General features: G+C 42.5%; 2 protein-coding genes across 3 annotated transcripts; both read right to left on the bottom strand.

The window, feature by feature from the left end:
• Positions 1–2,696: 2,696 nt before the first annotated feature.
• Positions 2,697–8,597, bottom strand: AMER2 (APC membrane recruitment protein 2). 2 transcript variants are annotated; one of them, XM_068143788.1, is made up of 2 exons: positions 7,554–8,452; positions 2,697–7,379 (listed from the first exon to the last, which is right to left on the bottom strand). In XM_068143788.1, exons 1-2 carry the CDS (start codon positions 8,368–8,370, stop codon positions 6,502–6,504), a joined length of 1,695 nt encoding a protein of 564 aa, XP_067999889.1. In that variant the 5' UTR covers positions 8,371–8,452; the 3' UTR covers positions 2,697–6,501. The 2 variants fall into 2 exon arrangements, with proteins under 2 accessions (XP_067999889.1, XP_067999897.1); XM_068143796.1 differs by having other exon boundaries at positions 2,697–8,597.
• A 33,379-nt stretch (positions 8,598–41,976) lies between these two features.
• Positions 41,977–71,684, bottom strand: MTMR6 (myotubularin related protein 6). Its single transcript, XM_068143774.1, has 14 exons — positions 71,591–71,684; positions 66,996–67,112; positions 65,248–65,410; positions 64,105–64,262; positions 63,233–63,361; positions 62,039–62,173; positions 60,612–60,744; positions 55,668–55,777; positions 54,081–54,206; positions 52,538–52,587; positions 51,572–51,772; positions 49,834–49,968; positions 49,629–49,755; positions 41,977–47,706 (listed from the first exon to the last, which is right to left on the bottom strand). The coding sequence occupies exons 1-14, from the start codon at positions 71,612–71,614 to the stop codon at positions 47,446–47,448; spliced, it is 1,869 nt and encodes a 622-aa protein (XP_067999875.1). The 5' UTR covers positions 71,615–71,684; the 3' UTR covers positions 41,977–47,445.
• Positions 71,685–72,089: the final 405 nt, after the last annotated feature.

The following is a 72,089-nucleotide window of genomic DNA, read 5'->3' as shown; positions in this document are numbered from 1 at the left end:
AGATCTCACCATTCAGTCCCTACATGTCAATCTCCCTAAAAACAGGTTTCTCAACATGGCTGTGTGATAATTAAAGAGAGGCATCATTAGTTACCATATCAAAAAACAAGAACAATGACATAATAAGCAGGGGGTTTAGTGCTCTGGGAAGGATCTGGTCCTGGTTTTGCCATCACAAGTTAAATTAAGGAAGGCAGTGATTGTGTTAGCTCTAATTTAAACATGCTGAGCACCAGAGTTATGGCAGGACTGGCTGCTTCTCAAGATGGAAAAAACAATGGGAAGACATGTTTTGCATTCAGATTGGTAAACCACAGGGATATTTAAAGAACACTGCACATCCACCTGAATCGTGTTCATCTTTAAAAAACAAAAGGAAGACTAATTTAAGAAACACTTCCTATTTCCATAAGATTAAGAGATTAAAGACCTTCACCAGTTCATACTGGTCAGTGGAGCCTTGCCACAGCACAACTGGCCCTTGGAAAGAGATTATTGTATTGGTAAATGCCAATTTTCCAACTTTGTGGCCATAGCTAAACCTATTGGAGAGCACTGCTTGGATGTGATGTTAACATAGGTAAAGTCATCTTCTTTCAGTCATTGCTACTAGAAACCTTTCAGCCTAGGAATTTAAACTCCTCACCCTTTTAAGCACATAACCTTTTCCTCCCTCCACTACAACTTTGGTTTTATTTATTTAAATATGCACAGAAGGGGAAACCAAAAGTCGTTCTTATCAAAGATAAAGAAAATCTGGGCACAGTCTCCATAACAGCTTCTGGGCTTTCCTACAAGAGTGACATGCTTCCCTGATAGATTTGCAGAACTGTTTACGACAGGAAAGTGGAGGGATATATTCCCCTCTGTGGAAAATATCATTCATCCTCGCCCACATGTATGAGATCACACAGCAGAGATCTCTATTTTAAATATCTTTGTCACTTGTTCTGAAGGTGAATTAATTTTTTTCAAGACCAAGAAGCAGGAGCAAAGACCTTGTGAAGAACACACTGGCAGCAGATCCTCTCTTCTAGTGCTGCGGAAAGCTAGATCAAAAATCGCAGTTTCCCAAGCGGCTGTGGTATGGCTGAGAGGGAATGAGAGACATAGGGGGGGAAAAAAAGGGGGTCTCAGGCCACTGTTTCAGATGGAGAAGCCCTCTAAGGCAAAAAAGGCTTTAACAAACTGCTTTTGCAGGAATAAAGACCCCCAAGACATGGCTTGAGTTGCTATAGCTCATGTTCCTTTATATATAATAAGCTCTTTCATTTTTCTCTACACAAAATGAACCTAGAAAACACCAAACCAGTGTTGGCCATTCCTAGTCAAGGTGCTCACAAGACAGACGAGATGTAAGCTAAGGATGAGCTAAACAATTCCTGCGAGTCAAATTAAAAACAAACTGTAGCCTGAACACAAATGACAAAACAGATTCAGATACCTCCTGCTCACAGTAAACAGCACATGGACTCATGACAAGGGAATCCCATCACCCCATGGAAGGGAGGGATGTTCAGTGGGAACCGGTTCCAGGCCACTGGAGACAACAGTGTATTCTCAGCATTGAATCTCATCAGTTGTTGCGCAATCCTGCTTGGACACGTGGGGTTATATCATCTTAATGAAAACATAAGCAAAGGAAAAGGAAAAAAATAGAAAAGCCAAATAACAAAAAAAAACCCCAAACATGCAGAAGCTGTCATGTGTAAACTCTGCCAAGACTCATTTCTGCAGCATCTTTGTCCGTGTCAATTTGTTTTTACAAGACAGAGGCCTCAGCCTCTCATATCAATAGCTACAAAAATACATTTTCAGGCCACCTTGCTTAGAGACCCTCATTGTGGCTGTTAGGTAACAATCCGCAATGTAAGTGGCTATTGTTACTGTGAACTGTCTCTTTTATACTATTATCTTGCTGAAAAGCCTTTTCTGAAAGTAGTCCATTAGAACAGGGGGAAAACCAACCTCTGAGCATGGCCAAGTAGCAGAATCAATGGCTCCCTTTGATCTGCAAGCTCAGTCAGTACTACAAATTTAAGAAACGACAAGATTTTGCTTTGCTGAGCAAAGCCTGCTCATTTGGCTCATCTGCACTTACAGCCTCCTACTGAAAATGGCATCTGTATCAGACTTTGGTGCAATATTCACTTAGCTTGGATAAATAATTTAGCAAGATTCATTAAAAAATAATCAGTGAATTAGTTTTTGTAGTGTGCATCTATGCATGTAATTTTTATAATTCAGTCCTCCACTACCCTGAATGAGGGTGAGGATATTCACAGTGGATGAAGAAAATGCTGGTGACTGATGGAGTAAGACTGAACATAGACTTCTCTCATTCTAGTCATGGAATTTCTTCTGAAATCTACCACATTGTGTTTGAGTCCTAGTACTGGCAAGAGCAAAATGCATACACAGTGCAGTGAAAGTAAGACCCTTTATGTCTGTGGCAGGCCACATATACAGCACAGGAAACTTAACTCCTATCATGACAAAAGAAGTCCACAAAAACATCATTTCATGCTACTGAGAGGAAATCTTTTGTGCTGATATACAAGACTGGAATGTACACTACTGAAATCACCGTAGATAGCTATAAAACACTATGCAATACATAGAAATACCCTAAGAACATACAAAATTTACCAGTAGTGACCTGAAAGTGCAAAGAGTACATATAACTAAACGCCAAGTCCTGACCTATAAAATCTTTTATGAATGGCATACAAGCTGATAATTACAAAGCATCATTCAGACCACAAAATTAACCAATAGAACAAAGGGGGGTGGGGGAAGTATTCTTTAAGAAAATCAAAACAACAACAGCATTGGGAATGTTATCTTTGGGACTCAGAACACCATTTCTACATTGATACCTACCAAAGCCAAGGAAAATATATGCCTGACAGGGTAACACAAGTAAGAATGCAAACCACCACAGAACGCCTCAGGACTGTTACCTCTTTAAGTCTCAGCCTTTAAATCCAGCAAGCCATTAAACATTCTCAGGCATCTCACAGCATTTTACAGGGGTCTTTCAGGAATCAAATACAGATCTAAAGGAAGTCTTTGAACCTCCTTCCAATGATTGTTTTAGGCATTGTGTGGAGTTATACAAATATATTTCTATGAAAATTGACAACCCTAGTAAATATTAATTTTTTTTCTATTACCTTTCCAAATAAAAAACATAGATGGCTTGAAGACAAAACTGAGTTTTATAAATACAAAGTTAATTTGAGCATTAAATTGTGTTTTTGCTCTCATACAACCATTACCCTGAATCAACGTCAGTATGTTGCAACGATTCAAAATACTGACACCTTACTACAAGCTACTTTCCCATTTTTCCTTCTAAGCATATGATTGTCCTTAAAATATGTACATAGCAGGCAGCCAAACGAACCACCAAGTGATTTGCAAGATGTACTTACACTGGGTATGTGACAGAAAGCTTGAGCGAGCGACTGGCCTCAGCAGTCAGTGTGGCCACCCTCCCACCCTGCACTCGGCTGCCAGCCCAGGGCTCCCTGCTTGGCTTTACACCGCACCAGGGGGTTAGCACCAGGGACAAGCCACCCACCAACAGGCAGAGGACTCAGAAAAAACAGGGCAGAAAACAAAGGAGAGAGAAAAATGAAGGGAAGCCAAAGCATTTTAATGATGATTTGTGTTAGTCATTACGTGAGAGGGAGCTAGTCTAGTGTCACTCTACTGGTTTCTCAATACAGACATGCCACAATGCAAACAAAATGCATATGATAAGTAATTTGCAACATACAAGTCCTGTAGAGATGGTAGCTGATTTCTTCTAGCAGTTTTAAAGATGTACCACTCCTACTCCTCCTCTGCGCTTTCAGCTTTCATGGTACTGCCCCAAGCTCACCACATCCTCCCTTCCCTCTCAACTTCCAGTACCTTACAGAATCTCTCTGCACAATTTGGCCTTACAACAAAATGGGGAATAATGATTTTTCTGAAGAGCTGTCATGCAAGGAAAGATGTGTCCCTTAGAGTGAAACAAAAACAAAAGAACAGAAAAATGAATGTAAGGTTTAGGGCTGAGGACCAGGGTAATTTCCATGTTGTGTACATTCATCCTTTTGAGGGTATTTCAGCTTTAACTTCTAAAATGCACAAGCAGAGTCAGGCCAAATGCAAATCCCTTTCTCAGGCAAAGGAAATCACTGCCGGCATGTTTGGAGACAGATCTAGAGCACATCCCCTCAGGCTGTGCGTGGGAGCGTGGGCGCAGGGCAGCGTTCACATGAGTGTGAGTGTGCACGGGTGCGTGCCTGCGCTCAGGCTCGCCTGCCCCGGGAGGAGGTGTGCTCTGACTACACATGCATATGTACAACACATCTGTGTGAGTAGGCATGTAGAAAACCACACACATACACATTGGAAAGAACACGTATAAAATAATGTTTGAAGTCTATTAAGGTTCTTACTCAAACCATGAAAACAGGGGCTGATCAGGAAAACTAACACTTTCTCCCTGTTCACTGGGGTGCTGCAGCTGGGTGTTAAATCCTACAGTCATTTCAGAACTAGATGCCAATTTTACCCTTGTGACTACAAGGTCATTTCCCCAGTGAACCACACATATACATATATACAATTCTGATTACAGTACTTCCTGGCTTTTTTCTGGTTTACCTATAACCTTAATATCCTTCAAATGTATATTCTCTATATTTCTTTTTATTTTACTTCTTTCAGTTTAAGAGACAATAAAACCAACTGCTATGTAAGATCAGACCCATTAGCTTCCATGATGTGAATTTAGGATTCTCTGCATAATATAGACATGTATATTTTTAAAAGGTATATTATTATTATTATTATCTTTTTTAGATACACTGGAGCATATATTTCATACTAACTGTGGTCTGGTGATTAAATTTTTGTATCAAAATATTTTGTAAATACATAACATTTACCTTTAGACTTCAGCCATTTGGGGAGCTTTTTCAGTGTACCACAAAAATATGTCCTCAGGCACATTAAAACCCTATTAAATTTCTCTGAAATGTTGTCAATGCCCATATACAGTAGCCACTACTCAAAAAGGTCCTGGCCATTAAAACATTTCTTTTAAGATCCAAGCTTATTAGACCATTTTATGCACCCCTAGCTTACCATATTTCTTTTTTTTTTCTCTCTTAAATTAGATTCTGACGTTATCAAGAATGAAAATAAAGAGCAACAAGAACCCAAACTTTCTTTAAATAGTCAAAAAACTAATTTTTTATATATTTTAAAAAATAATAATTAAAAAACAGGTTTCTTTCCTGGGTTCCTTCTCTGTTAAGGTTTAAGCCCAGAGCGACTTTGTCTAAACCCCTGAAAATAGAGGTTTGCAGCGGCAGTGCTGTCAGAGCCTCAGCTCTGACTCATGGAATGTGCCACTGGAATGAAATCAGCACTTCAGACTTAACTTTTCTGGGGATGTGTGAGCCCATACAAAATGGAGTTTGGCTCTAATTTAAGGTATTTACACAAAGTTCTGGCATTTTTTAGAGCTGTAAAATTATCTACCTATAAAAACTAACTCTGGCTTAAACTCTAGATCATACAGAGGGGGGATTTTTTAGTATTACTTTTTTTACTTTTTTTTCTATAAAAAAATCTGACATGGGGTAAATTTGCTAAAATATGTATATATTTACACAGGGTGACCCAGTTGCTGTATAAATGTGAACAGTGTGTGTGTATATATATTGGCATTTAGTAAAGTGTTTCCCTGAACCTGATTGTATGTATTATTGGACACGTATCGACGTAAACATCTGAACCTACGTCAGGTGTGTCTGTTACCCATTTACATTAGACCAGAACAGAACCAACTTGACAGACAGACAGACAAAAATATATTTTCCTGTTAGACAAGTCCACCTAACTCCTTAGTTAGCTCCTGCATGGAAGTCAATCAAGTCCGCTGCTGAGCAGTGGTCTCGTTCCCACAGCAGGTAAAATACCTGTTAGGTTGGTTGGTTTTTGCTTGGCATTTTTTCCGTCACCTTGCAGAGCAAACATAATTTTTGGAGCCAGGCACCCAGCCTCCACTCCTCCCTCAGAAACAATGAGAAGTGTATTGGAGAACCTCTTGTGTTGTTTCTTTTGTAACTCTGTTCCCTTGAAGAACTCATGGCACTGCTTTGCATGAGGAAAGATGCTCATTAAGGTTCGTAATCCAAGTCCTGCTTCCAAAAAGGCATGTAAAAATGAACCTCCCCAGTGTTTAGTGCTGCAGAAAAAAGATACAAATGTAAAAAAACCAAAAAGTGCTTGAAAAGAAGTCGACTTTTTATATTCAGCAATCCAGTCTAGTAAGAAGTGATTCAGAAGTGCAGGCCCATGGAGTACAGTGTAGTAAGCCAAAATTTGAGGTGCCTTTCTTCAGGTGATGCAAAACTAATGCATTATCTGTGGTCTTCTATGCAAACTTTCACACACTGACCTCACTGTCCATATTTGCCTTCACCTCTTATTCAGCTACTTTTTGGCACTGTCCTGGTGTGTGGTAGTTTTGACTGTTGTCCCTGCTAAGCCCCTGTTACTGACCCGGCGTACCAGTACTTTGGAGACTGGGATTTTTGTTCTGTGCATCTCACTTTTGGCCAGGTGATGGTGTGCAACGTGATGGCTGTAACTTGCATCTGCTCCGTGGCTGGCAGGATGTGACGAAAGGTGTTTAATGCTGATAGGTATTTTGGAGTCCTTCACTGTGCTTGAGGGTGTTTTCAGTGAGCATGTGGTTGTTACTGGAGACACAGGCTTGGGTCGTGGCACACAGGTGACCACTTCGTCCGTAGGCCCTGCTGGTGGGTTCTCATCTGGCTCAGCATAGAGGTCATAGAGAGCATCCCCACTGTAGCTGTCCCTGGGAAGGGTCTCCTTCTGGATGCTTGTGGAACCATCTTCTTCAGGACCAGGGGTGGTTGAATCCCAGTAGCCCTCATCACTGTTTGGCACACCTTCAGGCTGCTCCTTCTCCCTACCCTTCTGCTCCTCTTTGTGGTTGAGGTGAATAGGGATCTGGTGGAGGCCACCACGTTTCACCACCACCCTGTTCTGGGCACCCTCAGTACCTCGCTTCTCTTTCAACCCCTCAGGTCTCTTTGACCCTTCTCCACTTCCTCCTCCTTCTGTCTGGGTCTCCTCTGTCTGTGACAGCATATCCCAGAACTCCTGCAGGTATGTGTCATCCACCTGGTCCGGACTGGCCATCTCCTCCCCTCCTCCCTGGTAGGCCACCATGGTGGGGCGCTTCTTGGATGCACCCAGCTTGCTGGCCCCGGGGATGCTCTTCTCGCAGCTGCCACTCCCGCCGCCCACATCCTCCTCATGGTCCGCAATAATATCTCCGCAGCCTGTAAGAGAGTCAAAGCTTTTCAGTGAAGTCACGTCAGCAAACATCAAACAAATACGATCAATCGATTGCTCTGAGGGTGGATCAACAGAGGAAGGGTCAGGGGCGGCTGCCGTCTCTTGACCGCTATCACAGTGAGGTTCAACAGGGGGGATAGTCGTTATTGGAATGTCACCTGTTATGGCCGCATCCTTCGCAGTCCCAACCTCTCCGGCGCCCTGGTCCGGTGGCTCGCTGCGGAGCTCCTCGGGTCGACTTCCAACCGCGGCAAGGTCCTCCCCGGGAGGGGGGCTGCCGTTCTGCGCCTCCCCACCTCCCGCTTCAGGCTCCTGGGCCGAGGCGTGCACCTCGCTGCTGCGCTTCTCCCGCGGTGGCTCCAGCCCGACGTCGGCTGCGCTGCTCGGCGCTTCAGACAAAGGCTTCGGCGTCTCCTCCTTGATGCACTCCAGGCTGGCAGTCAGAGACCCTGGCATAATCAGGCCGGACGGGATCTCCGATGTTTCCCCCCTCTCCTCCTTGCCGTTTTTGTCTTTCTTATGCCATCTCATGCTGCTGAAAATCCCTTTCAGCCCCTTCTTTTGTCTACCGCCAGCCCGCTGATCCGCGCTCTCCGCCCTGCCGTTCTCCGGCCTGCCGTTCTTCCTCAGCAAGGAGAAGAAGCTGTGCGACTTGGCCACCGAGCTGCCGGCGGAGACGCCGAGGCTGCCGGCGGGCCGGCCCTGCGCCTCCTTGCTCTGCGGGTCGCTGCCGGCCGGTTCCTCCTTCTTGCTGCTCTCCAGCACGGCGTCGGCCAAGCCGTCGTGTGTCCGACTCCGCACCATCCCCGTTTTGCTGGCGCCCTTCCCCTCCCCGCCTTTGCTCCTCACCCCGAAGATGCTCGGCATGGTGCCCCCGGATTTCCTCCTCTTGAACAGTTTGAAGGCGGTTTTGTTAATCCTCCCCGACGGCTGCTCGGCGGCCGGAGGCTCGGCACAGTCGCAGTGCGAGTCCATCTCTGCCGCTGCCGCCGCCGCGGCCTCTCCTCCTCCGCCGCCCCGGTGCCCGGTGCGATCCCTCACTGACAGCCCCGCCGCCGCCGCCGCCGCCCGCCCGTCTCCATGGCAACCCGGAGGGGAGATAAGCCGCTTTTCCTCCGCCGTGGGCCTGCGCCAGACCGCCGTCGCCCACTCTGAATCAACCTGAGCCGCCGCAGCTCCGCCGGCAGCGCCCCTGCCTCCACCCCTCCCCAAAAGGGCTTACATAACTTAACCCCTCTCCTCCCGCGGCCGGCCGCGCTGCCGCCGCACGGCGCCGGGGAGGTACGCGCCACGGGGGGCGACGGCCACGCCGCCTGCCCCTTGCGGGGAGGGGCGAAGAGCCAGTCCGCGCACCCTGCGCGGCCGCGGTCCGCCTCCGAACCGCGTCGCTGCCTCACGCCGCCTCTTCTTCCCCCTCTCACGCGAAGCCAGGCGCTCGGGTGCTCTGAGAGGTTGTTGCGGTCCCGCACACGGGCATCCGCGCAGGCAGAGCTGAGCTTTTGTTTACGGGAGCGCTTTGCGTCTCTTCGGTGTCCTCCCGGCGCAGTCACACCGCGCTTGGTGTGAGCACAGGCACGGAGGTGGCGTGACTCAAACCACGCGATGTGAAATGCAGAAAAGCATCATCAGCTCCGACAGGAAGCGGCGGGTGGTGCGGGAGCACAGGCTGCAGGTGACAATGCACCACCCGGCAGGGTCAGGAGAGTGAGATCATGGGATACCCATTCCGAACCTGGCAGGTACCTACCACCAGGGTCAGAAGCAAAGAATGCCAACTTCACCCTCTCCCTTGTCTCTCCTTCCTCCACCTCAACAGGAGACTTGTCTCCATGTCTCTCTTTCTCTCCAGTGCCCAAGGCCACATATCCCCATTGCCCATGACCAGAGGGGAGCAGTGGCACAAGCTGGGGCCCAGCCCAGCCCTTGCTTTGCTCACTTCCACTGCCATGGAGAGAACAGAAGGCCTCACAGAAGCCCTTTCCCAGCCCCCTCCCCCCCCCCCCCCCCCCCCCCCCCATCAACTGCACTGTCATGTTACCCAAATCACACCCACGGTGCACTGCCGCCAGGGACAATAGCCAGCAGCACAGACGGTTGCAGATCTATCCTAGGTGTAGAATAGCATAGCATACCATGGCATAGGATAGGATAGGATAGGATAGGATAGGATAGGATAGGATAGGATAGGATAGGATAGGATAGGATAGGATAGGATAGGATAGGATAGAATGTCCAAACCTCTTCTACTACAACTTTGAACTATGCCCACTGCATCCCAGAAAGGAGAGCACCTCCCCTCTTCAGGAATCTGTGGAGAGCAATAAGGATACCACTCAGCCTCCATATCTCCAAATGAGACAGACCTGGCCAAATTAACCTGCCCTGAGCTAGAGACTCACTAAACAACATCTCCACCTTGGCTTTTTCTTGAGGCTGAATTATTTTTGCTTGGGGGCTGCAGAGCAGACCTGCTTTCAATCAGAGCTGTGCTAAATTCATATGCCATGGAAGCCAAACTCTGCTATACAGCATTAGTCTGGGCTCCTCAAAACATAAACACTTGTCTGGGTTTTAGCTCTAAATGCAAGTGAGAACCACTAAAGAGAAGTTGTATGTGGGCCTTTTGGCTTGAGGCTAGGTTCTGCTTCCTTTGAAGTCAGTAAAACATTTTGCCATTGACTTTACTGGCTGGAAGAATTAGTTGGGGGGGTGGGGGGTGTAGCATCATCAGACATTCATTGCACTCTCCCATGAGAGCAGGTTGAATTATCTGTTGTGAATAATTTATCCAGTGAATTTAGTCCTTTCTCTGTTCATGTCTAAAATGTGCCATTTGCATTTAGAATTACAAGTGTTCAATAAGAGCACATCATTCAATTTGCAGATCTCTCTTGCCTTCTGCAAGAGACAGAGGAAAGGACAGACGAGATGTAAGCCAAGATTTTGGCTGGAGAAGGAGTGAGTTATATTTTAGAGAGTTCAGTTCATAAACATGCCCAGCACCCAGAAGCAATGGAGGCAGGAGGTCAGACCAGAACCTTGATCGATAAGCATAAGTTGCTCACCTTGACTGTGCCTCTACAAACTGTGTTGTCATGAGTTCCTCCATCACTTGGTAATATTTCTGCTCTTTAGGCAGATGAGGGAAACTTGATAAAAAAGAGAAAATAGCAAATACTCTTGTGCAAAAGTGATTGCCCATTGGAATGGGCTGCCTGGGAAGGTGGTGGAGTCACCATCATTGGAGGTGTTTAGGAGGAGACTTGATAGAGTGCTTGGTTGCATGGTTTAGTTGATTAGGTGGTGTTGGATGATAGGTTGGATGTGATGATCTTGAAAGTCTCTTCCAACCTGGTCTGGTCTGGTCTGGTCTGGTCTATTCTATTCTATTCTATTCTATTCTAAATACACAGAGCCAGACATCATCTGGAAATTTGAAAGAACAAAACTTAGTCATGTGTTTTGGGAAGAAGTAAGCAAAAGTGCTAATTAAGACTTGGACACATGGCTGAACTTACCAATTTTTTGCACTTTCATACTGGTGCTTTGCTACATTTCATCAGTCCTTTACATTTCACCAATCCTTCTTACAAGTATTGAGTCCAAAGGAAGGAGATACAGAGACACAAAAGGCAGAGAAGAGGTAACTTAATGCTTCACAGCTGTATGGAACAGACAAGTTATTGTGCCCTCTTTTCTTGTGTGTGAGTATGTGCAGCCATGGTGGAAAGGGTGGACTTTCATCTTGTTTGTTTAAGTCAGCTTAAAATCCAAGTGGTAATGAGGGGAAATTACTTGAGGTCAACCTGAAATTACTCTTTTGAATGTGTTTTGACAAGGTGAATTTTTTTCCTACTCATTTGAGTTTCAGTTCTTTCTGCACATTTTAAAAGATGATTTAAACAATGCTAAAGTACCTCTGGAAATGGATGGTTATTCTAAGATGAAATATTAAAGCACTGAATCTTGAAAGTGGCAAATGAAACATTCCACATTTTTATCTTATTTTTTAAATGTTATTATTCTGCTTTAATTGGAAGACACCTATGAATTCCTCATGAATTCATGACACAATTTGGTCAACCTGCCCTTGCAGGGCTCAACAGAAGAAGCTTTAGACAAAATGCTCACCAGCTTCTAAATGAAGAAGAGCAGCACTGAAAGGTGGTTATACACATGCAAAGTACCTCCTACATCTAGGCATGTCTGGACACCTGAGTGCTCTGTGATCAAGGAGACTGGGAGAAAATGTTCTGTGTCGCATCCATTGTGCCCATGTCCTCATGGAACTTCACACAGAGAGCTGAGTGGCTTTCACTTGCCCTTTTGGTTCTCCCCACTTTTGACTGGGATCTCCCCTGGAAGCAAATGGCACAACATCATTTTTTTCAAAACTGTAAAAGGCTCAGCTGTGTGAACTGCCTTCCAAGGTAAGCAAGAGTGCTTGCTGATAAAGGATGGTGAGAAGCTGGATGAAATGGAGCCAGAGACATTTTCTGCCATTTATTCTTGCTTTACTTTCAAGGAAGATCACACAAAGTCTATGTAAGCAGTGTCTTATTTGCTGTTTTACTCAGAGATTTAAAACTCGGTCCACTGAATTGTGGTAGGGATTTCCTTATGGCTTCCCTTCTTCCCTGTAGGTCTGAAATGGAAGTCTGCTTTTGAGTTCTTCTTTATGGTGAGAGTGACAGAGCACTGGAACTGGCTGTGAAGGGACTTTGTGGAGTCTCCTTCTCTGGAGACTTTCTAAGCCCATCTGGATGCATTCCTGTATAGCCTGCCCTAGGTGATCCTGCTTTGACTGCGGGGGTTGGACTCAAGGATCTCTGGAGGTCCCTTCCAACCTGTAACATTCCGTGATTCTGTGACAGTGAGAAGTGTCATAACTATCTTCCTGGCAAGGGGAAAGAAAGACTAACAAAGTGAAAACAAATGAGGAGCTCTAATTTAAAAGCACCAAGAGACTCCACAGTCAGCTGGGAGCTCCTGATGACCTGCAGATAAGGTGCAATTGTGGTGGGATAGCTGTTTCTACTACATCTCCCCTGACCTGGCTTAGCCCAAGGGGCATCTGACATAGTGGAAGGGATCCCATGCCGAGCTGCACAGAACAGCCACACCAGCAGGTTTATTCATGCAATATTGAAAATACAATATTGAAAAGGGCCAGTAGGAGAAATGTTTTCAAGGACAGAGATTTTTGTGTCTTGAGAATGAATACAAATTACAAAACTACTGAGAAAAAGTAATTTTAAAAACATGTACACTTTTAAATAGAAATTAAGGACTTTGAGGTGGGGGCTATTCAGTCTGGAGAAGAGAAGGCTCCAAGGAGACCTTATTGTGGTCTTCCAGTATCTGTATGGGGCCTACAAGAAAGCTGGTGAGGGACTTTTTAGTGTGTCAGGTAATGATAGGACTAGGGGGAATGGAACAAGGATAAAAATGGGTAGATTCAGATTGGATGTTAGGAAGAAGTTCTTCACCATGAAAGTATTGAGACACTGGAACAGGTTACCCAGGGAGGTGGTAGAAGTCCCATCCCTGGAGGTTTTTAAGGCCAGGCTGGATGAGGCTCTGAACAACCTGATCTAGTGTGAGGTGTCCCTGCCCGTGGCACGGGGGTTGGAACTAGATGATCCTTGAGGTCATTTCCAACCCTAACAATTCTATGATTCTTGTTCCCTGGATTTTGGTCTGCCTGTTGAAGGTTACCATCACAGACTGTTGGTCTGGGTCTCTGCCTTGGCTCCACCACTGACTTCTGCTGTGATCCTTAGGAAGCCACTGCTTGGATTCATATCAGCCAAAGGTACCTGCTCCAAAGACCGACAGGTGCCACAGTCCTGTTCCAGCCCTGCTCCCTACAGAGTGCTGTGGCCATGGTGGCACCCCCAGAGCTGGAGCCATTGGGTGAAACAGCAGCAACTATAATGACAAACCATCCAGCAGAGCCTCACCCTGCTTTTCTCCTGTAATTGCACTAGGCACATCCTCTCAGTTCCACCAGAGACTGCAATACATGGCTCAGAATGAAAACTGAATAAAAATCCTAGGATTCACTAAGCATGAGTTAGTGATGTAAGTGACAGCTAGCAAGCCCCTTGTCCTTCATTTTGAGAGAAGCCCCAGAGTTTTTTGGTGTTTTGAGGCTGCCTTATGTGCTGGATGGGAGCACTGAGCACAGGATGAGAGGACAGTGGTATCTGAAAATCTGTGCAGGAATTCATCACTCTGTGCACCATTTCTAAGTACCTTTGGTGAGTCCAGAGAGTCAGGGACAGCCCTCTCAACGTGGGACCCAGGATATGCTCAGTTTTAGATCAGAGTTTACCCATTTTCTGCTGAAGAACTTTTGTTTGTTTTAGCATTCTCTATAACTGTGGTTCTGCTATCACATGTACTGTAGTGTATATATAATTCATGGGCCTTGAAGAAGCAACATCAGTTTAAAACTAATAGGTCTTCCTAATGACAAGCACTGAATCTAAATGGCAGAAAGTGAATCACAAGTATTGCATCTAGACCCCAGCTGTTATGGGAAAAAGTCATCAGGCATTTAAAAAGCCATAGGTAATCACTGTTCCATGGTCTGGAATTAAAGGATTAGTATGGGGAGGCACAGAACAATGACAGGTTCATAGGGAAAACAGGCCCACTCCCTGAAAAGTTACTTCAAACACTGCAGGTTCTTCTTGCACAGTCAAGTAGGCTACTGCACAAATAAACTCTTCAGTGCATTACAGTAGATGGAAGAGATGCTGTTTGCTGGATTACAAAATCAATGGGCTCATTAAGGAAGACGCAGGTAATTGTCGGATCTTTGCTGATGCCTTAAGATCTGCTTAGAGAATCACTAGAAGTATAAAAAGAAAAATAAAAAAGAGAACAGCTAAAACCAGAAAAAGGCAAAATCAGAAAAGAAATGTGGGATTAAAGAATCCCTCTTATGAGGGATTCCATATGAGCCTTCTTGCTGTAACACTTATCAGTCTGTACAGATACAGGGGGAAAGCATCTGGATTTCTGACATTCACCACTTCTTTGCTTTTGCCTCTCAACAGATCCATGTCTTCTAATACTGCATATTTCTTTCTTCCATTTCTAGCTCGTGAAGCAGCAGCTAGGATCTCCTTGGGGCCCTTTTCTTTGTTACTCCTCCATCTGTTTTCCCAGGTCAGACCATTTTCCACATCTTTTTCTGCAAAACAGACGCTCCACAGCTGCAGAGGCATAAAGAGCATAAATGTTCTGTGCAGCATGTCCAGAGCCTGGCTGACCTTCACTCTCGGGCAGCTCAAACATGAACATGTCTCAGGGAAAAGGTTCTTAAAGGAATCTTAAAAACACAGTATATGAAGGAAGGAAAAGCGTGGTAAGTAGAGAATGAGGGATAAAGTTAATTCCCTGCACTCTATCAGATTGTCATCTCCACACAGTCTGCACTCTCACTGGAAACTCCTTGATTAACACATGAAAAACTGTTTCTGGTGTCAGTGCAATGTACGGAGAGCAAAGATCATCATGACTGAGAGATGCACATGTCCCTGCAAAGTGTATCTCCAGTCTCCTAAGACATAACAAACTGTCATTACTTTGGCTTATTGGCTGAAGAGCTGAAATACTGGGAATTGTAGTGAACAGAAGACCACTTTCTCAAAACAGAGAACTGGGCTCTATTTCCAGAAAATTGTGTCTGATCTCACAAACTTAGAAAATTTGGAAGTGCCTGGTGCAGAACTGTGCAGCTCAAGTAATCCAAATGTCCTCTAACTCTCCAAGAAATCACATTAAACAAGAACTGAAGTACAGATTGTTGAACAGGCAAATGCCCTCCTGCAGCATAAATGTGGACTTAAAAAACCAAACAGACCAAACCCAACCAAAACCAAACCCAGAACATAAAACAAACCACTCACTCTTTTCAGGTATATAAACACTGGTCCAGTTCAGCCACAATGGGAGGAAGTCCCATTTCACAAGCCTGGAAGATTGCATATTAGACTAAAGACCTGCTAGTGAGGACTTTTTGAGGAGGAATATTTCATGCTCTCACCAATAATATCCTTGAAGCGAAGCCCAACAACACCTTTGCAAGTGATAAGAATCCTGTAGACACTGTGAGACTTTCTTTTATTCTCGTCAATCCCAGCATCCCTTCTAGGTGCAGTTTTATAGGGGAAAAAAATAAATCAGCAAGAAATAGACGTTCAGGCTGAGTAAATAGGTCATGTGGTTTCTGACATGAAGTAAACCATCTGAGCTGAGAAAGGATGAAGTTATAGGGGTTTGCTCAAGATTTTCCTAGGTTTTATGTTGTTGAAACAACTTATCTGCATAAATGGCTTATGTTTTGCTTTTTTAAAAAGCAAAAGAGGAAAATAACAGTAAGCCTACCAAAATGAAGCAAAACAGGGGTTTGACCCAAAAGAAAATTATTGAATGTTTTCCAGTTCATCCAGCAGACTGAAAACAATCAATTGCCTGCATTCAATCTCTGTGTTATCCAACTGTTCTTCCCAATGCAAAACAAAAGGATTACAGAGAAATAAGGAAGCAAATAAGAAACTGAAAGGGAGGGAAATATTTGTCATTTGTCTTAAAGCTAAATGCAAATTAAAAATGCAGGCAGTGCATGTAGGGCCCCAAGGGACAGATCTACTTCTAATTAATAATATGTTGGTGCCCTAGCCCTCTGCATTAAAAAAGCCCAACCCTCTAGATTAATCCTGCTGTAACATTGTAGCTAGAGCCTCTAAGAATTAACCCAGCCCAATCCCAGATTTACTTGCACTGTAATTACTGGAAATGTGGAGAGTTTATTTTCTTCCATATACTGAACTAAAAAGATAAATGTAAAAAAAAATACAGTCCTCTAAATATGTTGTGGGTAGGGTTTTTTTAATGTGAATATACAGCTATTCATACTCTGCTTTGTGTGTTTGCAGTATCCCACACATAATAATTTGTTATTGATTCATTAATAATTTCCTGACAGTTAGTTATAGATACAGTATTAGTTTGATGTCAGGAGTGCTCTGTCTTACTTCTCCTCTTTCTTCTTGCTTCACTGTGTGTAAAACAACCAGCCCCCAGGCAGAACATCAATTGGAGTTTGGGTGTTAGCACTGCAGTAGCTTGTAGAAGTTTTTGGGCTCAGGTGAAAGGACTCAGAGGCCAAATATGAAAGAAAGACAGAAAAGGAAAGAAAGGAAAGAAAGAAAGGAAGAAAGGAAAGAAAGGAAGAAAGGAAAGGAAGGAAGAAAGGAAAGGAAGGAAGAAAGGAAAGGAAGGAAGGAAAGGAAGGAAGGAAGGAAAGGAAGGAAGGAAGGAAAGGAAGGAAGGAAGGAAAGGAAGGAAGGAAGGAAAGGAAGGAAGGAAGGAAAGGAAGGAAGGAAGGAAAGGAAGGAAGGAAGGAAGGAAAGGAAGGAAGGAAGGAAGGAAGGAAGGAAGGAAGGAAGGAAGGAAGGAAGGAAGGAAGGAAGGAAGGAAGGAAGGAAGGAAGGAAGGAAGGAAGGAAGGAAGGAAGGAAGGAAGGAAGGAAGGAAGGAAGGAAGGAAGAAAAGAAAGAGAAAGAAAGAAAGAAAGAAAGAAAGAAAGAAAGAAAGAAAGAAAGAAAGAAAGAAAGAAAGAAAGAAAGAAAGAAAGAAAGAAAGAAAGAAAGAAAGAAAGAAAGAAAGAAAGAAAGAAAGAAAGAGAAAGAAAGAAGAGAGAGAAAGAGAAAGAAGAAAGAGAAAGAAAAAGTCAGAATGAAAGACAGACAAAAAGGAAAGAAACCTCAGCACATGTGAAACACCGGCTGTGAGGGAATTACTGAAAAGCTTTGGGAGTGAATCTGGGCCTTCAACCATGGTGGGAGAGGAGAGAAATAATTGCAATTTTTATTATGCTAAGTTTCCAAACCAGAATTCACCACTGTACCCTGATATGAGCTGATCTTAAGCATATAGACACCGTACATTTTGGATTTGAAATAGGGTATGTCTCAGCAGTTTCCACATTGGTTGATTAGAGATTGCCATACAAAACTAGGCCACACCTTGCAAACCTGTGGGAACCAGTGGTTTCCATCTGTTTCACACCAAAGGATAGGATTCATCTCCCCATGCTGGGGAGCTGCAGGGTAAACAGCTGCATCCCAACTAGTTAGCTTAAATTCCTTTCTCTAATGTGGCAAAAAGACAGGTACTCTTAGGGTGCAGTTTATTTGACCTATTTTACACGTCAGCTTAAGGGTGGATGAGGCAAATCTTACCCTAAAAGGTCTGAACCCAAATTAAATGTTCAGAAGAAAACATGTAAGCTTGTTCAAATCAGCTCCTCTCAGCAGGTGTGGATTTCAAGTTATTTCCAAACTTTCTCAAAAATATCAGCCAACGTTTTCCAGCTTTCAGTTTTTCCATTCAGGAAAGACATTTTTACACAGAAATAAAGTATTTTCCATCATGTCTAAGGCAAGCATGTGCATCACTCACAGTATCACAGTATCACAGTATAACTAAGGTTGGAAATTACCTCGAGGATCATCGAGTCCAACCCATCAACCCAGACCCCATGACTAGACCGTGGCACCAAGTGCCACGTCTCTATGTGTCGGCACGTGGCAATGCCTATTTCTTGCACCAGGATTGCTATTAAACTGGCCAGGAGTTTGCAGAACTGAGATGCTAGTCGAAGTTACACCATGGGAAAAGCTTGGTGCAGCTTGGATTTTGATTGCATCAATCCCTCAGACCTGTCAGAGTTTCTAAAGAAACCTGACCCCTCGTGTTCTTTCTAAAAATCATGCCCTGATACACATCAGTGAACTCGTTAGTTGGAGGCAATCATAAGGACACTGGTAGCTTGTAGAGAGAAGCACACAATTCGTTTCCCACATGGCACTTCCACTGATCTGTTTTTAATACCGGTCTCTGACACCCTGCTCTGACTGAAGAGCATTGTGTGGTACACGAGATACAAATAACACCGGAGGATTTTTTCCAAAGGGCTATTTTTGACAAGAGCTGTTGCTCTGACAGCAGATCACTCGATCAATTCCAACTGAATGTCAGCTAAAGGACAGCTTTTCAGGTTTCTCTTTTTCCTTCCTTTTTTTTTTTTTTCCCATCACAAAGCAAAACAAAGTAGTGGGTGTGCATTTATGACAGTTTTACTACAATATCTAAAGAGCACTGTTCAGTTTAAGAATATATTAGTAGCAAGGGGAATAATCACTGAGGCTTCCACTCCTGCTCTTTTTCTTGCTCAGACAAAATAGATGTCCAGAGAAGAACCATTTCAAGTGTGTAAGAAATGTATGATTAGGCCCTTTGTGTGGGCTGGGAGAGTACCTGGGATGCAGAGCAACTACCCCCCAGCCCCTTGAGACCTGGAGGGATCCTCTCAATGGTGTTTCCACACACAACAGCTGAATTCAGTATCTACCAAGGACAACTACAAAACTCACACCAAGCTCCACAGTGCTGGATCAGGGCCAGGGGCAAACAAAGTGGAAACCACGATCACAGGTTTGCCTGGTGTCACTGACTGGCTGGGGAAAGCCAGGGTATATCACCCCGCTGTTTCCAGCCAAGTCCAATGAGAAAACCATGTGCTGATCCGAAAGATGTCATGAGTATCAAATGGGATAGATAAGATCATCCAGTCCCTTTCCTGGAGTTTTTCTGTGGAGCTCCACAAAAATAGGCTGACAGGTGGTCACAGAACTTTGCCTGAACTTGTGTATTACCAGGCCAGAAGGAAGCATCCCGTGACTGTGAAATCTGCAGTCTTGGAAGACACAAGCCAGAGAAAATGACCTGATTTTCAAAACTGCATCCCTGTGCCCAGTCTCTCTCTTTACTTGCCCAGTTCATGACAGACATGCACACCACAGAAGTCCCAAAACATTTTACTCAGAAAGGTTTTTCTCCTTTTCACACTCTGCTCTTCCTTAAGTATGCCTAAGAGTTCACTCTCTCAAAACCAACTCTGTATTAGTTTTATGAAGTGCAATTGTATCTGTGAAACAGTAAAGGGGATAAACGGACAGCATCCTTCAGTAACGCTTATCTCAGATCAATTGATAATCCCCTGTCAGGATGATTGCTGTCAAAACCAGGACAAGCAAAGGCATTTTTCATTCTCGCCATTGCAGCTGTTGTCTTTTTCTGTTAGCCCAATTAAGCAAAGCAAAAAGGAGTAGCACCATATCAGAGCCAGTTTGCCTTAGGATATAAATTGTCGACTTGTATTTGTCCATAGCCAACACTGCAAGAATAATAAAGCAATGCCATAAAACTCAACCACTGTGCTGAAAACACAAAGGAACCATTTTTTCCCCTTCCAACTCAACATGGCATCCAGCCATGATGCCCCATGACAGGCGCCAGCCCTCCCTCAGCCCCAGCAGACAGCAGGGCTGTGCACAGCCACCCTGTATCTCCTGCAGCCTGCCCCATGCCCGTGCTGCCAGGGGTTGAGGCTCAGCCTCACTCAGCCTGAGCCCAGCAGAATCAGATTCTTTTCCACCACCACTCCAGAGCCGAGGGGTTTTACTGGGTGCCATCATGAAAGCTGTTTTCCCTGCTTCAACTCTCCTCTACATTTGGCAGGAGAGAATCTTACACCTTTCAGCTTGGAAAGCAGGCAGGGATCAGTAATTTTCTCTGGTGCTGTTAGCCAAAGCCCTCCTGGAAATGAGCTGATTCTATTATTGTGGAAGAGTAGCTGCCTTCTGGCAACGAGTGCCAAAAGAAGTGCATCACCCGTGTGGCTCGTTGTCTACATGGCAGGACACCCTGTTGTGTGCTGGATTGTCACATGTAATCTGTGCAAATGCAGTCATTAGCTCTAGCAGATGTTTTTTATCGTGCTGCTTCAAAACTGAAAAAGCATCAGCAGGGGGTTCTGTTTTCTTACCTAGATTTTGAGGAACAGACTAAATTGCAACTTGTTGCTAATATGAACAGACGCTTACTGGTGCATAAAGCTGTGCACCTACTTCTACTCTACATTAGAACATTCTGGTTACCACTTTTTGTTTTCTTGATATGTTTTTAAACAGAAATCCTCATAATAACATTAGGAGAGTAGGTTTGTGTTTATTGTGCACCTGTGACGCATGGAGACAAACAGATACCTTATCAAGACATCAAAGCAAAGAATCAATGTTGGCAGCAGATTGAAGTTCTTCATTCCTGGGTAGTGTCTCTCATTACAGAATGCCATCTTTGCTCTCCTTAGGCTCATTCATCTCAGTTAGGCACCTATGATACATATCAGGGAAGTGGGCAAGGTAGTTTGGATGCAGACACTTGGTTTGAAGGGGGAGAGGATTTAATGACACAAATGCAGGGCATTTTGTGCATGTTGTCCCATCAACAGACAGGACCCTGTGCAAAGCAAATATAACCTCAGTGTCCTTTCTCTGAGCCATGGTCTGTCCATGTGAGCTCCAGAAGCAAAACAGCCATCTGATTGAGAAAGCTTGCAGTGGGAATTGAGACTGGAGCAGAAACCAAGGCAAAACTAACATCAAAGAGGCAAGAAAGAGGGTAAAGCTGAACTAAGAGGATTTGCTGTGGTCTGTGCCAGTGAGTCTCTGGAGCAGCCATATGGTTGCAGGCAGTGCTGGGTGCCACCAGTCTTTGCTGCCCCTGTGACCATACAGGCAGCTTCTTCTCAGCAGCACAGCAGTGGCCCTGCTGGGGTGGCACCAGGATCCTTGCTTAACTTTCCTACGCTCTGCAGCTGCTCAGCCCGGGCTGCCTCCAGCAAGGTGCAGGGAGAGGGCAGGGAGGGCTTGAAAGCAGTAGACAAGGGAGAAGGAAGCAGCGAGCTTGGGCAGCCCAGCAGAGCTCTGCACGCCATAGCCTTCCCCCATCAGCTCCTGAGCACAAGCCCACCACCTGCAGGTGTAGAAGAGGGCATTAGGCTGCACTGCAGTAATTAAGTGTGGATCCTGCATGTATCTCCTGGATTTTTAAATGTGAACCAGTTTAACTGACTTTTAATTAAAGCTGTTGTGAATCGGCTTAAACCTTCACTTCTTCAGTGCTCTAGGAAGATTTTAACTGCAGAGGCAGGATGCTATCTCATGGAGGCAGGAGGGTTTGAGCTGGTTAATTGTTGGAGGCATGTGAAAACCTAAATATGCTGACCCAAATGCAGCTCTCCTTAAGGGCTCAACTCAGTGTCCTTAGAAATCAGTAAACCAATTGCTCTGGGAATGGAGTTCCACAGAGACTGGAGACAACTGTCTCAAGTGCAAAGTACACTTTCTCTGTTTTCTCCAACAGAAATCAAGAGTTTTGTGTATTCTAAACAAAATCAACCATACCAAAATAATTCATTGCACAAATAAAAGGGAAAGCAGAAAAAAATAATAAATACCATCTCACATCAATTAGCTCCTTTACTGAACAAGTGGAAAGCACTTAGATGGTGATAGCAAAAGCAAAGCAAATAAAACAGATAGAGCAGAACACAGAGCACTAATGCAAATTTGGTGTGACTCCAGCATCCGACTTACCACTTGCACTGCAAATATGGCAAAGCATTTTAAGGCAATGGTGCTTTTCTATTAATCATTTATAGCATTGATAAGGTATCTCTTTTTTTTTTGTACACTGAACATACAGATATTCAATTGTAATAGAGCATTGCAAGCAATTTGCTTTTAGCTGGGGAGAGAGACTTCCAGAGAAGTTTCTCTTAACATCAAAAGCAATAAGCCATTGACACTAAGAAAACATATTAACCTGCTACAGATGAGAGAATGTAGTATCCTCAAGAGGTTTCTGAAAATTTTAAGTATCTTAGCATCAGATGGTAAATTGTTCTCTTGTAATAAGTAGTTTGTGCACAGCTTTTCATGTTTCTTTTTTACTTAGTAGGAATTAAAGAGGACAATAATGACACAAGATACTCTTAAAATGGCAGGAAGTAATAATCAAACACTTCTAACTGCCTTCATTTCACTCTGGTAACATGGTTTTTTTCACTCTCCTTGTTTGAAAGGGAGATTAGAGCACGCCACTAGAAATGTCTCTTCTGTGTGTTTCTCTTTCCTGAGAGTTTCCTGCTATAAGCCACAGCTGGACAATCATACTACTGTGCTAAATTACCTAGGCAGGGCTCTAAAAAGCAGTTATTTTTATACCACATCTGTAACACTAGGATCAATCAAAACCCCAGGGACCTAGTTGTATAAGACAGCACTATCAGTGATACAGAAAGCTGCACTTGCCAGTGATTTACATCAACACATTTTCAAGTGAGAAGTACAGATCTAGACAACGTATAAACCATAACTTGAGTGCCTACATTAGCATTTAAACATCTTAATAAAGAGCTAAAAGGAAAGCACCAAAAATTCAAGTCACAGTACAAAAATATCAGCTGACTTAACTCAGAGCTCAACCAAAGAGCAAACAGGGCAGTGAGGCTATGAATTTTGGTGTGGGGATGCTGAAGGGGGTGGCTAGATACACTGTGGCCAGCCCTGGGTGTATTCAGAACATGGTTCCCAAAATCCTGCTTCCCCGCTGCACCCACTCCTTGTGGCTGGAGACCCCCAAGGAACACCAAACAGATTCCTCTTGCACAAAGTTAGGAAAACATAGTGCTGGATGTGCCATGTGGAGCCAGAAGATTTCCCTTTCCTGTAGGTTTCATGAGGACTTCAGGAGAAGCAACTGCCCCTAATCCCAGCCCCTCATCCCTCTCCAAAGAGAGACAAACATCTCCAGGGAAGAAAAAAGGAGAGCCATGGACAACACAGAGGGAGATAGCAAATTAACCCTTCCTAGTTAGGCATATTGTGACCAGAACTTTATCTCATCATTTCCTCTTGCTGATAAAAGGCAACACCATCAAGAAAGGAATCTGGACTGTGGGAAGTGGCTGAGCTTCACAAGAAGTTCCAGGTAAAACCTCTTCATCTGATTTCTGTTTCTGATCACTTCCTTACCTACAGCCATTTCTCAGCTGTGTCCTTTAAAGATTCCTTGAGGGAAGAATATACCCTGAAAAATTAGGTATCCTTGGTAGTCTTCAAAGGTGGAATGTAACACAGGTGATTTATTCACTTCTTCTGACACATCAGAGACACCATGTTCAACATTACTTTCAAATACAGACACTTCATATTCTTGTCCTCAAAAGCAGCACACATCTTTATTTCCTTGAGGCAGTAAAGTAAAAAGACAAGGGCTTTTGGGGACCACCTCCAGGAGCAGAGGATAAAATGCAGTGCACAAAATGGGCCTTTTACAGAAAAGGAACAAGAGGAAGAGAAAACCAGGAGTAACAAGTGAAGGGCAGGAAAGAACAACTTGGTGTGCAACAGAAGTGTGCACCTGACAAAAGGTGCAGACATGAAAAAGATGGGATGGAAAGCCAAGTGAAAGGCCAAAACAGCCACACTGCAGTGCTGCATCTGGAAGCAGTCTCTCAGTACCTCAAAGGAGGGGGAGGAGGGCCATCTGTAAGCAAGGCCACCAGCTTCTCCAGCACACACAGTAGTGGAAAAGTTATCACCACCATGCCCACAGCGCAAAGGCAGCTACACTGGCCCTCTCTGAAAAGGGCATCAGAAACCCTTAGAAATTAACTAACTAATGTGTAATGCACACACACACATGCATGTCTCTCTTGCTTGAGGATATGATTGATGCAATGGCCATGTGTGCCTGCAGAGTAACTGCAGAACTCAGAGAGTCAAACCAATGTGTCTGAGACAGAACATTTCATTAAAATAAAAATTAAAATACAGAACTGTTAGTTTTTCTAAGTTATAAAGACTTGGAGAGTCAACAAGAAATTCACAAGACCTCGGTGAAAAATAAAACCCCAAACCCAAGATCTGCTAGCTGACAAGAGCAGCCTGGAATTGTTTGTCTCAATTAGTTGAATTTGTGATTTCACTTCCCCATGGCTTTTTTGTTTGTTTGTTTGTGTGTGGATGTGTGTTTTCAAAGTAACTTCCTTAAATCCTCAAATCTTAACAGAACAATTGAATGCCAAGACTCTTAGTTTATACTGTCTTTCTTTCTTTCTGCAGTTTTGTGGGAGAACACAAGCACATCATTTCAGTACTCGGGTTTCTGTTTCTCCAGATATTCAACAGGTTAGTAACAAGGTAAAATAGTGTTTTAATGATAATATAGCCAGGGGAAGATTAGGCTCAAGGTGAGGAGAAAGTTCTTCACATTGAGAGCTGTTAGCTGTTGGAATGGGCTGCCCAGGGAGGTGGTGGAGTCACCATCCCTGGAGGTGTTCATGAGGGGATTGGACGTGGCACTTGGTGCCATGGTTTGGTAGTCATGAAGTCTTGGGTGACAGGTTGGACTTGATGATCTTTGAGGTCTTTTCCAACCTTATTGATTCTATGATTCTATGCTGTGCAAGTAGAAAAATAATCAGTACAAGACATCCTGATACACACAAAACTCACTACAAATGTGGCTGTAGAAAGTCAGTCTTTTTTTTCTTAACTAGAGAAGTTGTAGGTTTTTTGCTGTTATTGCTTTCATCTATGTGAGAGATGTAGGAAGCTGCAGCTGTGCCTTGCTTTCCAAATACAGAAATGTAGTTTATTCCCACACAATTGTAGTATTTCTCTTAGCTGATGTAAGGCTGTGCCCATTTTAACCTTGATTAAGTGTTTAAGTAGGTCTACAATATTCTATAATTAATCTCTTAAACAAGATCTGAAATGGAGATTAGTTCTTGTTAGGATTCTCAGCTTACTTATCTCTTTTTACTATATGTAAAAGTCTATGCATTTGCATTAATCTCAGACACACTGTTAACTCTCTGTGTTGTTGCCCTAGTCCAAATATTCCTTCCAACATTTCCAATATGTAAAAAAAATTTGGAAATCTAAAAAATAAAAAATAAAAGAAGAAAGAAAATAAAAAGCAGCTGACAGCATCCTAGAAAGTTTCTTTCACCAGCAGGGCCCCTGCATGCCCTTCACCCCCACTGAAGCAAAAGAAAACACAGCCTGCATGACCACTCTGCTGCAAATTTTCCCGCTTTCCACCCCAGCTCCCAGCCTGAATGTGCTTTGGTCTGGGCTGCTGCTTTGATGTTGCACCAGGCAGCTTTGAAACAATGACTTGAAGACAGCATTAAAGTCAGCCAAGGGTAAAGCATCAAGCTGCTACTGTGCAATTGTGTGGAGATATGCCACAGCTTTGCAGGGAAGCTGAAGATGGCCACATAAGCCCCCAAATACAAGACCATAGGCTGCTTGGCTGCCTCTCACAAGGAACTCTGTGAAAGCCAGGCAGGAGCAAAGCTCCATCCTCTCATTTTGAACCGTTCGCTACTTTGAGAGCAAAGAGGACGGATACAGCCCTGCCAGGGCTGCCGTCATATGTTGTTTTTGAACAATGGGGGATTGAGATGGGGGGGAAGTTGTTTGTGTGTGTGCATCTGTCAATAAGGGAGCTTAAGTTGGGGATGAGAGGTACTCAGGGAGATTAAGTGTAGCAGATTTATAGGTGAAATCCGGTTAGCGCTGATGCAAAAGGTTGTGGGGGAGATTTTCAAAAGCACGTGTGGGAGGAGACTGCTTGCATACTATTGATTTTCTATTTTGGTGACTTGCTCTCCTCACTCTATGGTATTGTGAAGCACTGGAACTCCTGGAGATAGTGGAAGATGCCCATGAAGCAAGCAGATTGATAAGTCAATGCTAACACTATCATCCACTGAAGAAAGGAGTGGGAGGGAACCATGGGAAAGACACTCTTTTTCCCCCTCTATTGCAAAGTGAATGCAATGCAATGGTCCCTGCTCCCCATACATTTTCCAAACAACCAGTATCTCAGGCAGAAGTCAAAGAGGAGTGGCATAACATACAGCTTCCAGCTTTGGGAGCAGGAGTCATCACTCTATCAGGAAGCACTAACAGAGGGGATTGCAGCCCTTGACTCCACTTTCCCTGTAATTAACTCATCTGCAGGCAATCCCTTCTCTGTTTTGTCCAGACCTGGGTGATAGCACCCAAGCATCATCAGCAGAGATAGGTCTGCAGCAAGTGCCAACATGCATGGAGGGTGGAATGGGGGATGTAAAAGCAGGATTTTGTTTAGCAAAGCATTGAACCAGGGGCACTACAACTCTTTGCTTGCTGTCAGTAAACAACAGCTGCTGGTCCACCACGTGCACTTTGGTGTTTGTTTGTTGTTTTGCTTTGGTTTTTTCTGAGGGCTGAAAAATAAAGTAGGTCACTATTTTATTTACCAGAAGCAGAGATTAAGAATGTTTGGAAAGGGCACAGCATAGCGTAAGCTCCTGGTGAAAACACTGGAAATCCAGCCTGCCTGGGTTTATACATGACATGAATGAGAAACTCAGTTGCTGCCATGAAAAACTGAGGTCATATTTAGATATCACAAGAAGAGATATCAGATGTGCTAGTCATAAAGAAAATGTGAAATAATTAGAAGCTATTAAAGCAAAGCCATAAGGTTTCTGGCTTTTAAGAAGAACAAAATTAGGGAGGAGACAAAACTAAAATAAATAAATAGCAGCCACACAGGCTGAAGAGTGCTCATCAAATCCTTTTTCACTTTCCTTAGGATGTCCAAATTTCTAAAGCACTCCACATCTACAAATTGGAGAAAACCATGGGTAACCAAGAGCATTTCAAATGACTAAACTAATGCAAGGAGCAGCAGGATATCATCCGCTGGACCACAGCTATAAATCCATAGCCATTAGACACAACAAGCATTGTTGCATGCAAGGGGCTCAGGTGTTTTGCCATTAAATCTTCAGATACTGAGATGATAATTGTTCATGCTCCCCCTTCAGGCATGTCCCGTCCAGGCAGAAACAGGGAACATTACATCTAAGATAAGTCCAATTACAAACTATTGGCAAGTTCTAGGAAAATGGGAGAACAATTTTTTGTTCCTATTTTTAATAAGGAGGAAAATAAAAAGACATTTACTGAGGAACTAGAGGAGATTTGATGCACAAATTATACAATGCAACAAGAATTTGTACACAGTTCTTATAAGAATTAATTGTACATTTCATAGTTTCATAGTTTCATAGTTTCATTCAGGGTTGGAAGGGACCACAAGGATCATTTAGTTCCACCCCCCCAGTGCAGGCTGGGTGATGAGTGGATTGACAACAGTCTGGCAGAGAAGGATTTGTGGGTGCTGGTTGATGAGCCACTTGAAATGAGCCAGCAGCATGTGCTGGCATACCAAAGAGCCAACCTCATCCTGGGGATACATAAAAAATGCATGGCCAGCAGGTCAAGCGAGGTGATTCTGCTCCTCTACTCTGATCTTGTGAGACCCCATCTGAAGTACTGTGTCCAGCTCTGGAGCCCCAGCACAAGAAAGACATTGATCTGTTGGAGAGGGTCCAAAAGAGTTACTGTAAGTTCCCATTGTAAATATATCTAACCATACATTGAAACTTCTAATATCTTTGGCAATTTTCATATTAATAAAGGTTATTAGTATTTTGATTAATATGGCCGTATGGTTTATAAATAAATATTATACATCCTTTTTGACACCTGGTTACTAGTTTCTTGAACAATCCTGTAACTTTTAAATAGGATAGAATAGAATAGAAAGAATAGAATAGAATAGAATAGAATAGAATAGAATAGAATAGAATAGAATAGAATAGAATAGAATAGAATAGAATAGAATAGAATAGACCAGGTTGGAAAAGACCTTTGAGATCATCGAGTCCAACCTATCATCCAACACTATCTAATCAACTAAACCATGGCACCAAGCACTCCATCCAGTCTCTTCCTAAACACCTCCAGTGATGGTGACTCCACCACCTCCCCAGGCAGCCCATTCCAATGGCAAATCACTCTTTCTGTGAAGAATTTCTTCCTAACATCCATCGTAAACCTCCCCTGGTGCAGCTTGAGACTGTGTCCTCTTGTTCTGGTACTGGTTACAGGAGACTGGCTCAGCTTCACGGTGTTGATTCTAGACTGCTGGTCCACTCATTGCAAACACTGTTCTGTGCTTAAGGTAAGAGTTAATCACAGAATCATTCAGGTTGGAAAAGACCCTCAGGATCACCAAGTCCAGCCAATAATTCTACTGTACAAGGTTCACCCCTAAACTGTATCTGCAAGCACCACATCTAAATGACCCTAAACACATCCAGGATGCCATTGGCTTTCTCGGCCACCTGGGCACACTGCTTGCTCATATTCAGCTGCTTGTCGATTAGAACCCCCAGGTCCCTTTCTGCCAGACAGCTTTCCAGCCACACTTCCCTAAGCCTGTAGTGTTGCTTGGGATTGTTGTGACCCAAGTGCAGGACCTGGCATTTGGACTTGTTGAAGTTCATCCCATTAATGTTGACTCATTGATCCAATCTATCTAACTCCCTCTGTAGAGCCTCCCTACCTTTGTGCAGATCAGCACTGCAACCTAACTGGTGTCATCTGCAAATTTACTGATGACACACTCTATGTCTTCATCAAGGTCATCAATAAAGATGCTAAACAGAAGTGGTCCCAACAGTGAGCCCCGAGGAACATCACTTGTGACCAGCCGCTAGCTGGATTTAACTCCATCGACCACTACTCTTTGGGCCTCTTTGCCCAGCCAGTACTTTCTCCAGCAGATTGTGAGCTCCTCCATGCCACGAGTTAAGTGGCAGGAGAAGAGAGCTCTGCGTTTACTTATCATTACCAGTACTTGGTAATCCAGATTAGTGTTTTCAACAGCTCCAACAAATCTGGTTGGGAAATTAGAGTAATATTCTGAAAACAGCAGCTTCTCTTCTCAGTGATTTTTTCATTAACTCTTAAGAACTTAAGAACTATTTAGGTCTTGGGTGACAGGTTGGACTTGATGATCTTTGAGGTCTTTTCCAATCTTACATGTTCTATGATTTAATTCTTATTTCTGAGGCGTCTTAGGACTATAGACCTGTAAAGATAGCAATTGTTGGTTTTGTCATGATGATGAAGAACTCCCTAACTACTACTTGCTACACAATGCTCAAGCTTCTTCCAGCAGTGTTTTGTTCATATTTACTTCACCCACACCCAGCTCCATCTTGATCTGCACTTGAGAATATGGTTTCTGTTCATAGCACTTATGGAAACTAGCATACTGGAATACTGAACTGTGTGATATGTAGGCAATATTGTGATCTTTATTACAGAATGGGACCCTTCTGCTGTAGGTACATGCAATTGAATGGGCTCTATTCAGTCTGTTGGATGTTTTTAACCAAGTGGCTGCCTTTCAAACAGGCAGACTGTATGCTGGAATATACTGTGGGAGAATCGGGGTAGTACCATTAGGGGAAAATGTCAAAGCTGCTGCTAGGTCATAGCAGTGTGTTTTAACCATGTGTCACAACAATCACAACATCTGTCAGCTGGGTCCTGTATCCAGCGGCAATAGCTGCTATGTGAAGTGTGTGAGCACATTCATCCACGTGCACCTCTAGTGCCTGGATGCTACTGGATGTAGTAACAGCTCAGAGTTTCATATGTGCATACATAAGTGGGGGGAAAAGCTAATTCTAACTTCAGCTCTTAGTATAGCCTAGTGGTTAGTTAATTTATTTTATTGACTTTGTCCAGGGAGTGATCATTGTTTATAACTACAACCTGCCTAAGTTTTGGCATTACACAGAGTTTGTATGATTAAACTGAGAGAAGAAAATGTGTGAGGATCAGCTGGCTGCTGTGCAGAATGGTTGAAGAGAATGAAGTGGGACATAAAAACTGTATTAAGTAAAAAATGAAGACAAATATGTTGTTCTTGACCTTTATGGTGGCTACACGTGGCTGCAGGGAGGAAGGGCAGATGCTGCAGTAGCTTGAGGGCTTCAGTGCTGACTGACTTAGTTTCAGAATTTGATGCAAGACTGAGTGAGCCTAAAAATGTTGCTGTCTACCTTGTGTCTACTTCCACCTCCTGAAGCTGCCTTGGGTAAAACACTAAAGGTGGCTGCGTTCCTGCACAATTGTGGCATGGCAAAGGACAGGGCTGTTACTGAATATTCACAAGTGTGAATATTGTTCAGAAACATTCCTCAGCTGTGATAGTCGCTGCTCTGGCTGACTCCCTTTATGAAAGCCAAGACTACTGTGGCTTGTGAGAATGCTTTGGTGAGGGAAATGCTCCCAGTGATTGGATCCCTCATTTACTAATCCCACATTAATAGAATAGAATAGAATAGAATAGAATAGAATAGAATAGAATAGAATAGAATAGAATAGAATAGAATAGAATAGAATAGAATAGAATAGAACAGAACAGATCAGGTTGGAAGAGACCTTCAAGATCATCATGTCCAACCTATCATCCAACACCACCTAATCAACTAAACCATGCAACCAAGCACCCTATCAAGTCTCCTCCTGAACACCTCCAATGATGGTGACTCCACCACCTCCCCGGGCAGCCCATTCCAATGGGCAATCACTCTCTCTGTGTAAAACTTCTTCCTAACATCCAGCCTAAACCTCCCCTGGCGCAGCCTGAGACTGTGTCCTCATGTTCTGGTGCTGGCTGCCTGGGAGAAGAGACCAACCTGTGCCTGTCTACAACCTCCCTTCAGGTAGTTGTAGAGAGCAATAAGGTCACCCCTGAGTCTCCTCTTCTCCAGGCTAAGCAACCCCAGCTCCCTCAGCCTCTCCTCATAGGGCTTGTGTTCCAAGCCCCTCACCAATTTTGTTGCCCTTCTCTGGACATGCTCTAGCAAGTCAACATCCTTCCTAAACTGGGGGGCCCAGAACTGGACACAGTACTCGAGGTGTGGCCTAACCAGTGCAGTGTACAGGGGCAGAATGACCTCCCTGTTCCTGCTAGCCATACTATTCCTGATGCAGGCCAGGATACCATTGGCCCTCCTGGCTGCCTGGGCACACTGCAGGCTCATGTTCATGTTTTAGTAAACTTGGTTGTAGTAATACACTGTTGAAAGAAATTTTTGATAAATCAGATGTTTTTCTGATTACTTGCTGCACTCTATATGTGCACTGTCTTTAATGTTTCAGGTTGTCAAGTGATATGCAAGTGACCCATTAGTCAACAATGTTTTCAAGATGTTAGAGAACCATGAGCTTGATTACTTTTTTTTCCTCTTGTATGTGATAAGGACAGCACATGGGCTATTATATAACTTATTTGAATGATTTATAAATGTTCATTGTGAGTGCAGGGAAATTCCAAAGAGACTACTGGCAGCTGTTATGATGCATAGTGAAAAAAAATGATTAGGGGAAGAAAAAGAATGACTGTTTAGAATAGAATAGAATAAACCAGGTTGGAAGAGACCTTCAAGATCATTGTGTCCAACCTTTCATCCAACACCACCCAACCAACTAAACCATGCAACCAAGCACCCTATCAAGTCTCTTCCTGAACACCTCCAGTGATGGTGACTCCACCACCTCTTCAGGCAGCCCATTCCAATGGGCAATCACTCTCTCTGTGTAAAACTTCCTCCTAACCTCCAGCCTAAACCTCCCCTGGCACAGGCATATGTTCAATATATATTTAAGGGGTTTGTGTTGTAAATCTGCTTCACAAGTGATTGAAATTCCAGTGTGAATACAGCTAGACTGATAAGGGGCATAAGCACTCCAAGAGCCTGGTGCTTTATCAAGACAAAGCTCGGTGAATATTCCTTTAGTAGTTCTTTTTAACCATTTATAGTGAGTTGACTTTGTATGGTGAATGCATTTTGGGGCAGGAAGATGCAAAGGGGGCATGGAGTGCAACTGGATGTAACCATCACCATGAATTCTGTGAAATACGGTGGAGAGAAGAGTACTGGCAACAAAGTTGGGGAGAGGTTTGGAACACAAGCCCTATGAGGAGCGGCTGAGGGAGCTGGGGCTGCTTAGCCTGGAGAAGAGGAGACTCAGGGGTGATCTTATTGCTCTCTACAACTACCTTAAGGGAGGTTGTAGACAGATGGAGGTTGGTCACTTCTCCCAAGCAACCAGCAGCAGAACACGAGGACAGTCTCAAGCTGTGCCCAGGGGAGGTTTAGGCTGGATGTTAGGAAGAAGTTCTCCACAGAGAGAGTGATTGCCCATTGGAATGGGCTGCCCAGGGAGGTGGTGGAGTCACCATCATTGGAGGTGTTCAGGAAGAGACTTGATAGGGTGCTTGGTTGCATGGGTTAGTTGTTTAGGTGGGTTGGATTGGTTGATGGGTTGGACACGATGATCTTGAAGGTCTCTTCCAACCTGGTCTGGTCTATTCTATTCTATTCTATTCTATTCTATTCTATTCTATTCTATTCTATTCTATTCTATTCTAACTGTAAACCAAACGAGGCTGATCTACGCTCTAATTTCTTTCTTGCTGGTTATATCCCATAGTGCACAGGTCCATGCACAGTGCCAAAGGACAGCCTGGGAAAAGAGAGAAAATTGGTATCTGGGTATGGCTGATACAAACCAAGAAAAGGAATGAAGAGCTGCTTCCCAAGCAGTGGTCATGTGGAGGGGATTGAATACCAAGAGTGAGTCATGAGGTTGCTAATGTATTTTTACTGTTGCAGGAGAAAGTCTGGCCAGGGGGAGTTCATCAGTGGGGAAAGGATTAGGGTTAGCAGTCAGAACTACTTTAACTTATTGATGTTTGAGGTATTATACTGCATGGAGGAACTGAGCTATTTATATCACCCTATAGCTGAGTTATATATAGCCCTAAAAATTCCAATTCCTGAGTCTCAGTTTTGCTTGTTCTATTTCAAGATGAGAACCCATATGCAAGATTCTGCTTTGCTATCCTAAAATCTTGCCAAACATTTATTTCAACAGCACAATTTGGCAGAGACTGCTCTCTTATCTGCAGATTTGCATCGAGTCCTATATGCTTTATTGTAGTTTGTGCTCTTATTGGTATTCAGTGTCTGGTCATTTCTGCTGTTTTCTTGCTTTTTCTTCTATTACCTGCCTATATTCAGTCAGACTCCAAGGCAGCTGAAGCTGAGAAGAGCTGTTCATATATAGCTGCAGAGGTCAGCCAAGGGACAGTGGTTTACTACTGGGCTGCTTGTCTTGGTAGCAGCTACACAAATCCGCAAGGTAGAAAACTACCATTTGAGATTTCCAGCAACAGTACACTGTGCTTGGTCTGAGCTGGAGAACGCTGCAGTAATTTGGAATCAGGTAATATGACAGGTCTGCAGAACAGCTAATGACATGACCCCATTCTAAAAAGGACCATTAGACAAGTGCTGCAGAGCAGCACTTCTGAGCAGCACTTGAGGATGTGAAGAGTGTGCTGCTCTGTTATTGTGAGACTTAGGGAGAGCTGCTCTAGTTTACTGCAATTAAAAGGCACTCTGAAGTTGGGCTGCTCATGCTCAGCCTATTGCTCTGTAGGCACATTAAGGTAACAGAGAATGGGCGTGCCTTTAGTGTTGGTTAAGCAGGCAGCATGTGTATTGAGGACATGCTCTTTCTCTGGGGAGGGTTTTAGAAATTTAGTCACAGCCTAGAAAAACCTAACACATATCAGGTCTTAATATGTCAAGGGAACTTGGTTTCCTATCGCTATTTGAGCCGTTAACCCAAGCTACAGCCACACCACTGAGTGAGTGAGTCTCTACCAGCTCTAGAGAGACTTTGGGGCTCATTATTAAATCATCAGAGAGGCTGAGAGCCCTGGGACATTTTAGGCTGGAGAAGACTGAGGAGGAATTTAATAAATAAATGTTTATAAATATCTGAGGGCTGGGTGTCAAGAGGGAAGGGACAGGCTCTTCTCAGTTGCACCCTGTAATAGGACAAGGGGTAATGGATGTAAACTACAGCACAGGAGGTGCCATCTCAACATCAGGAGGAGCTTCATCGCTGTGAGGGTCCCAGAGCATTGGGACAGGCTTTCCAGGGAGGTTGTGGAGCCTCATTCTCTGGAGACTTTCAAGACCCATCCTGTGTGACCTGTGCTAGAGTCTATGGTCCTGCTCTGGCAGGGGTTTGGACTCAATCTCCGGCAGTCCCTTCCAACCCCTAACATCCTGTGATGTTCACCATTTCCATAACTTGTTAATTCCAGCTTCTGAGTCAAGGAAAGTCTTCCCTCCTAGCTCTCTGGTAGAGGTTGGAATAAGCTGAGTTTTCCACTTTGGATTAAAAATATTCTGTATTTGTCTCCAAATTACAATACACTCTGTAGGAGGAGATAAAAACACCAACACAACAAACACAATGTTCCTGCATCTGTTGAACAGCTTTTGAATTAAATGTAGCACTTTAAAACTGGCAACACTTTGTGTAAAACATCTTTTTGATTCACACAGTTTTAAGAAACAACAACAGAAAGAGACATCTTCTGGTCTATTTCTGCAAATAAATCTGGGTATATGGGGTATTTTTTGTAATACTTTACAGTGGATTCACACTTCTCTAAAGTCAATCTAATGAACACCTCAACGTTTGCCACTTTGTCAGGAATGGGATGGGGTTTGGCAAGCAAAGGTTGTTTAAAAATGGTCCATTGTCTCGAAGATCTTCCTGCCCAGATGCTTTGCAGAGGCACTGATTTGTCTTGGGTGAAGGAAGTGTTATACTCACAGTCTTTTGCTTTTCCCAATTAACTTTCACATTGTTGTGAGATATTTTTATTAATCTCTATCAAATATCATAATCCATGATAGTGACACACGCTCCACAATGCTTTAGTTGCCTCTTCTGGAGTGTAAGTCTTCAAAGATACTGAAGTTTAGGAGAGGGAGCTGTAAGACTTTGAAACTCTGGTTTATATTAAGCCTTGCTTAACACTTAAACTTTCAGTGAGAGTGAAGAGCCCAGCACAGAAATGCGTTATGCCATACTCATCCAGCTGCTACCTTCTGTAGGGAATCTGGCACTTTGAACACAAAGCTAAGCAGAATGGGGGTGAGTAGAGGAGAAGACAGCTTCTACAGAAAAACTCCATCAAAGATAATTATACCTTGTTACTAGAACATAAAATACTTGGAACTGGTCTTTATGGTGACTTGAAAATGGAAATATGAGCTACTGTTTATCTGAGTTTGAGAAGCAGCTCTCATCACTGCGTTCAGTTTCCTGTTTTGACTGCTATTCAAAATACACTGCAATAAGAGGCACGCACCCACGGTTGTCCTTGTTGGATGGGCTTTTATGTGTCATCTAGACTGAGTTAGAGCTACGGAAAGAGCCTGAGGCTACTTACATAATGCAGTTATGCTGCTGTTACTTTATAATTTTCAGATGTAATGCTTAAAGTACCAATAAATCAAATTACTTTTTTCCTTTCTGTAGTACAAAGATAATAGTAACTTCCCTCTTACCTTCTTCCTGCTATTATAGTATCATAGTATCATAGTATCAGTCAGGGTAGGAAGGGGCCACAAGGATCATCTAGTTCCAGCCCCCCTGCCATGGGCAGGGGACACCCCACACTAGATCAGGCTGGCCAGAGCCTCGTCCTGCCTGGTCTTAAACACCTCCAGGGATGGGGCCTCAACCACCTCCATGGACAACCCATTCCAGGGCTTCACCACTCTCATGGTAAAGAACTTCCTCCTCATGTCCAGCCTGAATCTCCCCACCTCCAGCTTCATTCCATTAATTTTTGAGGGTGAGTGGCCCAGCAGAGAAATGCATTATGCATATTTTTGTAGCTGGTTGTATTTTATCAGACTTTTGTTTAGTTGGGTAAATTGATTTCTGAAATCCAAGTTTTATTTAAAACTGAAAGCAAGGGAGGGCCACCTATAGAACTTCTTAGAAAATATGCTCACTGATTTTTCTCTTTATATATTTTTAATCAAGTCATGTAAGACTACAAATAGGACTGAAAACCTTCAGAATAATGACAAGGTTACTGCACAGTTCACCAATCCTGAAATCCTCAGGATAATAGATTTGTACTGCTCAGAAGAGTTGTAGAATACAAGCAAATTTTGTATGAGAACTTGAGCAAGCAAGTAATGATAGGTCAGTTGTGCAAAGTATCTTAAAGTTGCCTCAAGAGATCCTAGCACTAATTTAACGAAGCAGAGGTAGTGCAGGATGCATGTCAAAGCTGTGTAAATCATAAAAAAGTCACAGTGGTTAAGAGAGGTGAAATTACTCTGCCCATCTCAGCCAGTATCCATGTAAATTTAGGTTTAGGTTGGATGTTAGGAAGAAGTTCTATACAGAGAGAGTGATTGCCCATTGGAATGGGCTGCCTGGGGAGGTGGTGGAGTCACCATCATTGGAGGTGTTCAGGAGGAGAATTGATGAGGTGCTTGGTGCCATGGGTTAGTTGTTTAGGTGGGTTGGATTGGTTGATGGGTTGGATGTGATGATCTTGAAGGTCTCTTCCAACCTGGTCTATTCTATTCTATTCTATTCTATTCTATTCTATTCTATTCTATTCTATTTGAAAATACTAAAACTCTTGAGCTCTCTTTCCAGCAACCCTGAAGGAGGAATGTACCTGGCATGTACCCAGGTACTGGTGGGATTAATTTCCAGCTTTATGTGCCTGCTTCTGTGCAGACATCCCCCTCTGATCTGGTCACTCTTGGCACTTTGCACAGATGAAGAGCTGCTTCTGGTGCACAGCTGCCCTTAGGAAAAGGTGCATATCTGATACAGGTCAAACAAACCACACAGTGAAAATGCCTGGTTTTGTCACTGGGCTGTGTGGAAAGCCTGGGCTGACGCAGTCATGCGTGAAGTCATCCCTGATGCTTTTACAGGTTAAAAGCCTAGAATTTGGAGTAGTTCAAAAACGTGCCTGGAAAAGTAAAGGCAGGTGAAGGAGCAAGGTGCCTAGATGTCCAACATTGCAGTGGTTGGTTGATGGAGCACTTCATGGCAGTAGCCTCGAGCTGCACTGAGGAGCATTGCAAGGCACCTGGACACACCATCCTGTGCATGGGGAGCTGGGCAACTTGCAGGACATGATCAGTAGACACCATAGACTAAAGCCTCATCCTACTAGTAGCAAAGCTTGGGCTGCAGCCCAGAGATGGATTTGTTTGGCTGGCAAGAGAAACTGAAGAACAGGATTCAAACAACTGCGCTGAGCAGGGTGCTGGTTAGAGACTGACAGCAAGATATGTTGGTGCTTCGTGAAAGATGCTAGGAGACTTGGTGCCAAATCTACTTCCTCCCTGGTGTCTTTTAGCTGTTGATGTATTTGTAAAGAGTTGCATACAAAATGGGGGGCCCCAGTTCATTTTCCCAATGGAGGTGGGTGGGCTGCAGGCAGACATTCCTCTGGCAAAGCTGTGCTGGCAGCCTGGGCTGCCTGCTCGGCTGAGAAGCATTGCATGAGACTGCAGTCTCCTCTCATCTTCGGTCTCTTCTTGGGCCTCTCTCTGATGACTAAACTTTGCCATGGAGCACAATGGTATTTCCATCCCAACTGGGAAGCAAAGCTGACTTCCAGTTAACTGATCAGGGTGTATGAAGTGAAGAGAAAAAAAGGGGCATAAGGGGTAGCGTATCTCTGAGGGTATTTGGGCTTAGATCACTGTAAAAAACTCTGCCAAGTGCTGATACTTCTTTGGGCTCAGAGGAATCAGTGAGACCTGCTAGGGTAAGAGGAGGGCTTTGGACCTTAGTTCCTACCCCAGATAGGGAGTTTTGATCCTAATGGGCCAGAGGAGTCTCTTTTAAATTGATGAGTGAACTGTGAAATGGGAGCATTTCTGAAGTGCCATAACTATGTTGCTGGGAAAGCCAGGATAGAACTGAAAAACATGTTTCTGCAGAGCTTTGCAGTGCTAAAACAAGATGTATTTTGTGTGCCTAATTTGTAATCACAAAATCACCAAGGTTGGAAGAGACCTCAAAGATCATCAAGTCCAACCTGTCACCACAGACCTCATGACTAAACCATGGCACCAAGTGCCACATCCAATCCCCTCTTGAACATCTCCAGGAATGGTGACTCCACCACCTCCCTGGGCAGCCCATTCCAATGGCAAACAACTCTCTCAGTGAAGGACTTTCTCCTCACCTCGAGCCTAAACTTCCTCTGGCACAGCTTGAGACTGTGTCCCCAAGAAATACTGCTTCCTTATCCACCTGTTTCCCAAAGCATCCTTGTTATTTCAAAGGCATCTTCTGGGTGTGCTACAATACCATAGATAACTCAAAGTCTCAGGAGAAGAAGTGATGCCAGTAGTTGAATGCATTGAACTAGGAAGTGGGAGAGCAGAATCTGTAGTGCTGACTACACAGAAGTGCTCCTTACTGGCAGTGAAGCCCCATGTGCTGTGTATAGGTGAGGCTTTTACTCCCTTGGGCAAGTAGTAAATCTTCTCCTCCCTTCCCTCTTAAAGCACAGAATTTGAAATGCAGATATAAATTCCATCCCTGTGATGGACAGCAAATGTGGCTGAAGATACACACAACATACTAATTTGCCTCCTATTAGTTTCAGTCTCTTTGCTCCAGGTTAAGTATGGATTAATTTAGCAGTTGGTACCGAAAGCAGTATTTCCTTTGTGTGTGGCAAGTCTAACAAAATTAATTACATTAATTATGTGACTGGTTTTCATTAAAGCATTTTAAATAGTTTGTAAATATTCCTCTATGCCAGATTCTTTAGGTGGGGCAAGTAAAACAAATAAAATATTGTATTCCAGCCTTCTGGGGAAAATGTTACATTATTAGCAGATCCATGATTCAGAGAAATATATTTGGTGTAGGTTAAGAGATCATAGAATCAATAAGGTTGGAAAAGACCTCAAAGATCATCAAGTCCAACCTGTTACCCAAGACCTTATGACTACTAAACCATGGCACCAAGTGCCACATCCAATCCCCTCTTGAACCTCCCTGGGCAGCCCATTCCAATGGCTAACAGCTCTCTCTGTGAGGAACTTTCTCTTCACCTCGAGGCTGAATTTCCCCTGGTGCAGCTTGAGACTGTGTCCTCTTGTTCAGGTGCTGATTGCCTGGGAGAAGAGACCAACCCCCTCCTGGCTACAACCTCCCTTCAATATTGCAATAATTTCCAGACAGTGTTTATATAAACTGAGGCTTAACTCCTAGCTTTTAAAATTATCTCTTGTGATTATATGAGAGTAGGAAAATGGCTTTATAGTCAAGTGTGGAACTTTGGGAGATGTGGGTTAGATGGCAGAGCGTGCTGCAGGCTCTCTTTGACCTCAGATAAGTCTTTTAATCTCTGTGTTACTGTTTGCCTGTGGAAAACTGAGATAATATCCTCTTTTTCTCCCTTTGGTTTGCTTCAATTGCAGTCTATTCAGGTCAAAGATTTAGTCTTATTTTCTATGGACCAATTGCACTGAAGGCTCTGAAGCGTGATATATAGATAATTCTATTTTCTGACAGTGTTATCTGGAAAACATCTACAATTATACCATGAAGAGGTACTGAAAATCACAATGAGTAAGCATTCCTCCCAAACTGCTTGAAATTTCTATCAAACTGCAGAATGGTGATATTGTATCTAGATCATCAGAACAGCAGCACACAGCTGGCAGATGAAGTTATCCCACGTTGGCACAGTCTGAATATTGTATGCTGAAGTTCTGTTTTAACTCTGAATTGGCTGGTATTTGTTATGCCTTAACATTGTGTCTTAGCAAGCTTGTAAAGGAGAAAAAGTAAGTTCTGCAGAAGCCAGACAGCAGCATTCCTCCCTTATTACAGTTCCAGAAGACCTAGTGGGCAAGAAAAAAAACGCTACAGAGAAGTAGCAGTGAAAAACAAAATATTAAATTATTATCTCCCACTAGCTTGTGAGGCAAAACTGAGGAAAAACAAGAATCTCATACAAAACAAAACTTTGAAGCAAAGGGAAGGTCAATACATGCTTCTAACACATTAGCTTTCCTTTGTAAACAAAAGAATCAAAACTGTCCCAGCTAGAGACTTTGGAGAAACTGGGAAGTACAAAATTAAGCAGTAGTTAGTGAAAATTAGAATCATTTTTTGAAGTCTATATAATGTTCAGAATCAGATAATATCAAGGAGACAGATTTCTCTGCCTCTGGCAAAGCAGGTGCTAAACCTCAGAGATGTGCTAATGGGAGCTGCCAACTCCTCCTGGTAGGTTCTAAGTCTTCAGGCCTGTTTGCCTGTCACAGTACCTGCCCCCAGCTTGCCTAATCCAGATGTTAGCATAGCTTTAGTCTTCTCTTGCCTGTGGCAGAGGGTAGCTGGGACAAGGGGGTGGAGTATATGTCTAAATGTGTATGTAGGGAGTGCTGCTGCTGTGTATTGGAGGCTTCGAGGCATTTTTGCACCAGGCACGGCCGGTTGCCAGCGGGAATGCCATGCAGTCTTCAAAGGCTGGTCTGACTTCAGCAGACAGCGGGCTGCTAATGATGCTTCTCGTGATGGGCACTTGCTTTGTCCTGGGTGAATTGAGGCACAGCAAAATCCTGGTCGCAAGGGGAAGCAGGCTTGGCTATGACTCCTAAGCCTGTGGCTTCTCACGGAGATTGCGGTGTGTATGCTTGTGGCTTTATCCCAGGCACTGGACCAGGCAGCTCGAGGCAGTTTTAAGCCAAACAAGGTCCAAGCAGGTTCAAGCACACAAGGTTAGAGCAAGGCAAAGGCAAGGCAAAAGCAAGGCTATACAAGGCACAGGCAACTAGAAATGAGCCTGTATATAAACCATGCCCGAGATTGATTGGACCAATAGGGCACTAAAACCAGCACATAGCAACCCAATAAGAAGGGGTTCTGCCAGGCTGTGGCCAGAACACATACCCTTACCATAGACACAAGAGTTGTTTAACAGACATAGAATAGAATAAACCAGGTTGGAAGAGACCTTCAAGACCATCATATCCAACCTATCACCCAACACCACCCAATCAACTAACCCATGTAACCAAGCACCCTGTCAAGTCTCCTCCTGAACACCTCCAGTGACGGCGACTCCACCACCTCCCCAGGCAGCCCATTCCAATGGGCAATCACTCTCTCCGTGTAAAACTTCCTCCTGACCTCCAGCCTGAACTTCCCCTGGCGCAGCCTGAGACTGTGTCCTCTTGTTCTGGTGCTGGCTGCCTGGGAGAAGAGACCAACCTCTGCCTGTTTACAACCCCCCTTCAGGTAGTTGTAGAGAGCAATAAGGTCACCCCTGAGTCTCCTCCTCTCCAGGCTAAGCAGCCCCAGCTCCCTCAGTCTCTCCTCACAGGGCTTGTGTTCCAAACCCCTCACCAACTTCGTTGCCCTTCTCTGGACTCGTTCCAGCAAGTCAACACCCTTCCTAAACTGAGGGGCCCAGAACTGGACACAGTACTCGAGGTGTGGCCTAACCAGTGCAGTATACAGGGGCAGAATGACCTCCCTACTCCTGCTGGCCACACTGTCCTTAATGCAGGCCAGGAATGCATGGTCCTGTCCCCTTTGTTCCTCTTCCTGCATTACCCTGGCTTTCTGCAGGAAGGAGCGGGGAGGAGGGGACCATGTCTAGACACCTTAGTGTCTGCCTGGGGTTGTGCTGGGGCCGTTTGGTCCTACCACAACACTAGGCCATACCACTTCTGTACTCTATAGCCTGCATCACTGATTCACCCCCAAAATGAAAATGTTATTCAATATTTAATGATCAGACCCTGCCGTTACAGATGGACTACGCAACGCCAACCTCAACTGGCAGTATTAATACCCTTTTATTTCAAGCGTTATGAATTTCCAAAACACATACAAATAAAATACTTATTACAAAATTCCATTTGCTAGAGTTTCTTCAGGAATATACATCAAGCATGATCCCAGCACACAGATAAATGACTTCTACAGAGAGCATTACAGAGCAATAAACACTAGTGAAACAGCCGGTCTTTCCAGATACGTTACAACAAAAACAGTTTCCTTCCCCATTGCCACATCCATTTGAATCCTAATTATTTAAATTGTTTTTAATAGCCAGGTCTGAAGTTCAAATGTGTAAGTAAACTGACTGTGAAGTCAACAGGCACTCAGAAGACCTGAAAGGGAGAAGAAGCAGTAGTTCGAAAATATTTTTCAAGTTCACTAGTTCAGGGGTAAAAATCCCTGAGACAGAAAAACATCCAACCCATTCTCTTTGATGGGGAGATGTTTATCAAGGGATATTGCCAACAGACAGCTGTAAAGATAAACTATAAGATCGAAGAGCAACAGTAAGACAGAGCTAGGAAACCAATCTGTAATGCCAGGTAATGAGGAATGCCTTTGTAGGGCAGCATGGGACTTCACCAAGGCTGCCTACTTGCAATGGAAGCATTCAGCAGAAATATATACAGAGATACAAAGCACAGGATACATACATGCTAATCTTGTCATTAAGATGGGAAATCATTTTAGAGCATGTGTCAAACTATAATGCTTCTTAAATAGAAACAGTATACAACTGACCTCAAGAGTGAAACTATAAACAAGAATAAACAAAATATTGCACCCCAGGACAAAGTCACCACCAGGACATTTATTACTTTAAGCCAGCAGGTTAAGAATCATAGATCCATGTATATTTTCTCTTGCTTTATGCCCATGCAGAGCTGCTCAGCTACAAGTGTTTAATAGACCAGGCCACTAAATTCTCTGAGACCCAGAAACTGATCTCAGAGGCAGCATGCCTCTGACCTTCCACCTCAAGTCCCTGAGCTGCTGCTGGACATCAAAACAGCTCTACTGGTTCTATGTTTTATGAGTCATACCCCAGCAGAGTCCTGTACCTTGCTACATGCTGTGACAAGGGTCCCAACTACATCCTTTTCCTTAAGCCTATTGTGCATACAGAAATTGCACAACTGATTTATGATGCCATGCTGATTTTCAGTGCTACTTAACATGTAGGTAGGTCAAGCTAGCTGCATCAAATACAAGATCACCCACACTGCTCACTAATCTGAGCCTTCAGAATAGCAGAAGAAAAGTGCAATACTTCCAGGTTCTTGAAGCATTCAAAGCATTAGGAAGTCTGTTACATCTGACAGATAGCAAGCACAACAGTAAGCAACACTTGGAGAAAAGTGTGGCATAAATGGTGAAAGCAAGATAAAGCAGAGTCCAAGCCTAATCTAAAGATCTAATCCTAAAGGTTAATAGAGGTTTTACGACCAGTATGCTTAAGTCTATGATAAACTACAGGTTTAGAACTATTAACAACTAAACAAGCGTTTAGGTTCTGACCTAAAGGTCTATAAATTACCACTGTGGGGGGATGATCTAGTTTGAAATCAGATTATCTTGAACTAGAAAGCAATCCTCATGCTTATGCGAGGCCCTCATGCTAGCCACACTTGCTCAAGAGCAGGGCAGGACTCTGAAAGAACAGATGTTGACAGCACGTGCCCTGTGCAATTTTCACAGTGAATTATTTATGTCACTTCCTTAAGAGGGTGGTAGTTAAGCCAAGCTATCCCAGCCCAACCGTTATGTGCTTAGTTTACCAGGAGCAGCAAATTTCTCAGGCATTTGCTCATGTGTTGCTTTATCAAAAGGCCTCAGGAAAACAGCAGCTAGAGGGGAAGAACACATCACCTTTCCCAGCAAGGCATTCTCCAGTGTGCTTATTGTGAGGAAGATGCACATCAAGCTGCCACAGCTTGATTTGTGATAACCTTCCCTCTAAAAGAACATTATATTAGGGCATTTGTTCCACATAGGGATGCGTGGTTTTATGGCAGGATTGCTGCTCCAGTTCTCTAAATGGACTCTACAGACTTCAGGCTTTTGCCCTAGATTTAGGTCACTAGTAATTGGACGTGTGGAAAATGCACAGGCTCAGTGCAGTGTGGCTTAATTAATTTCTTAGTCTGTTGATTTGGCAGTCATCCTACAAAACAGAACAGTTGGATATTTAAACTTGCACAGAACACCACATTGTGACAATAGCAAGCCTCCAAAAAAAAAATAAGCCAGATTCTTGTAGTACCAGTGAAATAAATGTTTTAAATTGCCTGGGCTTCCAAAGCTTTAGTTGCTCAGGTGAGCCTATCATTTTGGTTAATTAAAAGGAGTTCTCTCTCTTTTGCAGTATGCAGATTGAAATGCATTTTGAAAATAAAACAGCACAAACCAAAAAACTGCAAGGTTTTAACAAGACCTTCTCAAGATGGAGCACAGAACTGACAGGTGCCAAAATCTCACCACCAATGGATCAGAATCATCTGCAGCAACTCCCTGTCTGGGACATCCTATTCCTAAGCAACTGGTGAGGGCACCAACTACATGTTAATGCCACAGGCTGAAAGAGAAAGGGTTCTGTGCATTATTTTGAGCTGTATCAGGCACCTTTCAGTATTGGTAACTACTGCTGAAGGATCATGTTCATGATGAAGAAAAGCTCATCCACTGAAGTAAGAATTAAAATTCTTTCTGCTCCCAGAAGGCTTTTACCACAGTTTTTTAGTCAATTTGCTTGATGTGTTTTAAACCCTTCTTGAAGGACACAGAACCACCCCACTGTGTTGTGTCCTGGCCACCCTGCCAAGCTTTCTGTTGGAGGGCACCTCGCTACCATCTATTTACTTCACATGTCCCATGCGCTTTAGGTAGTTTTGGCTTAAGTCTAGACAACAAATGAGAAGAGACAGCTGCCTCCCTGTAGGAACTTTTCTCACTGATGACCCTGGGGGTTGAGCTGGCAGAGCTATCTGGGCTTTGTAAAATGGCTGGCTCTACAAAACAGCCTTATAAAACTCTACTCTTAGCTGGAGTAAAATATTCATTTCAGATCAGGAAGCATTGTATGCTTTGATGAAGAAATAGGTTCTGTACTTGAGCAGATAGTTTTATGTCATTTTCAAGCTGACCTAACATGCCTACCTTGATTTAAAATAAAAAAGCACCCAAGCCCTTACTCTTAACAAGCGAGTTCTGCCAATAAAAAGAGCCTGAAGACTGAAATACAGTAATTTTAACAGTACTGAAAGGGAAGAGATCTCTTCCAAAGCCTTGTATGCAGTGGTATTCAGATGGTTATTAAAATAAAAACAACATACAGCAATATTTGCAAAAAAAAAAGCTTAATATAATCTTTTGAGTCTATAAACTCTAAACAATAAATATGAAGTGTACATGGCACACCAGAGCAGCTAAATATTAAAACAAGTAATTACAAATTGATAACACTTACCTATCTTGTCAGTGATGTATTTGTCACTACTGTGATACAACACAAGCTTAATACACACAGTGCTTTTCCAAAGGGGAACCACAGGACCGAGTCGACACAGAAGGTGAGGGAAAAGGGGAGACAACAGCAAGGCACAGAAACCTCTCTTGCTGCAGCCCTGTAAGGCACCACTGTGCAAACGTGGAACTATCAAAACTCATAGTGGAGAAATTCTAAACATGTTTAAATGGTTGGATAATCTATTTTAAAGATGACATTATGTTCCTATCTCTGGGAATAAAAACACTTAGGAGCCTTTATTTACTCTTACCAGCTTTTAAAAAACAAGTAAGTGAAATGGGTGAATTACTACCCAAATACAGGAGTCACAGTGAATTTGTCCCAGACAGATTCACAAATGCAAGTGGATTGGATCATGACCTATACTGGCCTTGTTAATAGAGCCTTGGATCCAATATGGTGCAGAGGGAAGTGCTGCCAACTATGTCAAATTGTGTGGTGCACCAGTAGCTCTTAACCAAACAGATGTCAGGGATTAGTATGAGGATGATTTAAATCTAGAGATAAAGGGTCAGTAGCATTAATCTAACATCACGCCTATGGATCTTAATACTCAAAGTTATAACTTATATCTCTCTTGAAAAACTGGGCACCAGCATTCTTCTTCCCTGTTCTGTTCTCTGCTCAGAAAATCCACCATGGGACAAACTTTAGGCAAAAAACTTCTCACTGACTAGTTCACATCTATGTAATTAAGCTAAAAAAAATGTCATCTTTCCCCTTTTTCCTTATGCCCCATGATCCATCCTGCTAGAAATTTCAGTCCTCCCTCCAATGACACAAAAATCTCCCAATTCTGCTGCCATTACTTATAATATGCAAAGGTTGGGCAACTTTTTAAGGTGAGCAGGGGATTTCAATAAAACCTAATTTTTCTTCTAATGGAAGATTTAGGAGGCACTCAGTTCCTCCTAAGTTTTGGAGACAGGACTTTTTTTGTACTTGGGAACAGCAGCAGTAGATGACGCCTCGGAAAATTCGGCTTCCATTCTCGTGACCTGCACAACTGCACAGCACACCATCTGAATGAAGCTGACAATCCAGTTTCTATCTAAGTTTTGTTTTCTTATGTGACATATTCTGCTCTGCACTTCAACACCCTGCCAGAAATCAAAACATTTAAGGTCAGACACAACCTGTAGCTTCAACGATGCTCAGTCTACTGAGCTGATAGAGAGAGAGAAATCAGACCAATCTATCACATTTTAAATGACCGAGGAGCTGGAAAAAGAGAGTCTTCAGTGAGACGTTAACATTCATAGCGCTATTTGTCAAAAGGCTGTGCCAGCTTAGGCATGCTTCATTCCTTATGCTCAGTCCTGTTTTAAGGAACTAAGAATTTGAGTAAATACAATGTAAACAGAGCCAGGTAGACTGCAATAGTAAAGGACAAATATATCATTGATCTGACAGGTTTAAGGCCAACTCTTTGTGATTTGAAACATACCGTATTTTTCCATGGCACTTAATACACTGAAAGTTAGTACTGGGTGACATTAAACAAGAGTATACATATTCATATGTGATATATACATGTAGCTTCAGTTCCTAAAATAGAAATTTCAAGTTTTCTTGCCCAAAGAAAATCAAATTGTGAAAGACCACCTGTGTTCTCCTATACTCAGTAAAGTAATATCACTGTTTTGATCAACTTAGTGCAAACTGACTTAAGTCCAAAGACATACCCTTCCTTGATTTTTAGTCACTACTTACTAAATGCCCCTACTTCTTTTAAAACCCAACTACACTTCTTTATTTGTTTTTCAGAGAACAGCAAACACTTGACAACCAGCATGCTGTTCTAGTCTACATTAACAAAACTTGCTGATATACAAATCATGTTTTGGTCATGCAGCAAAGACGCCCTCCTCAACACAATCCGTCTCTTAATTCAATCGGTCTAGAAGAGGAGGAGCACAGCGCCAGATTTTAATTAGCAGGTCATCCTGGCCACTCCATACTCCAAGCTGACAACAGCAGGCTCAGCTTTCGAGAACTCTTCCACGAATTCACTGTAGCGATTGTCTGCAGTGTTGCTGCCCTCTATAGTTCTTACAGCATCACTGACAGGGATCAGCGGCTGCTCCTTTTTGAAGCATGGAGGGCTCTTCAGGGCCACGGGTGCTGGGTGAACAGGCTGCTGATGTTCCTTCAAAAGGACTGCATCTGGCTGCCCATTTCTCTGCTTTATTTTCTGAAATATAGAGAACAGTTATTAACAGTGAGCATGACTGCTTTACTGGTAATATTCTGCTTTGAAAGGAAGTGAATCCACTTCTTTTGGTGGCCAACTCAAGTGTCTGCAGAACCCTGTATTACATATCCAGGTTAGACATGTAACAACATTATTAAATGTTAGGCCACTGGATAAGGTATTTTTCTCCAGACTATACAGGAACAGATATTACAAGCACAGGATACTTAAAGTTTACATCTGAATAAAAGGCAGAAAGATTGCCTGTCAGTAGCCATAGAGATGGAGAGGTTCTTCTGGGCTTGCCCCTTGTTTGGTTGCTACCAAGATGGGAATACTTTCTGGAAGACAGGCAAAGTAAGGTAGATCTCTGTACAGTTAGCAAGCAAGGAGTTTAGACTACACCATGAGTCTCCTAGAGACAAAATGCTGCTTCATATTTAAGCCCTTATTGTCCTTCCCAAAAATCTTCCAAAAAGACTTTTCTTTTAGACCTGAAAAATGCCAATACAGTTTGTTCAAATGCAGGAATACCATAACAGATGTCAATTAGAAGGCAGGACAGAGTGAAGGACCTGCATAGATCAAAAGAAGAGGAAAGACTTGGATTAAGGATTTGGGTTTGTTTGGTTTTGATTTGTGGTTGGTTTTGTTCTCCTTTTTTTTGTTGGGAGGGTGGGGTGTTGCCTTTGTTGTTTGTTTGTTGTGGTTTTGTTTGTTCGGTTGGTCATTGGGGTTTTTTTATTCAATCAATCTCACCCAGGTACTGGAACCTTGAGCTAGTTAACAGAATTGATTTTGTTGTTGTTGTTCATGTATTTGTGTTCTATTAAACTGATACCAAGCCCAGAAGACTCTGGTGTCTCATCAACTTTTTGAAGACTGAAACAGCAGTAGAAAAGGCTACATCAGGACTTCAAACTACATCTCGTCATCCCTCAAGTGATAAATCTGGGCTCAGGTTTAGTTAAACCTTGGAACATGGTTCTGGAAAATGCAAAACTGATGCTTCAGTTTAATATCTTGATTATTCTTCACCTTGCTTCATCTTGAGTTTCCATCTTGCTGCTTCAGTTATATACAAAAACCTTTTAAACACACAATTAAGATTTGAAACAGTTTAAGTGATCTGCATTCATTTCATTACAATAGGATCAAATCAAATCTTTCCTCCTAGAAAACCTCTACTCCCCACCCCAACACAGCATATACAAGCTGTGTTATCATTTCCAGCCAAACAACTAAGTCAGTCTGGTAATGAGAAAACCTCTCTGTTTCTTAGAAGGTGTTGTTCTGAAGGTTTGGCACCTTACTCGATTATAATGAGGTACAACTTAAAAGCCACTGATTAAGTCATACTAGAATAAACTCAGACACACTGTTCAGGCTTTCCTGCTGTAGCATCTAGAAGTCATCTACAGAAATCTCTGGTCTCAGCCCTGTCTTCAAGTAAGCATCACAATGTGTATGCCCCATAATTATGGTGACTTACAATAGCATGCACCTACATATAATGTTAAAAGAAGGACAATACTTACTGCTTCCGTTTCAGTAGCTATAATGGAAATAAAACATTTTCAGACTCCTTGGTTTAGCAACACAACTGAAGCTATGATGGGCACCTTGCTATCCAAGATAAGTTTCAGACACATTTAACCTATGCCACCTTCAGCAATGTTTTGACAGCATTTTTATGTAATTCAGATCAGTAAAGCAAAGCAAGTTGTGCTGAAGAGCAAAACATTGGCTGCATGATCTGTCATTCAGCACAGAAGCATACAGCAAAAGTCAAAGACAATATCACACAGAGTAAGTGCTAGGCCATACAGTAGTGATGTTCATATGAAAGCTAGCAGCATTATTATAGGCTATAAGTGTGACTTTGAAGAACAAGTCATTAGGGTTAGGGTTGTAATACTCACAGCTTCCAGTTCCTTAATGTCTTCCTCCAGCTGTTTATTTTGTTCACTCATGTTCATTATCAGGTTGAATACAGATTGCCTGGGATGCATACTTCGATCAAACTGATGGTACATATTTCTCCAAAACCTGCAAGAAGCAGACAGCTTTAACCATGCAGGGTAAAGACAAAACTGAAGAGAACTACTGTATATAACTAAAACTTACTTAAAGTTGAAGGATACTGTATTAGGCTCCAAAAGAGTCAGCTCTGGAGAAAAGTCTGGATTATACAGAGGATTCTGATACTTCTTCTTTTCATCCAGAAGGAATGGCCACAAGGAATATGTCTTCTCTTTTAATCTTAAAGCAAGAAGAGATCATGGTCAAGGAACTGACTGCAAGCAGAACACAGAATCTGTTCAATTCAACATAGTAAATTGATCTCTTTAATAAAGTTACCACAAATACTTATAAATCTGCAATTAAAAAGCTCTTAGTAAAGCCAACTTCTTCCTGGCACACGCTGATGTTGGATAGAACTGACAGCTTTAAAAGTACTACTGCTTATGCTGTGCAGGTTTTGCATAGTTACAATGAATGCACCAAAATAAATAGTTCCAGACAAAGATGAACTGATGAAAACTTTACAGAAGTTTTCCTACTGAAAGCATTAGGAGACAGAACTGTCGAATCAACAAGGTTGGAAAAGACCTCAAAGATCCAACCTGTCACCCAATACCTCATGACTACTACACCATGGCTTCAAGTGCCACGTCCAATCCCTTTTTGAACACCTCCAGGGACGGTGACTCCACCACCTCCCTGGGCAGCCCATTCCAAGGGCCATCCTATTAATACTTCTAACTGACAGTAACTAGTTTTGAGCAGGCAAGAATTTTAAAGTTACCTAAAAAGTTACCTAAAGTTACCTCAGTAACTGGCTGGAAAGCAGCCCTGAGAAGAGAGACTTGGGGGTGCTGGTGGACAAAAAGCTCAACATGAGCTCTCAGTGTGCACTTGCAGCCCGCAAAGCCAATCAGATCCTGGGCTGCATCAGGAGAAGTGTGGCTAGCAGGTCAAGGGAGGTGATCCTCCCCCTCTACTCAGCTCTGGTGAGACCCCACCTGGAGTACTGTGTCCAGTTCTGGAGCCCCTATTACAAGAGGGATGTGGAGGTGCTGGAACGTGTCCAGAGAAGGGCCGCAAGGATGATCAGAGGGCTGGAGCACCTCTCCTATGAGGACAGACTGAAGGAGTTGGGACTGTTCAGTCTGGAGAAGAGAAGGCTCCAAGGTGACCTAATTGTGGCCTTCCAGTATCTGAAGGGGGCCTACAGGAAGGCTGGGGAGGGACTTCTCAGGATCTCAGCTAGTGATAGGACTAGGGGGAATGGAATGAAGCTGGAGGTGGGGAGATTCAGGCTAGATGTGAGGAGGAGGTTCTTCACCATGAGAGTGGTGAAACCCTGGAATGTGTTGTCCAGGGAGGTGGTGGAGGCCCCATCCCTGGAGATGTTTAAGAGCAGGCTGGATGAGGCTCTGGCCAGCCTGATCTAGTGTGGGGTGTCCCTGCCCATGGCAGGGGGGTTGGAACTAGATGATCCTTGTGGTCCCTTCCAACCCTGAATGATACTATGATACTAAAAACAGACTGTGGGAGAGAATAAAGCAATACTTCCAAACTTAAGCTTACTTGTTCAGGAAAAAAAACAACCACAAAACCACCAAACCATAGGGCGAAAGAAGCCTTATCTTTCCCTATGAAAAATGAGCACGAGATTTTCCACTAGAACTAGAAAGTGTGCAAAAGCACAAGAAGCATTACTGTTCCCTGATGCAAGTCACCACTTTCAGAACTACCACCCCTGTCCCTATTTCTGTTCAGAGCCTAAAACCAAGAAGATTCAGAGGATTTCTTAGTCTGCTGGAGTAAACAAAAGACCCATTACAATACATCTGCTTACTTGAGTTCTTCTCGTTCTTTTTGGCAGTTTCCAAGGAAGTTACCAAACTGGCAGGAATGGACATGTTCATGGATTTGAAGGAGGAAAGCTTCATTGTACTCAAAGGCTTGTGGAAACTGCTCAGTCAGGTTCCACACAGTTTCTAAAAACTGGGTGAACACCGGTGAGATCTCTTTGGGATCACCACCCAGCTGACAACACCTGAAAAAGATTTCATCAGGAGACCAAAAGTGATTTAAATTAGAAATCAAAATAGTCACAGCTGCACTAGTTCTTCAATGGCAGCATGTTCATTTGACATCAGCTTTGTTTTGGAGATTAAGCACCTAAGTTTAAGAACTAGGGCAATTTTTGAATAGAAATAAGTTTATATTTAGCCTGTTTTCCTGATTTGTAAGTAGTCACATGTCTGTATTCAGTACAGAAGAGCAACATAAGACAGCTAAGTTCCTTTGTGTCTAATACTTCCACAGGCAACATTTGCAGCCTATCAGTTAAAAATCAAATTCATAAATGGTAAATAGTAGCAAAGCTGCTCATGGGAAAAACAGAACTCTTAATATGCAGCACTTCTAAAGGTAGGCATGACTTCATTAAGAGTAAACAACAGCAAATTTACATTTCACTATATCAAAACTCCAGTGTTTTACAGCATCTAAATAGCTGAAACACAGCTTTACATTGATTCTGCACTATGCATACATGCAGGTCTAGCTGCAGCTATTGACATCTGACAGCAACAGCAGCATTACTATAAATTTATGTCTATGATATCAATCAATTATCCAATAGGTATTTGAATTGAAAGCAAAACATGAAGTGCACTGTCTACTGAAAACAGTTTACTGATCACAAGGTTTCCAGTAACACTGCAGTAGCTAAAACATCCACCAGCTGACTTTGGTTTTCAAGAGCACTTAGTTCAGTTCACTTCCAATACAGTAAAATGTGTGCAGAGTCAACTACCTGTCAGAGAACTTGTGCCCAAAAGAGATCCAGTCTTTCTCTATCAGGACCTAGAGGGTAAAACAAATACATAAAATGTTCAACTTCACATCTGTAATATTAAGTCTGCAGGTTATTGACTCATTTAAAATACAGTAAGTCAAAGTGGAGTAGGAGCAACTATTTGTCACTTTGGAGTTACCCTTTTTTGTTTGGTTTGGGGTTTTTTAAAGTCTTTCACAGGGGATTCTCAAAGCACATTTCTAAAACTAGTCAAAAAAAAGTTCAGCAGGTTGACAGATAACTGCTATTAAGAGAGGTTTGCTTTAAACATCCTAACACTGTAGGACTTCACAAATAGATTGTCAGCCAACTTGCCAAAAACCTGCAGAAGTATAGGAAAAAACTTCAGAATTGTATTCCTGTTATCACAATTTGCACAAACCCACACAACAGAATCTCTGTAACATTTTCTAGCAATAAGTATCAACACTAGCTTGTTCTCTCACTTCAGTCACAGTATCAAAAGGAACACAGAATTGCCAGTCCCTTGCAGAAGTTTTCCCAGAAATCTCATTGATGGTGAGGACTGAAATACAAAGTTACTTGCCTAAAAACTACACATTCTCACTATTCACAAGACACAAATCTTCTAATTCCTCAACTTCCCTTTTATTGTCTGTGGTATTTGTGGTAGTGAGTAACCAATACTTGCAAGTAAATCAGGTAATGGTGGGACTAGGTTCAATTGGGGGGGAATAGAAATGGGTCGATTCAGATTGGATGTTAGGAAGAAGTTCTTTAGCATGAGGGTGGTGAGACACTGGAACAGGTTGCCCAGGGAGGTGGTAGAAGCCCCATCCATGGAGGACCTTAAGGCCAGGCTGGATGTGGCTCTGAGCAACCTGATGTAATGTAAGGTGTCCCTGCCCATGGCAGGTGGGTTGGAAATCAATGATCCTTGAGGTCCCTTCCAACCATAACAATTCCATGATTCTAAGTTTATGCACTGTCTTTCAGGACTTCTCATAGCACTCTGTAATTGCCACTGCTGAACACTGTTGATCTTCCTACTCCATGATTTGGCTTCACAGCACCAAAATTCCTGTTCATTTCTATAGAAAAATGAAGAAACTTAAGATTGCCAAAATATCTTCAGGCCTCTGTCACTAGGGGAGTTGTCATTTTCAGATTTTATTACTGCTAACTCTGGGACAAGTGTTAAAAGCACAGAGCTGCTATAATTTTGTACATCTATTACCTCACATAAGCCCTTTGGAATCTTAAGTAAGTGGCATTTTTGGATGTAAAAGGCAACCACTGCAACATTTCTGCATGGTGCCTAAAGCAATGTGCTACTTGTATTTCAGTTTCTTGAACTTTTAAGTAAATGGTTCTTCCCAGCAACAAAGTATTTCTACAATAAAGAGCTATACTGCACATCTTACATTTCTAACTACAAAAAAGCAAGCTTCAGTATGTTCACACTGATCCCTTTCACACTCGTGCATTTCACAACCTTTGTTTACCAAGGAGCAACTCAGTAATACAAGAGCTAGCTTACCATGAATCCTTTGATTGTTCTGTAATAGGAATCCAGCAAGAGAGCTCCAAGAGAACAAACTTGGGAAGTCCTATCCCAGCCATCTGAGCAATGCACCAATACACTTGCACTCTCAACTGCTATTGCCTGCAAAACACATTCGTTTCACAGTGAATCTTTTACTCTAGATAGATGTCAAAATCTAGTAAATAAATGCAAAACCTATGCTTACCCCAAGCTCACAACATGCCCCATTTTATTTTACTTAGACATAGACATGTTTACTGGAAGGATCTGATAGCTACTATAAAGCTAGAATTGCTCTACATGGAAAAACAGAAACTTCCTTATAAGGGTAAAAAATTTCACCACCACCTTGGCACAAGGTAACAAAACATACACAGCAGTTCCCAGATCTCTCTTTATTCCATATAAAACTGAACTTATCAAAACCTCTTGCAATGCATACTAAGAAAGTAGTAGACTATACATTACAGACCAAACAAGGTAAAAAATAAACCAACAGATACACACCATTAAAGATATTCACTTCATCATACTACACAAAAATTAAGGACTAGGAAATGTTTATTAGTTTCAGCTAAGAATTCAAATCCTGTTAGTCCAAATGTTTGTGGGTCATCCTCTGGAGAACTATCCCCATTTTAACTGATGTTAACTCCTTGTTATTTCACTTTGTTTTACTAAGATGCTTGGGTTTTTTCTTTCTTTTCTCCTGTGCCCAGTGCCCTTTGGTCAAACCCATAGGTGCCTGGCAAGGTGACTTCATAAAAAGTCCTGTTTCCTTGCTAGATGAATTCACCATAGCCAGCTTGGCTTCTCTGCCATTAGTGTCCCAGGGTACACCAAAGTAACAGTTTGCTCCATCCATCCCCAAACTAACATGAAGTTGGTGAGGGGTTTGGAACACAAGCCCTATGAGGAGAGGCTGAGGGAGCTGGGGCTGCTTAGCCTGGAGAGGAGGAGATTCAGGGGTGACCTTATTGCTCTCTACAACTACCTGAAGGGGGGTTGTAGACAGGTGGATGTTGGTCTCTTCTCCCAGGCAGCCAGTACCAGAACAAGAAGACACAGTCTCAGGCTGCACCAGGGGAGATTTAGGCTGGATGTTAGGAAGAAGTTCTATACAGAGAGAGCGATTGCCCATTGGAATGGGTTGCCCGGGGAGGTGGTGCAGTTACCTTCGTTGGAGGTGTTCAGGAGGAGACTTGATGGGGTGCTTGGTGCCATGGTTTAGTTGTTTAGGTGGGCTGGATTGGACTTGATGATCTTGAAGGTCTCTTCCAACCTGGTTTTATTCTGTTCTATTCTAACATCTAGGGAGCACAACAACCCCTTCATCTCCCAGTAAGGTGACCAAACAGCATTAAAAAAAAACTCCCAAAAGATAAAGTGGAGTATTTAAAATCTCCAGTCATAAGGAAAGATGCAATACTTAAACCAGCACATCAGAAGTACTATTGTGCAGCAAGAATCTACTTCCAAAAAGGTCAGTTGCAGAATTTTACACATTATGTAATATTAAGCATACATTTGCCTGCCAGCAAGTCAACATCCCATCAAGCAAAGAAACAGCATGAAAGTTACCTTGACTAGGAAGACAGCAGCATCCAACACAGCTTTGATATGACGCAGCCATCCAGAACTCTCCAAACCAGACAGGAAGTCATTGACAGATAAACCCTTTGTGCCACTGACTGAAAGAAACAGAGTTAGAAAGCCTTTTGTGGTTGCAGCCACACACACCCTGTAACAGAAGAACAGTTGTGTATTGTTTCTAATGTCCTATGCTCTAAGTTGATTAGAGAAGGGCAACAGAGTTGGTGAAGGGTTTGGAACACAAGACCTGTGAAGAGAGGCTGAGGGAGCTGGGGTTGATTAGCCTGGAGAAGAGGAGGCTCAGAGGAGACCTTATTACTCTCTACAACTACCTGAAGCAAAGTTATAGACAGGCAGGGGGTGGTCTCTTCTCCCAGGCAACCAGCACCAGAACAAGTGGACACAGCCTCAGGCTGCGCCAGGGGAGGTTTAGACTAGATGTTAGGAAAAAATTCTCCACAGAGAGATTGCCCATTGGAATAGGCTGCCTGGGGAGGTGGTGGAGTCACCATCACTGGAGGTGTTTAGGAAGAGACTTGATGGGTTGCATGCTTTAGTTGATTAGGTGGTGTTGGATAATGGGTTGGACACAATGATCTTGAAGGTCTCTTCCAACCTGGTTTATTCTATTCTAATAGAAATCTTTCTTTCAGGAAATCAGCACCAAAATGGTTGATAGCAGGGCCCTGCAAGGGGGTCCCCATCCAAGATTGACCTCTAGAACTACAGTAATTATGAATGAAGAGTAGGATCTTTGTGGGCTTTTTTGACAAAGCAACATTCAAACTACATACACTGGTTACCCTCAATAGGGAGCCTTACCTGTGCCTTACCAAGCAAGCTAATGTAAATGACAAAAACCTACCAGAAACAGATAAAAATTACAACCACTAGTAGGAAGTAGTAGCTGCATCCACATAGTCATATACACAGTTCAGAGCAGTCAGACTGTCCTGAGTTTAGTCACCTTCTCCACTAAGCTCAGGAGAATAAAGCAAGTGGAGTACAAAGACATAGTGAACTGAAAACCATCAAGATTTTGTCTGCCTCCATAATTTACATACAATTCTGACTCTTGTCTCTACCATTCTTCCTGAGTGTACTTGGATCCCGTAACAGTAATGCAAATTGTGTGGGCAGGGAAAGCTGCCTGCAGAGTAACAGCAAGAGATACAGAGGCAGGCTGAGTATTTCTCACACAGCCACTTAATTTACAAATTAAACAGATATCCCAGTTCTTGTATGATTTTGTGTAGCCAAAAACTCACACAGTTACATTGCTGTCCAAACACAACAAAAGCCTGGCAATAAAAACCCAAAATATTTGTTAGCTGATGGAGCTTCTTCTATGTGTGACTCTAAGAGAAGATATCTGAGCCTGCCCCTGCTACAGCAGAAGCCTATCAAGATCATGGACCCCAACCAAAAATTAAAAGGCTCTGTAGCTGAAAGCTCTCAGTGGGGATATTCCTATAGTAGTTGCAAAATTATCTTTGAGTAGGGCAGGAAGTGAGCCAGCAGGGAAAGTAGAGAACAAAATTCACTAAGTAATTCTGTGACGGTTTCGAGTTGAGTCAAGGCCCTTAATATAACAAAGGCTATGAACTGACTTGCAGAGCCTTGTATCTGTACTACATGTTCCTCAGCTTCCAGCCATCTGAGTTCTGGCATACTCCTCATCACTCAGGAAGAGTCATAATGCCACTTGCTGCTGAATACTACAACAAAGACAGGGTTCCAAATAAGTAGCACAGCAGCTTTTGTAAAGCCTATAGATCTTTGTCACCTAGCAAACCATAGCACAATGAGGTGACAAAACATAAGAAACTCCTGGATATGAGCACTAATTTAGTCTGTAAATTGGTGCTTGTATCCAGGCATTTTAGTCTGTAAATACCAGCAAAAGCAGCAAAAGCTAGGCTAGTTTTCCCTGGCATCATGAGGCAAGAGTTCTGCTTCTGAAAGGCCTAGCATGTGAAGAAAATCTGAGAACGACTTGATCTTTCAGCTAGCTTACACTCTCCCTACATCAGTGGTTCCATACACCTGCTCAATCACAACAGGACACAAACAGGTCCACAACTCTATAGTGAAGGTAAGAAAAAGATATTCAAATATCTGGAAATTAAAATATAAGCAGGGAAGAGACTGGACAAAGAAAACAATGTCCAGAGGCACCATTCATGGCTGCTCACCCCTACATTCTGTAGTTTATAACCATAAGCTTTAGCTTATAACCATAAGTTTTAGCTAGACAAACAGGATTATTTTTTCAGCTAGATAAACTGCCCTACGTTTGTTTTCATCCAAGTACTGCTGTAAAAATAAGCTTTTGGTCAGAATTTTCAGCATGCATTTCATCACTGGTATTTCCCCCTCCTATGCAGATTCCTGTATTTTTACAAAGCGAGGCAGAGGTAAGATGATGAAAGTTGAGTTCAAAGAATTACTTGCCAATTCTGTGAGTTAACAGTGACATTTCTACACCAGTGATTACATAAAGACAATGTTTTAGAATAGACCAGACTAAACCAGACTAGGATGGAAGAGACCTTTGAGATCATCAAGTCCAACCTATCACCCAACACTATCTAATCAACTAAACCATGGCACTGAGCACCCTATCCAGTCTCCTCCTAAACACCTCCAGTGATGGTGACTCCACCACCTCCCTGAGCAGCACATTCCAATGGGCAATCACTCTGTGAAGAGCTTCTTCCTAACATCCAGCCTAAACCTCCCCTGGCACAGCTTGAGACTGTGTCCTCTTGTTCTAGTGCTGGTTGTCTGGGGGAAGAGACCAGCCCCCACCTGGCTACAACCTCCCTTCAGCAATAAGATCTCCTCTGAGCCTCCTCTTCTCCAGGCTAAGCAACCCCACCTCCCTCAGCCTCTCCTCATACGGCTTGTGCTCCAAACCCCTCATCAACTTTGTTGACCTTCTCTAGACATGTTCCAGCAAGTCAACATCTTTCCTAAACTGAGGGGCCCAGAACTGTACACAGTACTCAAGGTGTGGCCTAACCAGTGCTGAATACAGGGGCAGAATGACCTCCCTGCTCCTGCAGTTTTGGCACTTGTATACTGAAAAGAGTACCATCTAATATTTAATGGTCCTTAAAAGTGCCAAAGATGCTTCATGATACCTCTAAGATGTTTAACTACTTCACAGTAACTATCACTCAAGAAAGCCTTGGCTATATGGATTTCATGATACAAATGCATGCCCTGCATGTGAGCCCCAAAACCTCAACGTTTCATTGTTGACTGTCCTGATACACACTAGTAGCAATGTCTCAGGCAGCAGCTCAAGAGGTGATTAGAACCTGCAGACTGCCGCACAGCTGGTTGGGTGCAGAGGTTGTTTATTAAAAACAAAACAAACCCAAACAACTCCAGCCTCCATACACACTCTCCACATAACCCATATTGAAAAAAACCCAACCAAACAAAAACCCAACAAAACAACAGACCAAACAAAAAACAACCTGCACACAAACCAACCAACCCCTCCCCAAACTTTAGTTTACACACTTGCATCATCAAAATACATTCAAGAGACCACAGTGGCTGCTATTAAGCCTTCTATTTAAATGTTTCCTGTTGAAATGCCATTTCTTGACATAGGTAAAACCTCTGTGCTCACCACAGTTCAATCTTTTCTGACATGGCAATACTGTCCTTTTTAATACATAAAAAATGGACTTTCATATCACAGTCACAAATTTAGCCTATGTAAAGACAGTTCTATCAGTGTAGTATAGACAGGTAGTCTGCCCATAGGAAAACAGAGTAATTATGACCACAATAAAGAAAACTATTCCAGAAAAGTTCTAAATTCTCTTCAAAGCAGCAAAACAAAACCAACTGAATCCAAGATGATAAACCTTCCTAGCATGCCCCATGGTGCAGTTTCATTATAAAAAGGTAATTGGGAAGAACTGTGTCTTACATTCTGCTTACAAATGGAATCATTAGATTCTGAATGATATCAGGAAGATGGACAAAGAGCCTAGGAGCAGGACAGAGGCAGCAGAATGAATAACAGTTATTATAAATAAAACTGATGACAGGCCCAGTTACAACAGCTCTCAGAAGAATAGGGTCATTGGTATGACATTCCTGATGTGAGAGCATTCAGCTCAGCAAGTCCAGGAGAACCTGGTACACAGAGGTTAAAAGGTATTTTCCTCATTTTAAGCTATGAATCATTTTCATAGCATTTTCTTTCTGATCATCTCACTGATAGCACATTTCTACAGCAGCCCAGAGAGTAAATTACTACACACTGCCCTAAGTTTTAAGGGTCCCCCTCTCCCCCTAAAGTTGCTTTTAATTCTAGACTTGCATTCATCAAGACTCTAGTGAATTATACTGACAGAACAAAGGTAGAACAACTATGTCCAGTTACCCCAAAACCTGATCTGCAGAATAACTACAGACATTACTCATGATTTTGTTTCAATGGAGTTTAAATAAGCAAGATGTGAGGAGGAGGTTCTTCACCATGAGAGTGGTGAAACCCTGGAATGTGTTGTCCAGGGAGGTGGTCGAGGCCCCGTCCCTGGGGGTGTTTAAGACCAGGCTGGATGAGGCTCTGTCCAGCCTGATGTAGTGTGGGGTGTCCCTGCCCATGGCAGGGGGGTTGGAACTAGATGATCCTTGTGGTCCCTTCCAACCCTGAATGAAACTATGAAACTAAGTCATCCACACAAGGAAAAACTGAAATATATTCCATCCTTAATGAAAGCTACAGAAAGATATTTGTTAAGTACTCTTGGTAGGATGCTTAGTCAACTGGGTGATGCACATGCTTCTGCATCAGACATAACAACACAAGAGAAGGCCTGTTTAAAAAATCATCAAGATTTATTAGCTGGTTTTTTGGAACTGAACATTTTCTCATGCACTATTAAGACAGTCAGAACATACCTTCCAGAAGTTTTTGTAAGCTGGATCTCATGACATGAATATTTTCAATGCCAACAAACTGGAACCTAATGTTAGAGTAGTTGTCTTCATTTTCATAACCCTTCCCAGCAGCTCTATTTGCCATTGCATTAAGCTTAAAAAAAAGCAAAACAAAAAAGGCAAAATAAAAATACTGAAAACCAGTACCTGAAATAAAAATCTCTAATTAAGCAACAAGCCAAACTTCCAGTGGAATACACTAGGAAAAACACAGAAAAGCACATACTATAAACAGAGTCTAATAAATTAATATTGTGGCAAACCAACTTGAAAGCATTCAAGTGTAAGAAAGGCATGGGACATCAGAGTCAGCAGATTTAGAACTGACACTTGAATAATGCATTTAATTTATCATTTCCTATTCTTTCCTCCATATCCCCACCAACAAACTTTATTTCCAACCATTTCTGAGCAAGTACACTGCAAAGCAACTAACCTAAAAAGGAGAGTAAAACCCAGACTTAAGCATATGTGCACTTTACAGGCAACCTAAGTGACAATTTTGGAGGTAAGAAGTTACTATATTGCTGCAGGTATTAAAATTACAGCTATAAAACCCTAACAGTTGGCAAAGTTTCAGTCTGCCAGATGAACCTACTGCTGAACCCTGCTCAAAGTAAATGCAGCATTTTCATTTTATAGCCTTGTTTTCCAGCTATTGTGTTCAGAGTTTTGAGTTAAATGAATACCAATTTAAGTGCAGATGGTCTGAAGAGAGAAAATTACCCCCCTCACTCCAGCACAGGTCAAAAGCCTAGCATAATGGAATTTAATCAGTGACAACGTATGGCATCAGAATGGTCAGACAGATTTTCCCCTATTTCTTCCTGGCTAAAACAGACTACAATAGCAGTATTCACAAAAGCTTTACAACAAACACAGTACTTCCTCCTGTCCTAAAAAAATTAAAATTCCCAGCATGATTCACCATTTCATGTATTTAATTCCAAACAGTTACAATGAGTTGGGTTCCACTCAACTATTCACTTCTTAACTATGTTTTAAAGAGTTTTAAATGTACCACCCCAAAACTTCACTACTATATTCAGTCAATTCTAGCCAAGTCCTGAGGAGGGTTCAAGTTTAAGAAAGCAACAATTAAACATTGTAATAATCTCCCAAAGGAGGTGGTAGATTCCCCTACCTTAGACAGCTTCAAGGCCCAGACTGACAGGATGCTGGGCCACCTCATTTAAACTATATTCTTACCCTGAAAGGTTGGACTAGATGATCCTTGGGGTCCCTTCTATAAATCTATGAACCTTACCTCTGAAGAACATTTTGCCCATGACAGAGTCATATTTAACTCCCTTTTTCCCCCCAGAATTATATTGTATCCCTCTAATGTTCAGTAAGAGAAGCTAGACTGTAGAACCTGAAGTACATACCTTTGGCCTGGTGTCCATGACATACATGTATCGATTTGAAGGATTCGCTTTACTGATGGCTTGCAACATATGCTCATCTTCCAGGCACCTGGCACTGAAACCTGAGAGAGGCTGACTACATCTGCAAATTGCAGCCTAACAGAAAAGAAAGAAAAAGTTAGCATCCATTTAATACCTGTACTTGAAATGCTTTGCATAATCCTTTAACAGACACTGAAACAAATTGTTTCGGTTTAGTCTTGTTGTCTGCTGAACAAAGAGTTTAGGCGTTCCAACTTTTTAAGTACGTCACTTGCAGACCCTTCAACACAGTACCTACAACTTCAATCTAAAGGTTTATCAAAACATTTTTTCAGGCTCATCTATATGTGCCACTTTATATAATGGACTTTCCTAAGTATAGGGATTCAAAAAAAGAAGTATAAACTAGAAAAACAAATACACTGTGGAAAAGCAAGTTCTCTCTTGGTATGAAGTGAATGATGAGTGTGTTTACTGCTGGATGATTTTACTATTACTTCAGGTCACAACATTGTACTCACAATCTTCAGGATGTCATTTTCAACCATATATTGTACTTCCTAAGGTATGAGGTTTATCTTGCAAATATTAATTCTCTTCAAATGTAGCTACTAGCATAATGCCCATCCTTCCTAAATTCAACTCAGCAAGGTGACAATCCTTCTCTCCCTTCAAAGATACTCCTTAGCCAAGACAAGCAGATGCTGCTTCACACAGCTCTACCAAAACCCTGAGCAATCTTATTTCTCACCATCTCATTAATCTTGCAAATTTCTCCTTAAAAAAAACCATCTCTAATCTTTTGGTGATTTGTGGGGGTTTTTTGTTTGCAGTGCAGATTGTTTTAGCCCTCACTTTGATCTAACAGATTTTATTCTTTATGTGTCAAGGAGGACAAGTCACTTGACAAAAACCTATCTTCAATTATCTTAAGGTCAGTTTCTGAAAGCTTTAAGAGATCCAAATGATTACTTAAGGATCTCTTTTAAACTGGCTTAGCTTAAATCAGCATCCTGTTAAGACACAATGAGTTTCAACTGTATTTAAGGTTGCCATGAGTTATACCATTCCCATCCAAGTCACCACACTTACCTCCCTACCTACCCTGAACTACAGCCAAGTGTTCAGAAATAATTTTCAGTACACTTGCATTAAGAGAAAGTCACACTATACCTCTTTATTTTTATGGTAATAGGACAACACTGGGAATCTTCCTTTGCTTCTGAACTTGGAGCTGCCAACAATTATGGGCTTGCTTGCAGTTCTGGGAACATAAAGTTCTCTAGGATAGGTTTCACAAATCTGAAAGAAATACACAAAAATAATCTTATGTACAAGGCACAAAGCCTGCACCAGTTTCACTGCATCACGTTTGATAGATTTTAGGTGGAGTAAGAGAAAAGATCCATGCTAACATGTTTGTTTATATATGTGCATATATATATGTAAATAGCTTAGAAGAGGAGACAAGTCAAGAATAAAGGAATACAAATTAGTATCCAAGTTACACAACCAAGCACTGCTGGAAAGCACTGACATACTAGCATTCACCTCTGAAGAATGACTCTTCAGTGGGAACAGTAAGAATGTTGCAACCAAAATATCAACATTATTTTCTTCATTTTCTGTGCTTGCAAAGAGAACTCTAATCCCTGAATCCACTGTACCACCACAGCCATTATTTCCCACAGCCAACAATCCAAACGATAAAGCAGAATCCTTCTCAGTTTGGAGAGATAACAAAGGTACAGAGCACTAAAATTGCTGGGGCTGGGCTTCAAACAGGTAAGTGTACTCTAAAACAAACCCCAAGGGACATATGCATATATCCACACATACACTCTCAACAAGGCCTTGAAAAAAATCTCCAGTTGCAAAGTATGAGATTGTTCACTGAGTTAGGAGTTAACTCTCTCCATCTCTAAGTTTTCACATAGCTTGGAGTGTAAGCAACTTCATAGTATTTGACTGTTTTCTATGGGACTAGAGTCAGAGGATAAAGCATAAGCAGTTGCAGAGCAAAACGTTTCCATTACAACACTTACCTTATAATCACGATTTGCATCAGACAACTGCCAGTAATCATTTGGCACTCCCATTCTCTTATATTCTTCTGATAGATCAATAAGTTGCCAACCTTTGACTTGCTCAGATTCATTTTGTTTTGGATTATAGGAGAAGGCATACAGTTCTTCATATTTTGCTAAAAGGTGGAAAAAAACCATGTAAGGAGTTGTCCCCAAAAAAGTCTGAGCAGAGAAAAGTAGCACAGTTGATAAGTCTTGAAATGGCCCACATAACAGAGAAGGTGTCAGGCTTCAAGATTCTCAGAAGCAAGACTAACTAGGTACTCAACACTTGAAATATTTATTCTGCAGCTGTCATAAGCAGTTAACTCCCAGTTACAGATATTTAGTTGAAGATATCTTGTAAGAACTTTGAGCGTGCTTGACCAATTACAGCAGGGACATTTCTAAAGTGACAAGGGCAAAGCAGAAGTCACAAAATGAAGACTGAGAAAATTAAAGACAAAAGACAGAATTATTAGAGCATTTTCTAGAAGAACACAAAGGGTTTGGAGGCAAGAATAGAATTTTACATCTACTGACCTTTAAAAAGAAGTTTTAAAGTTTCATTAAAAGCACAAAACACTTAGAAATACTTTAGGCTTTTCTTAACACACTCTTCATGTACTGCAGATGCTAACAGTTTACATTGCTCTAAACACATAGCAGAAAACTAAAGGACTATACCTAGAAGTCTTTTGTAAAGCTGAACTGGCAGTGCTGTCTCAGCATGGCAACTTCAGTGCTATTTTTGAAACTCCATGAAATCAATAACGAGTTAGTATGTGCTTAGTAGCAGTTTATCTATAGAAAACATCGATTCAGACTATCTGGATCTATATTCATAACTTCAGGGATAACACTAGAAATGCAAAAACATACAGGAACCTCACATTCTATTATTTAATTAGTAGCATACAAAAGCCAAATAATGTAACTTCTGAATGTGTATGCAGACAAAGACTTAATCATTACAATTCTTGTACACACCAAATCCACTTGAGAATTTTACATAATTCATATTGGGGGTAAAAAAAAGCAAGCTGTGACTTCCATCCCCCATGCCCCCAAACCTGTAATCCAGGCACATACTACAAAATCTTTTACAATTGGAAGTATTACCTGTTCTTGACAGCTGAAGCAAAGAGTTATAAATGTCATGACAATCTCTCTCTCTGGGAACAACAAAGTGAACTATCCTGAAGTTCTTGCACTGGATGACGAGGGGACAGCCAGAAGTAGTCAAGGGAAGTTTTTCTACTGCAGCAATGTGATGATGCAGTATCTGTGGCACACAAGAGCTCAAAGTAAGCACACCAATGAAAAGTGAGAACAATATACAACTTCCAAGAGCAGACATAAGACACATTAAGCAATGCTGAATATGTATTTTGACTAATTTTGTCAATCATGTTATTATGAAAAGAAGTAAGTTTACATGATGAAATTCAAGACTGGCATTTTAGCCAGGATAGCAATCAAATTTTGACAAATGATGTTATCTCCCTTCATATTTTGAAGTGCTTGCAAGGAACAGCAAATATTCTAAACACAAAAAGAAGTAGTAAAACTCCACTGCAGCTGTCCCTTCCTCTCCTATAATTTTGCTTACATCTAACTAGGTGGAGTTTGAACAGGGTATCTTTGACCTATGAGAACATACTGTAGGATTTTTAGGGAAAATAAAGCAAATTAGGGAAAGGAACTCAAAGCATAAAAATTACAGAAGATGCTGAAGATTTTAGAAACCCAGTATTTAACATCCTCATAATGAACAAGAGATAACTCCTGTATTACCCCTTGTGTAGACACGACAGTCTCCCAGCTAAATGTCTTTTGACCACTGTTACAGAAGACTGTCACAGTAGTCAGCATAAAAAAAGCCCTCCAAAGATTTAGCTGTGCAAAATCTACACAAAATTTAAGAAAACACACAGGAAAGTAGCAGCTGTTCAACCATGAGGAAAAAGCCAAGGAAACATTGCCTCCACTGAACCTGATGTTCTTAAGAGCATTTCGATTCACTGAAACAATCATGTCCTCTTAAATATTTATCAGAATTAGACAGACACCTGATAACTATGATGCCAGCTATGAATTTACAACGAGACTGCATCTTGAAGATATTATCATAATTATACTTGGTACTTGCATTATCATCACAGAAATACAATGCTTAAACTATAGATTCAATTTCCATCAATCAAAACCTTTTAATGTAGTGCACAACTAATACTCCTGAATCATGTTCTCCCTGTTAGCTCATTTTGTATGAAATGATAGCTGTTCAGCTTGTACAAAATCATACACTCTATCCCAGAACAAATCACATTTCTTGAAAATAACATTTCTTGAAAGTACCATGGGGCATCTAGTCAGATAACCAGGATACAAGATTAAAGGTATCCATAAAAATTCACCTACAGAAAAATAAAATCAATCACACAGGAAAATGAGATTTCATCCTGGAGGACAACAGACTTCAGACACTGAACTCAGACAGGTAGATGAGCTACGGGGGAAGCCAGAATATATTGATGTGTGTGCCACCAGGGCACTAAGCAGAAAAACAAATGGCAACTACTGTACTAACCAGCTTTGATTGGCCACCAAGAAGCTATAAGCCCTTTCTGTATCCTTTTATTGCAGAAGAGCCATACTTAAGAAACAGATGCTTATCACTACAAGAAAAAGGGCATGGGATCTTCAATATTTTACCTGATTTCAGCTGCAAATCATTAACTTATTGTGGTACCATGAACAAGGAGAGTGTGGGGAATAACACCTTGGATGAACACTTTAGGAAACAAATTCAACCTTAGAACAGTAAGAACAAATGCTTTTGAACCACAAGCATTGATTATTCTTACCCATGTCTCTCTCTGGCTTGAATCTATGAATAACAGATGAGTTGCTGTAAGGTACAAAGTTCCCGTCAGCGATTTATTGCTTGTGCTGAACCTGTCTAGCAATTTCACTTGTTCTACCTGTAAGAATAAAAGAGGAGGGGGAACAAAACTCTTGGTATGTGTTTGTTGCCTTTCCCCCCACCCCCCCAAATGCAGAATCCTAGTTTTGAAAAAGCTTTGTCAGCTTGTGCAATGACTTGAAAATGATAGAAACCCATCATGTGTAAGGCCATTCACACCAAACTATTCAGAACACACTAGTGGTCCATAAGCTCTGAGAAGATTTACTAGCTTAAATATGCTGTTTCAATACAAACACACATAATGAAGGCACAACACTAGACTCAGCAGAATACTTACTCCACTTGCAAAACCACAGTGGGCTATTTTCTAGTGAGAGAGATCAGGATATCAAGAGTTTTGAAAAAATAATTAAGAATTATTAATTGCCAAGCTTTTAGAGACTGCTTCCCTAAAACAGAGCAAACACACACTAACAATTTCCTGTTACTGTGATGCCAGCACTGAATTAGCAGCTGATCTCAGCAACACGCTTCATTGGCTCTCTGCATACTCCAAGCCACAGAGATTATGTCCTCCCAACTTCCACTTTAGTTATCTACTGTCTTTTATATCAACCACCACCTTAAAAATCTAAACCATCATAACCTTCTCTCATAGTCAAATTCTATTAGTATAATGCTTGCTTTTCATTAATTACTACAGTCTCCCAGAAATTCAAGGACTGGGATGGTATTTGAAGCAGGTATTTCAAGCCTGTATTCCAGTACACCATCAAAGCGTTATCTTCAATCTATACAAAGCATTTCAACAGAAAGTGATTTCTAGATGGTCTGCATTTTACCTGCTGCTCAGACAGTATACCTTCGTGGGCTCCACAGTTTGCTTTATTTCAAGCAAACATTACACTATTTTTTGTATGCAACAACAGTAGTGTGGCAAATGGCTTATACCCATGTATTCTTTTTTATTGGCAGCACTGTCTCATTAATGCCAAGTTAAGGCTTTTATGCTTGAGGCTTGCTGCTGCTGCCATTAAATGCATGGCAGGACTCCAAAATCTTCCACACCAGCAAAACTAGCACTCAGAAGAGCACATATCTACTGTTCTGATGTTAAGCTATTTTTCACTCATAGGTACAAACTAATTTATATATCAAAAGCATATATAAAGCACTAACAAAATTGACTTCTCAATTCAAGTATTTCCTATAATCTAGCAAGGTCCAATTTTGGTTTTGAAGGTTAGAAAAGCAACTGCATACAGAACAGAGGAATCCAAAGAGCTACTAAAAGCCAATGCTACTACGATATTCAACATTTCAGTTTAGAAAGCAAAACTGGAAGCTACATGTATCAGCACCTCAAAATACATCATGCTGTAATCAGCAAGGTATCAGCACTCAGATATACAGTAGCATAAATCAACACAATGCAGACAAAACAGAATTCTTTCTCAGCAGTTCTGCAGCAGTTACTGCTCAAGTACCTGGCACTACACTTCCCCAGCAAATTGAGAAGGACACAGGAACTGCTCCAGTTTTGTTCCAGTAACACAATCCACAAGATCCTGGCACTTGAAGTTCCATTCTCTCCCATGCAACAAGCTGCTGTTCTCAAAGCTGTATTTCTATGTTAGCTGAGGGCAGGCATTAATGCTCCAGTTTTCTCTTACAGAGGTAAAGCCCTCAAGAATTCAGCATACTAAGTTCCAGATAGGCTTTTCTTAAAGACAAATGAACTCTAATTTAGACACAGCCTCACAGATGACATGTTCATTGTAACTTGACCCAAGTCAGCTTTAATGGCTGCTCAGGTAGACAGACACACTTGTTTTTTTTCTTTTTAATTGTAAAGTCTGAAAAACAGTTATGAAAAACATGTCAGTCATCAGTTTTGAAGATGTGTTCCCCAGATGAATAAGTTGAAGGCCGCTACTGAGTGCACACAGAATCTATCACCAGAGATCATTTAACTAGGCAGAAGTGGTATTTTGAGAATAAGCAGCACTAACAAACTAGTGAGTTCTTAAACCAGTAAGAATTTGACCAGCTACCTCAAGAACACAGAATATTTAAAATAAAAGAATCACCAGACAGTTTATTGAGACTAGGAGTTACAGAAGAACAGCAAAAAGGCCCAAAGAAGTGTTTCAATACAGGAGACAAGTTGGAACAGAGAGGAAGGTTAAAACTGTACTCTGAAGTCTCACACTGAAAAAGCTAAAGGAATGAATTGCAACAATTAAACCAAGACAAGATTCTTTTATTACAACTTCGTATGACTCACTGAAATTAACAGTTTTCTCTTCCCCATTTAAGTCTCAGGGTTACAAACAAGCTTATGATGTAGCAGCTAACCAAACTTTCCATCTCCAATGGAAAACCCATCAGTATTATCACTGGAAACGACTGGACTTCAAACATAGAATGACTTAACTGAAGAAATTCCAGTCTTTTATGCTATGTTTTATTAAAGTATTCCAAAGACACCTTAGTTCTCAAGTTTCATTGCAAAACTACAATATTCTTATTGGTAACTTCCCCAACGCCACCACTTACAACATATTGTGAAATGGTTTTCATCATTTTTTGGTTGGTTTTTTTTTTTCATATATCATAGAATTGTTAGAGTTGGAAGGGACCTCAAAATTCACTATTACTTTAATAAAACAAGCTGAAAAAAAAAATGTGAAGTGCTATCGGATTAGGAAAAAAAAATAGATGTGACTCAAAATAGTTGGAATGAGTCCCAACTTGAACCTGCACACATGCTGAACATGCTGGGCCACAGTGCAGGCTGTACTTCAGCTTTCCTGTGTCCTGTAACTGTAATGCTCAGAATTTTCACCATGTAGCATATATGATTTTTAATCCACCTGGATATTCAGTAAGACAACATCTTACAAAAGCCATGAAATTTGTATTTTTAGGATGGATTTTTTGTGTGTCTGTAAGAACTGTTTAAAAAATTACTTCAAGTATTAAGTTCTGTATCTTATAAGTTGTGTTCAGAGCTTGTTTCTCTCCTCAGTTGTATTGCTACATGGACTATTTTTTCCCTGGAAGAGGCCTGAAAACATGCAGAAATACAATCCCCGCAGATGCAAAGAAGTCAGTGACCTGTAGCCTTACTAGTCTCAATTTCAGGTTTGAAACTTAAATATCTACTTAGATCATCAAGACACTTTGGCTTTAGTCTAGTCTTTATTTTGAAATTAATATTGTACTGTTACAGTCAATAGCTAAGTTCCAAAACAAGGAGTTTCAGACTACTTAGTCCGTTTACTTACAGGGAAACTTTATCTCCAATCTGTCAGTTTGGTGCAAGACCATTCCAACCAGAAAATTAAAGTGCCACTAACAGTAGCTTCGTTAGAGACCCTCCTCCTGTTTTGTGTATATACAATCAGAGATACATTAAAAATATAACTAGCTCTACATATTTTGTAGGAAATATATATAAAAGTCTGTTCATTTACTTACTGGTTATAAATCTACTATTTGGAGCTGAAATATGACTACTCCTTTTGCCCACACATCCATAGATTTGGTTGAGTTCCCTAACGTGGCAGTCAGGATATAATCACTTGACAATTTCCAGGAGCCAGCAAAGTGGGGCATGCTTTTCAGCAGCCTTTGCAGGCAGGGCAGATAAGCAACATGACAAAGGTACTGCCCAAAATGTAATTCTATTAAGGCTGTGACTTAAAAACTTACTTGAAAATTATTTATAAAAAGACGATTTATGTCTTTTTTTTTTTGTTAACCTTCATTATAAAGGCAAACTAACACAGAAAACTCTTATAAAAAGTCTCACATATCAACTACATCTTAGCTATTTTTTTCACACAGCTTAACAGCTATACCGATAGCTTGCATTCCTAACACAACACACCACAGTCATTAAAAACAAACAAGCAAGCAAGCGTTGTTTTCATAATCGATTTGCCTCCAAAGCTAAAAAAGGCATCATAGAACCGCACCCCGAATACACAACCCAACTGCAGCTCTCTCCCAGCTGGCTTCTTTTTACAACTCCTGTTACACCACGGGAATTTTTTTGCGTTTTCCCCTCGTTACGGGGATGGCTCACTCCAGCGGGGCCCCGCCGGGGCAGCACGCATTGAGCTCCCCAAGGGAGCTTGCACCCGGCCCCGCGCCTCGGCTCGGAAGGGCCCCAGCCGAGAAGCACGGAGAACAGCGGTGCCCACCGCTCTGCAGCGGGGTCAGCACCTCAACCAGGCAGCTCCGCTGCCGGCTGCCCCCACCGGGGCCCAAGGCCACACCGAGCGGCACGGACCGCTCCAGAGCCTTCGCGGGAAAGCACCAGGTACAAAACGGAAGGAGGAAAATAACAACGCCCTCACCCACAGCTGACAGCGGTGGGACGGGGACAAGACGGGCCGAACAGGCCCTTCCCGCCCCACAGCTACCAGCGCGGCACCCACAAAGCCACCGCTACACTGCCGACCGTCTCCCCTTCCGGGGCGCGGCGCCACCCCACCCGGCAGAGGGAGGCGGAGGCGAGGGTACCTTAGTGGTGCGGATGTGCTCCATAGCAGCGCCCGCTGCGCCGCAACTGCCGCCCGCCGGGTGCTGCCGGGCAGGGGCGGCCGTCACCTGGAAACACTTCCGGGGAGGGCGGGACTGCCTCGCCGCTGGGGCGGGGCACCACTGAGGCTGCCTCCCTGCAGTGCCTCCTTGCGGGAGGTGGGGACACTGCATTTCCGCCGCGCTGCGATCAGCGCGCATGCGCGGTGGGTAGCGCAGAGGCGGTGGGGCTGCCGCCGGCAGGCAGTGAGGTGTGTGGGCTGGGGATTATCGTCCCTCGGCGCGGTGTGGAGCCGTCCACACGGAGTCCCGCAGTGCCCCAGGGGTTCTCTGTGGGATCCAGGGAAGAGGAAGGGGCTGTGGTTGCTGTGCAGGGAGCCACGGTGCTCAGTGCTGGCCATGAAACCTCACCTGGCAGCCGGCCCTGAGGAGAGAGCAGTCTTGGGCCCAAGGTGACAGAAGATGTGTGGAAAACAAGACC

This window comes from Melanerpes formicivorus, unplaced genomic scaffold (assembly GCF_026170545.1).
Source record: "Melanerpes formicivorus ecotype bairdi unplaced genomic scaffold, bMelFor1.0.p_v2 SCAF_1, whole genome shotgun sequence".
Lineage (NCBI taxonomy): Eukaryota > Metazoa > Chordata > Aves > Piciformes > Picidae > Melanerpes > Melanerpes formicivorus.
The sequence above is the reverse complement of the archived record's forward strand: the minus strand, read 5'-3'. Positions and strand labels throughout refer to the sequence as shown.

Excerpts from the sequence above, each read along its gene's own strand:
- AMER2 (XM_068143796.1), bottom strand. The coding sequence starts at position 8,370 with ATGGACTCGCACTGCGACTGTGCCGAGCCTCCGGCCGCCGAGCAGCCG.
- MTMR6 (XM_068143774.1), bottom strand. The coding sequence starts at position 71,614 with ATGGAGCACATCCGCACCACTAAG. Across the intron at positions 64,263-65,247 it reads GCTTCAGCTGTCAAGAACAG|CAAAATATGAAGAACTGTAT; the intron begins GTAATACTTCCA and ends TCCACCTTTTAG. Across the intron at positions 54,207-55,667 it reads CTGCTGTCTTCCTAGTCAAG|GCAATAGCAGTTGAGAGTGC; the intron begins GTAACTTTCATG and ends TGTGTTTTGCAG.